General features: G+C 37.2%; 1 long non-coding RNA gene across 1 annotated transcript; it reads right to left on the reverse strand.

Annotated features, from left to right (window-relative positions):
- Positions 1 to 6,422: 6,422 nt before the first annotated feature.
- LOC121659553 lies at positions 6,423 to 49,964 on the reverse strand. Its single transcript, XR_006014373.1, has 3 exons — positions 49,867 to 49,964; positions 11,043 to 11,104; positions 6,423 to 6,872 (listed from the first exon to the last, which is right to left on the reverse strand). It is a non-coding gene; the product is annotated as an uncharacterized LOC121659553 (long non-coding RNA).
- Positions 49,965 to 72,089: the final 22,125 nt, after the last annotated feature.

A 72,089-nucleotide genomic window follows, 5' to 3' on the forward strand; every position in this document is an offset into this window, starting at 1 on the left:
AAAAAAAGTGAAAAAGTTGTGTGAAAATACTGTGTAAATTATAAATTCAAACACTCAGAAGTTAGAAACTGTCTGTTTAGTTAAATTCACTCTCTCTGTTTTTGTATAACTGAATGAAAACCCAGGCATCTTTCCTCATAATACACAATTGTTTTCTGCAGGAACCCTGCCTTCTCTTGTGAATCAGTTTTATGGTACTGTTTGAGTGCGGTGATGTACAGTTCTTAAATCCATTATTGAAAGCATCCACTCATCTACTGCTTGCTTAGCACTGTCTCAGTCTTGAAATAATTTCTTTGACAATTTTTTATGATTTTTAAGATCTTAAACTTCTAAGATTTTTGTCAAGACCTTAGAGTTACCCACAGCTCTTTGTGAGTGCTCCAAACATCTTAAGTCTGAACAAAATTCACATGCTTAATTCTTAATCCACATATATAGAATGCTAGAACTGTAGAATAATTTGGCTTGGATGGGACCTTAAAGGTCATCTAATTCCAATCACGCCAGTGTGAGCAGGGAATGTTCCACTAGACCAGGTTACTCAGACCCCCATCCAACCTGGTCTTGGACACCTCCAGGGATGCTCTCTGAGCAACCTGTCCCAATTCCACCCTTATAGTAAAGAATTTCTCCTAATATTTAATCTGAATCTCCTTTAGTTTAAGGCCATTTCCCCTTGTCCTGTTGCTACATCTCCTTGTGAAGTCCCTTTCCAGTCTTCTAGTAAGCCCCTTTATGTACTGCACATAAATCAGCTCAGTATCAAGATATTTTTCCACCTGCATCTTTCCTGGGACTCACTTCAGTGAGTTTTCTTAGAAAATAGCTACAGGATGAAGTCTTGTCCAGAATGTAATAATGGACAAGGCTGGCCATGAAATGCAAATCTTCTTTAGTGATATATGGTGTCTGTAGTAAAAGCCTCCTAATGAATTTTATATTGTTTTTTTGCAAAAGGAAACTACTCCAGATAGGAAGGCACTAGCCACAGAGGACGACAGCTCGTGATTGATTTTGTCTCCCTCATTCTTGTTGATGTTTCTGAGTGCTGTATGTGTGCTCGGATGAAAGCGTTCTCCTTTCATTGCTCTGCTTTTCAGTGGAAACTGTTGTAATTACTCAACTTCGTAACAACCAGCTACACATGGTTGATCAGGAGTGGTTTCTAGCATGGACTGAATGGAAGTCTTTGGATTTTATCAAGACCTCCATCAGCTTCCTGCCCCAAATGGGAATGAGAGGGCGTCGTGCCCTCTCTCAGCATTGCTCAAACCTGGGCTTCATTTTGAAGTACCTAACTTCACTCATTTGTGTGTCTTTGCAGTTGAGATTGAGGGTGATCATAGAGCATATAGGCTCAGAGCAAACTCACTTTGGGCATTGCCAGTAAGCAAGAAACTTTCTACAAGCGCTGCCCATATATCATTACCTCCTAGCTGCCACATGTTGCTTCTCAAATGATTGAGAGTGGACTACTTAGAGGACCCCAAAGGCTGCTGGTTATGTGGTCAAGAGAAGGGAGGTGGCTACTCCACTTGAAGTTAACAATAAGCTTTTGTTGAGTGGCGTTCTCAGAAAATGATTAAATATTAATTATTTTTCTTTTAGATGTTAATTATCTTTTTTTTTAGACCAAATTTTCAGCTACCTTGTCATAGGTTAGCAAGCATAGTCCCGGAAGGGACGTCCTTGCTAAGGGGTGCTTACAGTTTCCTCTGGGAACTGATAGAACCTATCAGCTGGCCAGTTTGAATATGGACAATTCTCTAAGCCACTTAAAGTTGTGATCACCTCTGTGATCCACATTTAAGAATAGGCAAACTCCCCCTCCAAGCTCTCTCTCGTTTCCGGCGCTGGGACAAGTGGCTGCAGGCCCCATGTGGGGGCCAGCGGGCCCGGCCAGGCCCTGCCTGGGCCAGGCCGGGCCGGGCCACGGCCATCCTGGAGCCATGGACCTGTTCCAGCCGTGGAACCCCCCCCACTGCCTTGCCGTGGGCAGCCGGAGCGGCTCGGCTCTCCCCCCTCTCCACTGCGATAAGAAAAATTCAACATTCCAGCTGCAAAGCTGCAAGGCCGAGGTGAGATTAACCCTTTTATTGCTGTGAAGAGCTGAAAACCTGAGGGAAGAGAGAGAGGAGATGCTTAAAGCTGAAATTCTGTTGTGAAGCTATGATATATCAGAGTATCCTGTTGTAATTTCATGAAGATATGGGGGGTGGAGTGTTCAACTCGTGAGCAAAAGCACCTGCGCTGAGATAGGCAGATGCTGACGCAGCTGTAATTTCATGAGAAGTTTGGACAGGGAGAGATGAACCAGATGAGGACTTTTGCTCCAAACGGGAAAGGAGAAAACCTCAGTCCGTAGAGATGAACCAGATGAGGACTTTTGCTCCGAACGGGAAAGGAGAAAACCTCAGTCCGTAGAGATGCTCCCAGAGATAGTCCTAAAGATGAAGATGATGAAGACCCTTTGCTCCCAGGGAAGGAGAAGGGCCTCTGTTTTTGTTTCTGAACGGCTCAACCTTAAAATTGTACCCCAAAAAACTTCAAGAGTGGACCCTCGAAGGCAGTTGCGGGAAAAGCTGCAAGTCGGGGGAAAGGACTCACACGCAGGCAGAGAGACTCCTCTTCCTAAATGGACTGAACGATATTTGGAAGTGGGCGGCTGTCTCGTTGTGATAATGTTTTCATAGCATGAGCAAGAAGAGACTTCTCTTTCTAAATGGACTGAACAAGGTTATTATGGAAGTGGTAAACAGACTGAACATCTTAAGGGTTGTCTTTTCACATCGTCAGTGGGAGAAGGGAGGAAGGTGGGGGGAGGAGGAGAGTTCTGAAGGTGGTATTTTTTTTTTTTTTCTTCTTTTAGGTCTGTTAATAAACTTCTTTATATTCTTTCAAGTTTGGTGCCTGTTTTGCATTTCTCCTAATTCTTATCTCACAGCAGATAAACAGTAATGAGTATTTTGGACCAAACCACTACACTAAATTGGTGTTTCCGCCCGGTTACAAACCGAACCCGCGACATACCTACAGACTATGTTCCCTAGAAAAACGGGATGTTTGACTGGTCAAGAGGGAATGTGTTGGTCATTTCACAACTTGCAAAGTGACAGGCATGTAAATCTGAAGCTGAGAACAGGGTGCTATAAAGGGTAGGTAGGAAATATCACTCACCCATAAGAAGCAGCATGGAAAATTCATCACAAATCCCCTTGTGCGTAGAATGAGCCTTAGGTGAGCCTGTGCTAAGGATGGAAACATGAGGATATAAAGCTTGTTCCTGAGGCTCACAGGATCCACAGACTGGGAAACAAGGATTTTGAAAGCTATGACCCCAACCCAGCACTGTAGGAGTTTAAACACAGCTTGGATGGGGGTGTGTGCCTTAAATCCTAGTCTAGGCACAGTGTGGAGTGGGAGGTCATCATAGAAATACCTGATCCAACTCCAGGAGTGGTGATGTGTCGCAGTGACGCTTTGCAGCTTCATAGGTAAAACAGCAGGCTTAGTAGGTCTTTTGTCAATTTTGTTAGTCTCTTAGTTTTTTCCCATTTTCAGTTTCATGTCAGAGCTCCATAACATCAAACTCCTTCTGTATTTGGATACCAAAATGTGAAGAGAATCAATTGGAATTCTCTGGTGACACTGGTTTTCATGGGAAAATGAAAAAAAAAAAAAAAGCTAAATTATAGAAACTTTAATTTTTCAGAGAAATATGTTAGTTTCTTTTGATGAAACAGCCCAGAAGACGGCTTTCTGATAGAAACCCTAGAAACCCACTGATTGCTTGCCTGCTGTTGGAGCTCAAACTCCCCACCTGTGGATTTGACATAACCCCACCTTCAAAGCTCTGGATCACACAGCACACACACTTTGCCAAGGAGACCAGCCATCAGCTTTGAAGGAGTGGAAAGACATTATGGAGATGAGGAAACACAAAATTCAAAACCTACTCTCTAAGTGGAAGAAGCTGTTCAAACATGGAGCTGTGTCACACAGCAGGTTAATGTTTGAAACATAATGTGCAGCCCAAAGAATTTAAAGGCATTTTGGTCCTCTTTTAAAGCCTAAACTTGGACTCTTCTCTCTTACACTCTCCCTGCCATGGAGCGGAGCACTTCAGAGTTTCAGAACCAAATCCCAAGCCACCTAGTTCCCAGATTCCAAGCACTGGTTGTCCCTGTCTGAATGGTCTCTCATATGAGAAACTATTGGAATATGGGCTGTCATTCTCAGGATCTTAAGATCCAGTGTATTTTTGAGATTTTCTGGGAAGAACATTGGCTATAAGTAAAACAAACAAGCATTTTTATTTCTCTTTATGCTTTTATTTCCTACAAGAAGCATGAAATATGTGGTTTGTTTGGAATTTTAACTTTTTTCCCAGTCCCCAGAGAAGTCAGTTTTTCTATAAAGTGGAGATTTGAACATGTTTTGTATGTTTGTGGGCAAGAAGTGGATATTTGACCCTGTTTGTTCATTTTCCTTTATATGTAATATATTTTTCTTTATCACAAGTCTCTAAGGAAGCTAAAGATGATACTATTCTTCTCATTTTATTAATTGGAACCTGGAATAAAGGGAATAGAGGCAAAAATGTTGACTTTAATTTAAGAGTGAATTTTTACACTTTATATACAAGCAGGGTTCTTATTGACCTCATTAGCAAACCTTGACCTCAACTCTTCTGAGCATCAAATATCACTTTTGGGTAGCCAGAAACAAATTTCAGTTAATGTAAGGTTCTCTTTATTTTTTTTAAAGGCAGAAGAACAATCTGATTTTTTAAAAGTAGCAGTGAATCATAACAACCAAGAAATCATTTTAGCCTAATTTTCTAAGACAAGTTTTTGTTCCTGTCTGTGCACACACAGTCACATTTGTCCATTTTTGAACTTACTGATCAATTTAAACAAAGACCTGACAAGAAAGTATAGATTTCAGAAACAACTGAGGTAGTTATTAACCAACAGTTATCGTTCATAGTTAAGTACAAGTTTTCAAAAATCACAATTGCCAGGGTGTGCAATGAAGGAACAGGGAAAAACTCTGTGACACTATCTGATAAACCACCCAACTCACAAATTCTGCAGCAGAAGAGACAGAGGTCCCATGAAAGCCTCTTGCAGTGCATGACCTGATTTATTAACAGTTCATTCTGCACTGTAATCTGAATGAGGCTTGGGTAATGGAGGGAAAAAAAGAAAAAAGTGCTGTGCTTATGTATTAAAAATATGGGTACTGAAAATGTACACATCTATGGGTTCTGCTGGTAACTTTTCCTGTTAGCCCCCACTAAAATCTCAGTCTTGTTTTAGTCCTGCCTTAAATGCAAAGCACACAAATGCCAGCACCAAGACAACACTTTAGCACACTGGGGTAGGAAGCACACCTGTCTGTCCTCAGTGAGGATCCTCATCAGCTAAAGGGCATCATGGCTTCCCCTACCAATTGGAAAAATATTGATTCCATGTTTTGATACCACACTCTCGTTCTCTAGGTGTTACGAGGCATGGTGGAACATGATATTATCCCTACTGTCACTGATAATGACAGTGGGAGCTGTAGAGATGAGCTGTTGGCCCTGCTGCGCCATAGTCCCACACCTCTCTTTAGTCAGAGGAGTTCTTGGAGACTCAGGAATGATGGTCTCTGTTCCCTGCTATACAAAGGAATGGGTCTCATTAGTCAGATTCTATGACCTCTTACTCCTGCAAAAGGAAACTTCAAATAATGCCCTATTCTGCTTCTGCAGCCCTCAGATGGAGCATATGCATTTGTTCCTGGAGATGCAGTCGTCTTCTCTGTGCAGCCTACAAAGAAAAGGGTCATGTTCTCTATCAAAGAAAACTGCAGAAAATTGACTGCCAGACTAAAAACTACTCACTGTAGTTATGAAACGATCATTTTAAGGGATCATAATTTAAGAAAATATGAGCAATATTTTTTATGCATGAGAAAAAAAACGAAACTCATGACATGGAAGCAAATTGTCTTCCAAAGTTCATGAAGTCTTCCCAGTACTGAAGTACTGCAGCTTCTCTTCTAAGGGCTGCAACAAACAAAACTTGTTTAAACACCAGGTTACACACTAAGAATACCTAAAAACTATACTTTTTCAAATAAAGAGTTCAGCAAAGGTACTGAGCATATCTGGTAGCTTGGCAAAGTCATGAGTCAGTGAACACAGGGCCTTATTATAGAGTTTTGTGCAATTTCTCTTACACTAGGTTTTCCTTGATGGTAGATGAAGACTACTTCAAAAGCAAGAGGCACAGTCATATAACCCAGACAGGCACGAAGGAATGTAAATTTTGCTTGCACGTATGCATTTAATCTATGAGGTTTATGCTAGCAAGGATCACTCATGAGGCTAAGAGTTGCAGAATTTTAGCTTTATTCATGCAATATAACACATGGCTGATTCACTGAATGCAACAACATGAACCCAGAAATTTTTGGCCAGTATAACTCCAGAATTGGAAAAAGATGTGCCAGGAGATTGTCTCCTGTTCACTCAGAAAAAAGTTCAGCAAGTATTACACTGTGTTCTGCTGCCCTAATCTCCTCTGCCTGTCCTTCAAAAGAAGCCTGTATCCTTCCATTCCAGTACTCCAGTCATAGGAGCCATCCCACCATGTCTCCATGATTCCAGTAAGATTGTAGCCCTGCAGGCATGTGCACATCTCTCACTCCTGTTGTTTATTCCCCATGCTGTGTGCATTTGCATAGAGCCATTTAAGTGGGACCCCCCCGATGAAGCCAACTCACTGGCTGGAGTAGCTGGAATTCCTTTGTGCTGCTCTTCAGGTGCTCTCCTGCTGATCTGTGATCCCGCTCCAGCTTCTGGGCATCTCCTGCTGATACTGGCATGAAGGAATTAAATTATGAATAATTCATCTTGGCTGTTTTGGAAAATAATTTGTAGTTATAAATAGTAACATATAATGGACTGGTATCACTGCAACATGTCACAAATTGTCTGTTTGATACTGTTATTAATAATGACATAACTTTTGTTTGTCCAACTGGATTCTGTTCCACACGAAGTTATCTACCCATGATTTTTAAGATAATAACTTGCCATTTACCACTTGAAATACCATAGTTTGAATTTGTAACAAACATATAAATCTAATCCAGAGAGCTTGTCCTTCTAAAATCAGGTGAGGCATTGATTTAAGAGATTTCTCATGAAACATACATGAAAAAATTGCAGCAACTTTGCTTTGAAAATACTTTCCTCAAGCAAACAGGCCTCCACTCTGGAACATATGCTAGATGAGTTCAGTTCATTTCAGCCTAGGCAACCTCAAATATCCCTCTCGTCATTTGCAGAGTATTTAGGGAATTATACGAGTTCTTCTTTAAACTTATGTCCTAAGCAATTCATTGATGGTATCTAGAGTGGTATAAGATCTGCAGAGTTCAGAAAATCTGGCATGTCTCTTGTGCTATAAGGTCACAGCATAAGTGAGAAATTACTTAGAAGCTTGACACCTTGCAAACTGAAATATTCAAGGAATGGCATTGTTGGAGGTGGTCCTGGTCTTTATGAACTTACTCCTGAGGATGGACCTTTTAATTTTTGTGGAACCACTCACAAGAATAAGTAGCCTCTAGCATACAGTCTACATCACCAGACATTAAAAATGTGGCCATTTTACATTTAAATATTTGTAGTAGCTCTGTTTGCAAAATGAACAGTAAAACTTCTAGGATGAAACTTACATTTATGCAACTGTTTGCAAAAGTATAAGTTTTCCTACTATACATTATTGGAATAATTTAATGGTATTCAATTTACTGGAACTATATTACTTTAAATATTACTTTTTATTATGTTATTTTCTAAAATAAGTTGTATAGAGGCCAGGAGACATTTGTTGTGTTATGTCAAAATCATAATTAATATTAAACAAAAATGTCTCTAAAAGCGTAATACATAATTGGTTCAATCCATTTTTCAGAGAATGAGTCTGTGCAAATGAGGCTTTCTTTATATACTCATATACATAGCAAATTGTCTTAAAGTGTTAGCATAGTCTTTAGGAACTCTCAAGTGTACATTTAACATCCGAGATTCATTGTATCTGGCATTTGCACAACTGTTGTCTCTAAAAGCAAGTAATGTGAATTGTCACAACAATGATTCTTTAGGGAATGCTTCTTTCTACCATGATGGATTCTATTTTTCTGTGAAATTTTGAAAATTGAACTGTTCGTGGTAATAGAGTTTAAACTCCTCCACTTCTCCAAACAGAATTCATTTATGTACATGCAGTTGGAGCACATCTGCACCCAGTTAACTGCTTTCAGTTAGCAAAATCAGCTGCTTTCAATAATTACACGCATATGTGAGTTCCTGAATCACATTTACTTTATAAAATGTTACATCTATATGTAAACTTATACTTTTTTTTAACCAGTGTAGTAGATAAAATTTCCCATATTCATGGCTTCTTGAATTAGCTTTCACAGAATTTCTACACTTCTTAAGGAGATATGTAGCATATGTCATATTGATCCCAACAGATTTTAGGAGCAGGCTTGTGGCACTATATCCAGAAAAGGCCAATGCAAATACACACCAACTCAAGATGTGCTTCTGCAAGCAAAAAACCTCATAAAAAATACTTTGAAAAGGGAGGCACAGTACATGAGAAAGTGTTTTTAACTCACCTCTCCAAAGGTGCCAGCTATTCCGTCTACACATACACTTAAAAAAGAAAATTACTTAGAAAAGCCCACAGTTTCTTCCTTATGCTTTTAATTCTTCTTCAGAGAGGAAAATTTCTTATGAAACCAGACAGGTTTTTAGGCTCAGGGTTCTTCAACCAGCTCATAAATAAACAAATAAATTGCCAGCTAAATAAATAAATAAATATTTTAATTGTTATTACTGTTCAGTCTGTCTCCTTTTGGTTTCATGTTGCATGGTCACCAATCCAAATACCTTCCCATTAGGCATAAACTTTAGACTGTCCTGACTGCAACAACAGTAAAAAACAAACAAAAAAGCAAAATATTTAATTTTTCTAGTTCTGGATAGCTCATACCACTCAAAAAATAGTCAGGACCAACAAACTCATAAGTATCTGGTCAGTAAAATTTCATATGTTACTTTGTGAAAATTGAATTTAAAATATAATCTTACACTTTTTAAATATACCAGCTTGTTTTTTTAAAATACTGTAATAAACCCAGTATGATAGAGAATAGAACGATGTGGCTTGTAAAGTAGAAAACAATTAGATACCAATGGAATCCTTGATTTCAGAGGAACAAGATTATTTCATTTATTTCTCTGGACTTTTTAAAAAAAGAGATTATAAATGTATCAAAATGATAAGCATAAATATGATGCTATACTTTCATTTGAAGAGTTTGAGTTTTCTGCTATAAACCATATAACCAAGAATAGTAATGGACTAACATCAAAACACACACACCTTAAAATGGCTTCACAAAGACACAGCTCCTAAAATAATTATTTTAGTTTTGAAGACTGGTTCCACCAAATCCTAGCTTTAATGTATTTTTCTCCCAAACAATAGTGGTTTTAAATTTGTGTTTGAATAAAGCATTACAAAAAAATGTAGGATTGTCAATAGAATATGAAAAGAATCTCCACTGCATTTCATATTTGATGAATGAGGAGCTGTCTAGTTTCCATAAAGGCTTCTCTCTGAGACAGTTATAAGTATGATGCACCACCCTTGGACCATGGCAATTTGGAGGGTTGGCATATGAATAGACCTGAAGGTCAGAAGTGATTGATGTGATCGTCTTGTCTGACCTTCTATACCACAAGTGGCAAGCATCCTCAGAAACAGTATTAGTACCAGAACTTGAAACATGTTTCATCTTATTTTGAAAACTGCATTGTAATCTCCCTTGAGAAGTCTGTTTCAATGTGTAGTTGTACTTCCTGCTTGGAACTTGCGTCTTATTTAATCAAGTCATTGGATCTATTTGTACCTTTGCCTGTCATACTGAAAAACCTCTCTCTACCCATCTTTTCCAGATACCAGAGTAGCACGTAAGTTCTTGACCTTCTTTATAATAACATGAAAAGAGGAGTTGATATCAGAAGAGAAGACCAATGGGCTGTGATTTAAGACCAAAAAAGAAGTGGCATCATTATATAAAAGACTCATTTCTATGCTATGAAGAAATATTGTTGAGCAATTGAAATAGGCACCAGTGCTATGACACCAGGAAAAATCCACAGATATCTGAAGATTTTCTAGAACAGAAAGGGAACAGAGAAAACATATGGAGATTCTTCACAGAAATTTCTCTCCAAAAAATGTGAAAGACAAGCATATTGAAGTTGAATCTTTGGTTAGGTAAACAATGTTTCAAGGACATTTTCTTTCATAGAGTCATAGAAAAGAAACCTAGTGCAACACAAAACTTTTAGCTACTCCCCTTTCAAATACATGTTAAAAAAAATCCAAAGGTAGAGAGGCTAAAATTCTAGTTTCCTTGACCCAAAAGTGCTTGCCTGTTTTGAACAGTTTTTCATCTCAAATGCTTTTATCCTCTTTTTCTCCTTAAAAGAGAGAGGGCATGAACTCACCTTATAGTGGAAAATATTTATTGGAACATGAAGAGTCAATCACATAATGACTGGCATCAAACAGAGGTACTCTGAGCCTTTAAAGATGGAGACACCATGTCACCCTCATAATCTAATTTTGATCCCTTCTGGATGAAAGTAATCATTACTATTATTGCATTTTATCCTTTCAGAGTGTTTCCTCCAGAGTGTTGCCCTAATTGACTTTTCTATAACTACGACAGTATTTTTATGCATTAAAAGTCACATTAATAAATAAACATTATAATTATAATGCTTCCAGCTGGGAATATTTTAGTTAAAGGTCATTTTTTGTTCAATAGGTATGTAGTTTAAATGTTGTCAAGTTTAGAATTAAGAATATAAAATACAATTAAACTTCCTTTTATCTCAAATGTTCTCCCTGAAGTTATTCCAGGACGAGTATTGTAAAGAGCATAGGCAAACTCACCTTCTGCAGTAAGGTTTCATGTGTTGTGTGTCGAAGTTTTGTGAAGGACAATTCTTTTCACACTAAACATGATATTTTAGGCAGAAAGAGAAATAAACTGAAGAAATTATATAAACCATATATTATTACAAAAATCATATTTTAAAATTATTTAAATTATTTAAAACTTTAACATTGAACAGAAAAATATTCAGGAGTGATATTCAGCTCAAACTACATGAGCATATCTAATTCACAAATTTCTTGTTCTTTCCCATCTTTATTAAATTTTAATTACATTATTACCTCTAGCTAACTTTTAGGTTTTCAGAGAATGCATTCTGTTTCCAAGGTATTGGCACATCAGCAGTTGCCATTGGATCTGAAATCTGGACACTGGAATCTACAATACCAAAAGATTCTTTCAAACCCAGTATTTTGTTCCAGTACTGTGTTACTTTCATATTCTAGTGGCAGTTTAGAAGGTGAAGTCACTAGATAAATCACCAAACTGGGAAAGGAAAGAGGAAACAATGTTCACTGCTTAATTCAAATGCACAAATTATTATAGCAATTAATGTAAATTTAAATTTTTTTATAGAAGAGATTTAAAATTAAAAAGAAAAAACAATCAAAAACAAACAGCAAGAGCAAGATGAGTCTATCAGTTTTTAGGCTATTGGCTGGGTTGTATAAAGGGTTTATTCTACATTTTTCCAATACTTACTTCATCACTTAGGGCAAGTGCCCCGAGGTGGAGGTGACACAGCAAAAATTCTGAAAACATTATAGCCTGGATGTGTATTAATGGAGAGCTGTCAGAGAGGACAGCTACAGCAGAGTAGAGCAGACCCTCTGCCAGATGTCAGTTTTATGAATTTGAATCAAGTTAAGGGAAGGAGTTCTAGGGATTCTGAAAAAAGGCCTTTGAAAAATACTGTATTTCCGTTTAAAACATTTATTTCTGCAAAATCTACAGTTTGAGAATGAAACATATGAGTTCTGAGAGTATGAATGGAGAATTCCAGTAAAGTTAAAGCCATGCTGGATATGCTGTCAGAACACAGAATCTGCAAAAGTGCATGGGAAATGGATTTTCTTTCCTATTTATAATTGACGTGTTGAATATAATTGTGCTGTGTATTTGGCTAACCATAGAGCAATCTGCTTCATATTGGTTAGTCTGACACCATCATGACTGTAACTTCTATATATTGTTTAATAAAACTGCTGATTTTCACTCTTTTGAGACCCTCTTGGGTCTCAGTATTCAGACCTCTTGGTGTCAGTGTATTTTAAATTTACTGTGATTACTACTCCAGTAATAAGGCATAAATGTGTATAAGTATCCAAAATATGAGACAATGGGTTTCAATAATTGGCTGCTACCTCTAATATTGCTCTGATTTTAGACACTAAGCTGTATCATTTATTTACACAAATGTTTGATTTTAAGCTCATAAGTCTTATTCTCTGGCCAGTAGAGGATACACTACCTCCTCTTAAATGCCCTTCAAAGTCATGCAAAAGTCAAGAAAATCTTAACAAATCTATGATCTTTTCCTTCAAAAAAAGCAATTTTTCTATAGGGACATAAAAAGAGAGTGGAGGAGGTTACAAATTCCCACACAAAATTGTGAGGAATTGCATACACTATACAGTATACACTATACACTAACAGCCACACCTCGGACCCTAGAGATCAAATATTTTCATATTTGTTAGAAAATCCTGAAGAACCTATACTGGAGACTGCTTTTACCAATCAACCTCTCCATAAATGTCACATCACAACAACACAAACCATTAAAGCAGTCCATAACATGCCTTTGAGATCTCTTGAGCAAGCATATGGTGTGCCTTTTCTGCACCCAACCAGGAGCATTACAGTAAAAGGGTTACTTTTACTGTGATCCCCTTAATGACAATATCTTCCAGCAATGTTGTGTTGTAAACAAGGTCATCTAATGGCCTAATCAGCTCATCTTCCCTTTGGGAAAAATGCATGTTATTCATTTGGGTATAAATGAAGCTGCAGCTAGAGGGGATGCAAGTGCTTGGAGACATCGGGCTAGGCACAAAAAAAACTAACTTCAAAGAACACGGTCAATTTTACACTATTTATTTTGCTATAAGTATGCCTTATTTGGAAGAAGAAAACGTAGCATCAGTTAGGGCAGGCTTATCATACCTGAGTTCCCATGAAGGATGCTCTCTTTTCCTGATTTTGTGAGGAGAAGCAATCTCTAGGATGCCAAAATGAAAAGTGATCCTAGCGACACACTGATGGCATCATTGTTGCATTTTGTTAGCAGCTTTCCCTTCAGAAGTAAACCTGCAAGGCTAAGCACTTTGGGTCACAGTGCATAACTGAAAAAAATGAATTGATAGATAGTTATGCTTGAGCACTAGCAAAAGGTAAGAGTAATGGTAAGTGTAATAAGTTTGAAACACCGGGAACATACAATTGTTCTGAAATCCCATTATGAAGATATATTATTATTAGGTTCTGCTGTTGCCTCACTAAGAGAAGGAATATAAAACACAAATCAGTGGGCACAAAGGTTGGGATGAAATCTTAAGACGTCCGTTTTCTAAACAAACTCACAAATCACTTCCTTCGCTTGGAACGGCAGCTGCACCATTTTGAAGAGCCCCAAGAAAGAGGACGTAGAACACATGTCTTGCTGTTTTAGACTCCACAATCTAACTGGAGAAACTTGCCTTGTGCCAATAGGCATTGCAAACAACTCACTCAACTTCTCTGCCAATATGGCAATTTGCATAGCATTACCCATAATGCTTCAAACTGCGCCTTTTCTTTGAAAACAGATTTAATTGAGCCTTGCTGAGCTGCATTAATGTGTCTGTTTAAATTGAGCAAATCTAATTAGCTCACATGAAAGTTATGCCACCTCTGGTGCAGCAAAGCTAATGCAATTAAAGTCAGCCAGATGTATTGAGTATTGTAAACATGCAGTCTGACTGGTGGAGAATAGCTCAGTATTCATCAGAGACTGGACAGTTTTGTAACACATTAACAACAGCTGCACTCTCTACAGTGTATAAGTATATATTGTGCTGTATATATGAGTACTTTAAATTCCTTGGTTTCTGCATTCTTCAACAATACTTGTTATAAGATTAGAACAATCTCATCTATGTGTGCCAACCCAAGCCCACTTTTTTTTTCAATTAGACCACTATGTATTTATACAGCATTGCTACAAAATCAATATTTACTAAACATTGCACAGAAAATTACTATTTATATTGGAAATAATTTCTAAACTCCTTGACTATTTACATGCCTTTATGAACTGGATTTCTAAAAAAGCTGTATGTAAATGGATAACTGGGAAAATGTCAAGATGCACTTCAAAAATAATCAGAAGATGTTCTAATAGGGAAAATATATATATTTTAGATTATTAATTATTTTCACTACACACTCCTTCAATCAGATACCACTTCCTAGTTAACTACTATCTATAAACAGGTTAGCACTCAAGATGCTCAGATAATGTCTTTTTTTAATACTGATTTTTTTTTTAATACTGATTTCAGTATCTGGTTTTGTACATGTCATGCAAAAAAAAGTATTTATAATTCTTGAAAGAAATACTTCAAATCATACTTTTTCTTTGAAAACCCCAGTTAGAATAGCTGCAGATTTGGCTGCTTCTTTGCAGTCATTTTTTGTCTCTGCTTTGCATTCCCTTCCCAGAATGCCAAGATGAATAAAAAAGATTTGGCTTCTTCCCCCATAATTGATAATCTTCTTCTTCCTCATTTATTAAATTAAGCTATAATTGCTCTCAATGGTAATCAAGTCCAGTGTTTCACGCTGTGAAAGAGATACTCAGTGGAAATGAAGGTAGGTTGTGCTCTCTTTATTCTTCTTAAATCTTGAACACACCATTTTCTAACTTCTCAATTCTTCTGTCTGTAAAAATGGACATAGTATTACTTTAAAAAATTATGAATTTTGTTTCCTTATCATTTCCTGCCCTAGAAAGTCTGAGATATAAACATTATAGAATGAAAGTTACACGTAAAATTGAATTTTTTAAAGTAGTAAGTTAAACATTGATTAGAAAAATAGGTATTCACAAAAAATCTTGGGTATAGATTTTTAAAATTACCAGCTTTTGAGAGTAGAAATAACACCTATAAAAACAGGGAAATTTAATGAGGAATTAAATTCCTTTACATGTAAGTAAAAAAGTCATCTTAAACATGTTCAAAAGAAGGTTTTCAGTATTTGGTTTAGCTGTGTACCTCAAGTTCTAGACTTTATTTTGTGAGGATTTCTAAAGGTAACAAGGTAGCAAAGCCAAATGTAAATGTTTCTTTACTGGATATTTAGATTTTTCTATGGAGTTTTCACTACAAAGAAGGAAAAGATTTGTTGAATGGATGGGATAACACATCCTTTCTTTCCCTGGTGTTTTTCCTGTCTGATATCCTGAGATCCTGAAATAAGTGACAACAGCTTCAAAGCTGCCCCAAATGCTTTGTCCAATGATCTGTTATTTTTGTTACCCCGTGCTGAGATGCCTCCCCTCAGCATACAGGCACCTTAAGGAGCAGCTGGGATACCAGTACAGGCTTTCCACCCTTCCTGCACTGAGGGTGTTGTACAGCTACTTCCCTCCCACCCCTCTTCTCCCACGCCAGATCATAGCAGAAGGGTTGCACTGGTATAAGGAGGTGCATTCCTTTAATTAAATTGAATTATACTTTGTTTGGATGAAGGAAGAAAGCATGAGCAGGGGGAAGGATTTTAGGGGTTCCTTTGTTTCTTGTTTGTTTGTTTGTTTGTTTGTTTCAGCTGCTGGACACAATATAGATTCCCTTGATATTCTTCATCTTAATTTTATAAAAGTACCCTTCTTTTGGGTACTAACAGACTTTCATTACCAAAAACTATTAACTGGTTTGGCCATCTCTTAAAAGTCACCATATGAAGAAATGTCAAACTGCTTGACACTTCATAGAATCATAGAACAATTTGGGTTGGAAGGGACATTTAAATGTCATCTAGACCAAATGCTCTGCCACGGCCAGGGCATCTTCATCTAGATTTAGAGATTATGACTAGAGGGTTGCCAACAACCTGACAGGCATAATACAGCAGAGAATGCTGTAGCAGTGGAAGATTACATGTACACAGGCACTTCAGACTGGACTGACAAGCTGTAGTCAGTCAATGTGATCTGGAATTTAGTAACTCTAATATAAGAATGAGAACCAAGATCCTAAACACATGGCTTACAAAACAACAGAGGAGTAGCATTTCTAGCCATTTTTAGAGTTGAAAGGAAACTTTGTTATTACAATAAAGAATAATGTTTTAAGAATATTATAGTGAGACACAAAGGTGAAATTCAGACTGTGAAAATCTTGACTGAGATAATAAAGAAAGTCTATCTTCAAGCTTTAGTCATTATCTGCTTTTTTGCCAGGTTAATTGCATCCTCAAAGTAATGCTTAGATCTTTTCTTCATCTCTATTTTGCTGTATTTCTAACATGTATCCAAACACATGTAACTTTATTAATATAAGCATACTAATATTTGCCTAAGTGCAAACTGAACTCCAGATTTAGCTTTAGGAAAACACCTGCTTTCACCTCAAACACCAAGCCTGCTGGCTAATTTCAGTCCTTGGATGAAAGTATTTGGCACTCCAATACAATAGAGATCACAGAGGCCTAGAGTCACACTACATGAAAGTTTCTTTATCAGGTATAGTAACTGCAAATAACTAAGAAAGTCCTGTGTAATACAACAATAAAATTTATCTACTTCCCCCAGAAGCAAGGATTCCCTCTTGCTTATCCCGCACAAGGACTGGTAAGACTCAGTTTGGTCCAGACCTTAAGCCATAATAAAAACTTGTCTCATACAAAAAATAATTAAATATCATCCTTATTTGCTAATATACCCATAGAGGTCACACTCAGTTTACATATTTTGGCTGTGCAAATTGTATTTGAACCATTTTGCTATGTGATTCTAATTAGAAAATTGCAAGTTTATGAACAAATCAGGGTGCCAAGTCAGCCTGTCATACTGATTATAAGTGAAGTGCAGAAGATAAATTGATTAAGCATTAGTTATAAAAGCAGAACAAAGTACCACATCAGGCACCAGAATGCAACACAAAACGCAGGTGAAAGGAAAAGAGCAGTGATACTGGTTAGCATAAACTGGAGGAAAAAGTGACAAAAACACAGCATAAACTGAGGGAGTAACATGGATAACATATAGCAAACTCAGATCTTTTTTATTGGCAGCAAGTACATAATATCTGAAAATAAAATGAAAACCTTAGCTTACTAAAATCAATTTGCAAACCAGCCCTTGGGAATTGTGCTCATATCATTAGAGAAGATTTACTTTTGCAAGATACATCAGGTCCTGGCAATCACATTAGTTATTAAGACAACATCTTAAGTTATTTATACAATGCTCTCTGAAAAAGTGAGAGTGCATGCTTAATGCAGGTAACAGATAATAAAAATAAGATTGCCTTTCCTAGCAGATGCAAAATCTGAAACTTTATATCTAGTTCAAGGCAGTAATCCAAGTAGAACAAGCTAAAATTCCCATTACCTCCACTCCAGAGCTGGGAGCAATATCAGCTTAAGTTGAATAAGGCTACAACTAATTGTAATTGGGTTGGTCAGTTGGAAAGCTTGCTAGGGATATTTTGACAGAAGGCTCTTTTTGTAAAATAAATAAATAAATAAAGAAAAGAAAATATCCACTGACCAACTCGAACTGAAATGTTATAGGGAAAGAAAAGCTATTGGAATTAATCTCTTTGCAAAAGTTTTTGGTGTTGTTATCCAAAAAATCACATATTTAAAAACCTAGGTTTTTAAAAAATGAATGAGGTTTAAAAAGTATGAAAGATATTTGGAAACTGAAATACTGTTTTAAGTGATCCAAAATAATGTTTACTTTCATCTCTCAAGATTTTTGTTCATCTTTGGGAATGAAGAAAAAGAGCTTCAAATATGTATCCCAGGACAGCTTTTTACAGCAGTTCTTGGTTAAATACAACCTCAAGTAGGTCAATGGGTGTTGGGGTCTCCTCCCCCTGCCATGGAGCCCTGGGAGATGGGCCCTGGGGGGGAGACAGGGGGTCTCCCTGCCCCTGGTCAGCCTCATTTCCCATTGGTTGTTTTGTGTTCCCTGGTGTGGCCAAGGACCCTCGGGTCCCGTGACTGCAGAGTTCCTCAGCAGAGCCCCGGCCATGCGGCTGGAGAAATAAACATCTCTGAAACATCTACCACGAATCTGTCCATATATACTTCCTTTCCTCGGGACTCCTGGTTTGATATATGCGTGTTACAGTAATCCCCGCTGTAACAAATGGGCTTATCACAATTTAGATTTTTTATATCCCTTATACTGTTTATAGAAGTCATTCAGTGTTTTTTTAGCTCTTCTGTGCAAGGAAGCTCTCTGGAGACTATTCTCCCTTTCTAGTACTCATATTCATGGTTTTGTTAGAAGGAACACTCCCAGAGGAACTATGAGCACCACAACCATAGAGATTTAGTCTCTGAGCTTTTTCTGCCCTGCTTCTGATCATCACAAGCCACACAATATCTAGAAAAATAATTTCTCACCAGACTGAACAAATACTTTTCAGAAATACCTGAGATTTTTAGAATATTAAAAAGACACTTAAAGTAAACAGCTCCATTCTGTGTGCCTTTCCTTACACACCAGATGACCATTACGAGGTCTAACTACTCCTTAGCCAGTAGTTACCTAAACCAGCATTTTCCTCATCTGAGCCCCTAAATATCCCTACCTGCATGTTTAAGACACTAAACAAAGTCCCTACTCTCATTTTCATAGTCCCATTCTAATCAGAGGGACTGCTTGGTGGTTCCCTAGTGCATCCTAGAAGAGAAACAGCATATAACTGCTTTGAATTTAATGGAAGGGGTTTTTTCACAAGTATGGCAAATATGTGTTTTAAAGCAAGAGACAAAAAAAAAAAATCTTTTTTTTTATGTTACTAGAAGTTCTGACTTCTCCAGTTGTGAAATGCTGTTCTTGAATCTCTATAATTTCCCTAACAGTACTTTAAAGAGACATACAGGTCTCTCCTGCATCTCCTTTTTCTTTATGGGGAACTGATAGATACTTGAAAGCTCCCTTAACAGAATAATTATTGTTGGTTGTTATTTGCTGGCTACTATAACGCTCTGAGAGACAGTAGAAATAGAAAGAATGCACAGCAGCTGAGACCAGGCAGTATATGCCTTTAAACAACACTGAGTGGATTATCTGTGGTCAAAGAAAGAAAACAAATGTACAAGTTCCATACAAGATTTGGCAAACAACTACATAAAGTTAAGGCTTCTTTTTGCTTTATTCTCCATTTTATGTGCTACTTCCCTGATGATACATTGTACTGCAGAAGTATCCCAGCAGTGACAAGACCAGTTTCAGGTTTTTTCCAAGTATAATTTTTAGGAGAAAGAGTTCAAGAAATTTTTAATGAGTGAGCTAAGACTGTCTCTGGTTTTTGAATGTCCCTCAATAACCAATGCCTGTGCTACACTCATTTGACTGGCTCTGCATAAACCCAGCTAAAGAGACCAGAGACTTTCAAATAAGGTGTAGGTTTGTACACGTCAGAGAGCAGACGCTCTCTGTGAGCTGTCTAGTGGGTTGTGAAAGAAATCTCTGAAGGGGAAGGATGAGGCAAAAATTTCCATTGTCAGAAAAATCAGGCTGTGCTTTAGACTGTTAGAAGAGGTGAGACCTACCACAGTGTACAAGTCAAAGCTGCATCCTTTCAAAGACTTATGGGCACGCAGAGCTTTTAAAACCAACAGTGGCTGTAATTCAGAAACCTTTTTTCTGTCTTTCCTCCTGTAGTGCTGCCAGACTAGGTCAAATAGGAAGATCAAAACAGCTGCGGTGGGATTCTTGAAGGGGTGTATGGAGAAGTAGGATCTCAGTAAGCTGAAGCATCAGATCCAAGCTTTATGATGACTTTTGAGACTTGTACCCTCAGAAAGGAGAAAAGGTACCAGGACTAAAGCCTAAAATGTGTCTGAAATGCTCAGAAATTAATACTGATCTTCATATGCGGCTAGAATGTAGGCTTTGTGGTTGGCTGTGCTCCTTCTGTAAAGTGGAGCAAAAGGGCTTGAAAGAGAAGGGATATATTGGCCCTATATGTTAAGCCCACCTGGCCCTCCATTTGCCAAGAATAGTTATAAGTTTGGGTTGTTAAGCCTAAGTATTGAGAGAATAAACCCAAACTTATCAGCAGGGCTTTTTCTCTCATAAACTTGACACTGTCCACTGCATCTGGAATTACTTGACCCTTGTCAGATTGGGTCTTTTTTTGCTTCCTGTGATTTCCAGTCCTGCAGTTAAAGGTGGGATAAGAAAGAAGACATGTCTGTAGGAGTAATATCTGTGGACCTGAGAGGCTGAAAGGAATTGCATCTGTAATGTTCTGGCCTAAGATTCATTAGCATCAGAAAACTGCTTGATGTAGCTCAGAACTGCATGTGTTACCAAATGATGGTGCCAGAATGCTGTGCCCAGATAAGGGACAATGCACTAGCCAGAGATGTGCCATCTCGTAGGAAGAGCACAGTTATTTATGTGGACTAACACACAGAGCTGCAATCACTTTTGAAATCAGTGCAAAATCTTTCCTTCTACTGAGCTCTATTTTGGAATCTAGTGTGTTCATTAAACATAAAAATTGTGCAGCCCTCATATCTGGGCATGGTGCTGTAAGTTTTTATATGAAATGACCTCTAGCTCAGAGAAGGGCTGCAATTTCACCTCCTACAAATTAATCCTACACAAACCCAGTGTGACACATGAATCATGTAAAATATTTCTGCAGTATTTTTAAGGCCTAGGGGGATACCTGTTCAGAAGATGAAAAAAATAACCTGAGATTTGCAGTGGGATTTATTGAGTACAGGTTTTAAAGAGGTTGCATTTATCAAACACTGTTGAATGGATACTTGTCTGGAGTTTTCCAAAGAATTTCTAGTTGCATATAGGTTTGTGGTCCTGATCTAGACAAACAGCAGGGAGAAAGATAGAGAACTGATTTTTTGAAGACTTATTCTCCAAAGAATCCTTGGAGGAAAAGTTCAAAAGGTAGCTTCACGATAATATATTTAGAAAATGCATGCTTAACCCAGGCTAATAATGGTAGCTATATTCCTGGGTATTCCTTTGGGTGTAACAGAGGGTACCACTGCAGATATCAGGTGTGCTGCTTTACACAACCTTTATACTATCCCAAAAAAAGCACTTTTTAACAAGGGCAGGTGGCTGGCTTTGTGCTTTAACAGATTATCGATCAAATATGTAGGACAGCACAATTATAATGAGAGATGTTCAAAAGTCTTGGATATTCTTCAGATGTGCTATAATCCTTCAGACACAGTGGAGTCCAGTCTATAGGAATCACAGCAGTAGATATGCATAAAGAATTTGGAAGTGCAGATATATTTTTGGAGGGGAGAAAAAAATTCTGCTGCAGGTTCAGTGCCACTGTATTTTAACTCTGGTTACTTCACTTTCTATGGCATGTTAAGGATGAGGAGAATTTTCTCCCAAGCCTCCAGCTGAGACACTTAGTATAGGACTACTGGGGACAGCTAAAGTTGTTGACTGATGAATGATAGCCAGTTTATAGACATGAATTTATGTGGATGAGTCATCTAATGATGAACAATGAATAAGAAATTTTCTTTCTGGCACTTTGGGTAAACCATGCTCCTCTTTGAAACGGTTTGATAACAAGGCAATAAAAGGATTTTGTGCAATAACTCTTTTGCAGCTTTTCTAGCTCTCAACCAGCCTTTGCTCACCTTTAGGAGTCAGTTCCAGATTAGACAAAAGATTATCAAAGGAAACTTCCAGTATAAATTACTCCTTTCATGTTTTTCTCTACTGATAATCTAAACAGGGCTAATTTATTAGGCCTGAGCAATGTCTGAAGATTGTTCAACCTGTTAGTGTAATCCTAGGCACAGTTTTGAACTGTGTTGACTAGGACTTGCCCAGGAAAAACCCAGGCATGGTTTGGAGGTTAGTGTAGTTACAGGTTAATTCCAATAACCTTTGGAATTAAATAGATTAGGATTTATGTCAGATTATGTAAGATTAGGACTTTACGTCAGAGGACAAGCACTTGTAACTGCAGAGATGCAGCTGTCACATAACAGTGGACTTCAGGGTCAGAACACAGTTCTTGATCCATTTCATATGAGTTTAAGTGCTACATAAATTAATATATGCAGCAGCAACCTGTAAAATTCCTTGAGATGCCTGTCTTCCTTTCCTGTGCAGGAGTAGAACTTGTACCAACACAAAGTTGAAGGTCACTTAGACAAACTTAATTTTCCTCAAAGCTATAAGAAGGTTTGTGAAAAGGGGACAGTCAAAGGTCAAGAACTTTGGCACAATCCTTGTGCATGGCTGAGTGTCCCAGCCCTGCAGAAGTATAACCTGTTCGGTTTCCTCCTAACTCAGAGATCTGGAGACATGTTTTTCTTTCATTGCAAAAGAGACACTTAGGGGGTTTAAAGGGAATCAGCAGTTAGGAAAATTAATGTGTCAGCCACATTGTGCTATCTAAGACAGTTCATTAATTTTTCCCAGGCTGCTTTCTTAAGGCGAAAGATCATAGATTCACACCTTCACAAGAAAAGCTGAGATTCTCCTTTGCCAGTTCCTTCCTTTCAGTGACTAAACCATAAACTTCAAAAACTGATTTTGACCATGGAAAATATGAACACTTCTAAGACTAATCAAGTTCTCTTTAGTCTGGTTCAGACATAAGCAACTGATGTCAAATTTCTTCTTTGAATAGCACAGAATATAATTAGAACAGGAATAACTACGTACTTACTACCTGTTAGCAAACCCTCACTTCATAGAAAGCTTTATATTTAGATTTGAAATACGGATCTTACTGTTTCCTATATGTCAAATACGTCTCTCTTTGTATTTAGAGAAACAGCCTATGTCACATTTATGATAAACTGCTTCACAGTGAGTCACATCAAAGAGTTGCAGATGTAATTTTATTTTATAATATTAACACACTTTACATTCAGACACTTGACTTGTTTGAGGAATGTCTACACCAGTACAGAAATATAATGTTCCCTGCCATGTTTCTTTGTTAAATTGAGAGAAGAAAAGCATAGGCATTAGTGTTCCTCGAAGACTTTCACTTAATAAAATCTCTCCGATTTCTTTAAGACATCTCCTAGGATGAGAGTTTTTTTATTTTTCTCCAAGCTTGAACATTTTTTCATAATGAGAGGTCAAGAATATTGACAAAATTCACAAAAACTGTGATGCAGTCCTTTTACAAATTACTTGTTATTATAAGTGACAAGACAGAAAATATATCTTGTTGCAAACAGTAAGATCCAAATGAGAATAAAAATGCTTTACCTTTAATGATTTGAAGTTTAATAATTTTATTTGTACAGGAAGAGTTGTATCCTTTGCAAGTATATTTGGGCTAAATATAGCTTCATTTTGCAAATCTGGATTCTCTGCTTCATTACCAGTTAAGTCTAGCATCATTTCAGCACATAATATGATGTAATAATCTGAGGGTACAGTTTCAGAGAAAATAGTGCTAAATTATTTTCTGTGTTGTGACGTCAAATCTGTTTCAGAGGAGGAGCATTATACCTACTAATAATCTAAGATATCATTAAATTAGACAATTTTTTTACTTTTATCACCATTCAGTCCTCTGAAAATTAATCATCAAAATTAATCAGTTAGGTGTCCATTGCCCAAAGGACAAATTCTCATGAGATTAGGGTACAATTGCATGCAAAAAATTCATGTAATTAAACAAAAATTCTTTAGTCCTAATGTCTGATTGAATTATTTTGTGTCCGATAATGCTGTTTGATAACCTGCTGAAATTATGCCAGCTAGTTCATGCTTTCTTTTCACTGACTTTGGTATCTTTTTCAAGTGTTTCAAATTACAAAATATATTAAAGAAATGGGAATGGCAGAAGGAACAAATGGGAATGGCAGAAAGAATCAGTCAAGTGTTTAGGAAATTGAACCCATTGCCCAAATCTGACCATTTTCAAGGGTTTGGGTCATAGCAGTGACAAATGCTAATAGAAATACATTTTCTTGTATATGAGAAAGATGAATCATGCAATATGACCTCACAAAGACACATGTATGTGAGTGTGTGCATTGGGGAGATGGAGAAAATAATTAAGGTTTTGAATGATGATGATTTAAAATCATAATTTGCGCTTTTTTTTTCACACAGTAAGTTTCTTGAACATCTTGATACATTAACTTGAAATTGCTACACATTCTTCTAATTGATTGCAATTAAACCACTTCTCATTTTTAAAGTAACAATAGCAATGTGGTGATTTCTATTTTTTTTCTGTTTCCAACACATAGAGATAAAAAGCTTCCAGAAATTCTAGAAAGAGTAGTTTGGGGGTAGTAGAGGGTTAAGTCTAGAGAATACTCAAACCAGATAGACTCAAAATATTTTCATACTATATAAAGAAATGGTCAGAAAATCAAACTTCAGTCATCTGAATATCATCCATATTCAAGTAATTTCTTCTAACTCAAATCACATTAAGACATCCTAAACAGCTCCATATTCATATTCCATATTCATAGAGCTGAAAATCCATTTTGTTTTAGAATTATGCCTGTCTTTTGGCTTTGCTAAAAGTTTAGCTGACTGCTTTGGCACAGCCTCTGGCTTCCCAACATTTTCTGTTTCAAAGCCACCAAACTGTGAAGTGCAACAGTGAAATTCACCAGGCATTGGTGGACAATCTCATTGTAAAAGAAAAAATGAGAAAATTTTAGCCAGTAGGAATAGATTTCCTCCTAACCCCCAAAGTACTAAGTTCAAAGACCTGTTCCTGACCCCTGAGCTCAAGGTACAGTAATTTTGTGCCAAATATGTTGCCTGTTACCATCTGGAAATAGAATATGTACAGAAAAATTACTTTACCACTTGTCCAGGATTTCTGGATAGCTCAGAGAAGTGACAACTGTGCATGAAGAGTCAAGGTGTTCTGGACTCATGGCTAGAGAACAGACTGACTCAGGTGCATGCAGACGGCGAAACAGATGCTTGCAGAGATGACCAGAGGACTGGGCATGTCTTCCCTGTCAGAACTGCAGACACACAGCAGCAATTGTGCCACCTGGACACACCAAACACCACACTTGTGTTACAGGGCACGAGCACCCACCTTCCCAGCTGAGATTTCCCAGGAAAGAAAAGAGGAAGAGGGTTAAAGGAACCTGATTTGGCTCACTTTCAAATCAAAATGTGATCCAGAGGAGCAAGCTTTGTGGGTATATGGTAAGATTTCTGGCATATCCCCAGTGCTACCCCGGTTCAGCCACATTTCAGTGTGTGCTCTTTCAAATGCTGGTTAAAAGTGAGTTTTTTCCACCCAAAGTTTCTTTTCTGGAACTTTTAGAGAAAAAATACTTTCTGTCCAGGTGAAAGTGAAAACACCTCTCTGATTCCTCCCTATGTGCTCGTTGGTCAGCTGTTTATAATTTACCTGCCCTGGAATACCTCCAAGAAGATACTAAGGGATAAGTGTTCATTCTGATATACACATGATGATGTACCCCGTTTTGCCTCACAGCCCCATTTCACTTCCAACCACCTTTGCAGGTCTCGTATCTCAAGCATTTCCTCTGCAGTGACTTCTTTCTTCTTCTACAGCTCTGCACAAGATGAATGCAGAAGTGGACAGGCCATGAAACTGTATTGTCCACCCTCAGCCTACAGCCACATCAAGCAGTCTGTGTTTATAAGGACAAATCCTAGACATAACCTGTTGTATCTGACATCTGACCCTCTCCCACTGTCACACAAGGACTGAGTCTTCTGGACATGGGTTTCCAGGCTTCTGAGTTCTTCAACTTTGAAAAAGTAATTTTCAAATTTTTTTCATGTATTGATACATGCTACAATGATTTAGCAATATTTAGTATGAACAGTAGTATGATAGAAGTCTGAGTAAAAATTAACTCCATTATCTTTTATCAATCCCGTAATCTGATCAAAATTGATATCAAATTAATGAAATCAAATTATCCTGCCATAAGATCATATTGATTACTACTATTTCTATTGCTAGACTTAATTTAATATGATGATTTATTTTTTATTGTTCTCAAATGGCAATTTTGTTCCAAATTTATTCACACTTTCCAAAGATAAATGCATGTACCATACAGAAATCACTCTTGCATGTGAGGTTTTTTTGCATCTGGGCAAAACAATGAGGAAAACCTTTCTTGTTGTTCTCTTTTAGGCAACTCCTTATGACAGAAACACAATGTAATTAAGTGGAAGCAGGGACTGTTTCCAGAATTTCCAGATTAATTCAATCCAGCACTTCAGTACATAAATGTAATCAAATGATGAACCATAGATATTTGCTTAAGTATGTGCTTAAATGCTCTGCTGAACTGGATATACAGCTTCTAGCTCCTAAAACTTCACAGAATAAAAATCCATATTTTCCACTTGGATAAAATATCAGATGATTTTCATAAGTAAAGACAAAGTTGCTTCTCAAGTCAATAGACCAAGTTCTGATTGCAGGTGTATCCCAGAGAACCCACAGTCACCCCTAAGACACCTTATTTTGAACAAGTGGAAATGAGACTAGCCTAAGAGAAGCCGTGTGTACTTACATAGGATCAGAACTCATATATTTGTCTTTGACAAAATGATGAAGAGCAATGTCAGAAATTGAGTACCTGAGACTAAGAAAATTAAATAAAGTTTTAATATTTCCTAATTATCATTTGAAGAGGAAAAAAATTAATCTTGGAGGGAATACTTCATTTATAATGCTCATTAAAATTGAAAGAGAACCATAATATTGATATACTTAATATGATGTGTGTTTTCTGCCTTTCCTAAAGATATCCATTGATTTTCTGTAGCTATACTTGCATCTCATACATAATTCTTAAATAATTCTTTTTTTATTCCAAGTCTTTAGCCATCTTAAGGATAAACTTGAAGTGGTATATGGAAGCTAGCTGAAGAAGATAGGTGAATAGGAGCCTTGAAATACTTGAATCTTTAAGGTTTAACCAACCTTATCAAAATGTTGCTAAAGCCAGCATATTCAGGAACTGTATGGGATGGAATGAATAAATATCTCTATAGCTCTACAGCTACAAAGTAAAAACATAAAGAAATACTTGCAGTGCATTCATAACAAAACTGTAACCTTATCTATTCGGTGTAGATTTTCTTACTTCCATCCGCCCTAGCTATAATACTTCCCTCCTAATAGGGAAGAAAATCACTTTGAGTCTGGTTGAAATAAATATTTATTTTTGAAGTCTAAAATAAAAACTATTTTTAACTTTAATAGATCAATATTAAGGCTTCTTAAAACCACAGAGGAGGTCAAAGGAGGTGATCTTTCCTCTCTGTGTGATACTGGTGGGCCACACCTGGAGTACCTGGTCAGGTCCTGGGCTCCCCAGCACAAGAATGATGTGGAAATTCTGGAGCAGGTCCAGAAAAGAGCCACAAAGGTGATTAAGGGACTGGAGCCTGTGAGGTAGGAAGAGTGAGGGCCCTGTTCAACCTGGAGGACTCAAAGGATATTTAAAACTAACTGGCAGAGGGCAGTAAAGGAGATGCAGTCAGACTGTTCTCACTGGTGACAGTTGAGAGAAAAAGGGACAGTACTCACAAACTGCGGTTAGTGATAAAAAGTGTAAAGAAAAGGAATTTCCTGGAGAGTTTATGGAGTCTGCATCCTCTGAGATATTCAAAACCTGACTGGACATGGCCCTCAGCAACCAGTTCTAGCTGATACTGGTTTGAACAGGGGTGGGATTACCCAGTCCTCAGAGGCCCTTCCTAACCACAGTAGTTTTGTGAGTCTGTGAACAAAAGATTAATTTCCCTTGTTAAAACCAGAACATCCATGAAGATGGAGATGTCTTGCCAGGATCAGGAATACAGCAAACATGATCTCATTCTGCTACAGCCTTCTGCAACTGAACTAATATGAAGGGCTTGTGCACGAATAGAAAATCCAGCTCAAGAACACTTTCTGATTTGAGAGAAAATTATAAAAAATGGCTAATAATTCCAGTTTATTTTCTTACTTTCTGAGGAAAAAAAAAAGACACAACACTTTTGTCTTTATCACTTTTATTTCCTAAATTTTTCTGTGCTTTTATCACTTTTACTTCCTAAATTTTTCTGTGTTCTAGGAGGAGATCTAACTCCTTTTTTTTTGTCTTTTTCTTATACATGTGGTTATCCAGTGAGCAGTGCTGAAATAGATCATATTGCTAAAGCTCTGTGAACTGTCCTTGGAGAGACATTCAGCCCAGTTTGGAGTGAAGGTCCAAACTGAAATAGGCTGCCCAGGGAAATGGTTGAGTCACCATCCCTGGAGGTATTTAAAAGATGTGGTGCTTAGGCACACGGTTTAGCAGTGGACTTGGCAGTGCTTGGTTAACAGTTGTGCTCAATGATCTTAAAGTTCTTTTCCAACTGAAAAGATTCTACAAATCTATGAAAGTCAAGTGGTTTGACTGTAGTATCACATACACAGAAGAGCTTTGTGAAGTCTCAGGGACCATATCCTGGTTTTGCCTAGAATAGTTTTCTGCCTACTAGCTGTACAGTGCTGTGGTTTGGATTTAGTATGAGAGTAATGTTGATAACATACTGATGTTTTATTTGTTCTTAAGCAGTGCTTACACTTAGTCAAGGACTTCTCGTACTGCCCAGCCACTGAGGAGGCTGGGGGCCACAAGAAGCTGGGAGAAAACACAGCCAGGACACCTAACCTAACTGATGAGAGGAATACTCCATATAATATGGTGTCAGGCTGAACAATAAAACTGTGAGGAGTTGGCCGGGGGTAGCAGTCTGCTGCTTGGGGCTGGCTTTGCATCAGTCAAAGGGTGGCAAGCAATTTTATTATGCACCACTTTTTCTTGTATGTTCTTTATCATTGTCATTATTTTCCCTTGGTTTTCTGTCCTATTAAATTGTATTAATCTTAACCAATGAGCTTTCACTCTTTTTCTGATTGTCTCTAGCATCCCACTGGGGGAGAGTGAGCAAACATCTGTGTGGTGTTTAGCTGCCTGCCAGGTTAAACACAGCAGACCATTACAAATGTCCAGGGTTAAGAGCATGACAAATATCTCTTAAGTCTGTAGAGGCTTAAAGGAAACCATGGGACAAGTCAGACATCCAAGACTGGATCTGTATATACCAGCAGTTCTCATACCTCATAAAGTATTACTGCTTTCATACAAAATCATAAAAGTGTTTAGAAATGCCATTCTGCAGCCATTAATCTTGTCTTAAAGAGAACTATTTGCAACCTTCTTTCAAAGGTGTCTAGCTGACACTGCTACTCCACAAAAAAGACACACACAAAAGTCCTTTCTCTTTGAATAAGCAACTTCATAGTGTATTACTCCTCAAGTAGCTCAGAACTTAACCCACATAGCCAAATAATCAAGGAGACTATGAGAAAACCTCTTAAACGCACCACAGATTCAATCAGGGCTTGGATGTGGTGTAAAACAGACTGCTGTGACAGAAGTTACACGTGCTCACACCTTACTTAGGCATCCAAATTTAGTTATTTTCTTCTTATGAATCTGGCTTTCACCAAGGAAAATAATGGTATGGAGGTAAGGACTATTCCAGCTGCTTTATTGTCGTAATGTGTGACAGTTTTGCATCCACAGTATTCTTTCCAGTTTTACTTGTGAGCATGTTTATAAATGTTACTTTATGAGTAACTTTTCAAATATTTAAGCAGATGGAGCATCTGCTTCTATGAAGTCTGTAAGGAGGGTGGGGTGTTAATAAAGGCTTCATTATTGGCACAGCAAATGTGAGAAAGATTACTGTCACTTGTAAAAGCAGTAAACACTGTGAGAGCTGCAGTCTGCATGTGGAAGGCGAAACCTTTCCAAAGGTCTCTTCCTCTCTCATCATTAGACTGTATTTGCAGCCTAGCAAAACAGGAGCTCTCTATTAAAGAGACAGGAGCAAGGCAGGGTAAAATGCTGGAAGTAAAGCCACATGGCAGTAATCATGGTGAATAACTCTAGCTGTAAAATTTCATTTAATGAAATTAACTTTATAGTCACAATAAAACTGGAAATAGGAAAGGTTATGTTCTTTCTGGAGAGCAAAGCCTAGCTGTTTCAAGTTTAGAGGGAATCACGTAGGCATTTGAAAGTGTCTGCAAATGTACTATTAATCCCTGAAGTTCAGCTACAATGAACCATGAAAGAGGAGTAGAAATCTGCATATAAATGTAATGTAAGGTATAATCATATTAAAATCACATGAAATCTATGAATCTACAGTGGGTGTGCATGTGCACAGCAGCAAGTCCCAGGAGAGGAAGCTTCAAGAACATCAGTCTTTATTGCTATGGAATGTGACATGTATTGGTTTACTATTCCTCTTATATTGTTAACTTGCTATTCACTTTGCCACTGCTAACTTCTCTCACATCAAATGCAATGTTTGCAGTGAGAATATTGCCAAGACTTCTCTTGCCTCCTTGCAGCCTCGATAATTGCAATCTCCTTTGTGAAGTGCTGTTTAATTGCAGTGTTTCCCCTCCTCAGAGAAAGATATGTTCAGCATATTTTTTAGAATTCCTAATAAAAGATTATAAGCCTCAAAGGCTTGGACATCTAAACCAGGACAGCAGTGGTTTCTGGATTCCACCCCCAGCCCTGTTGTGCTGTTTGGAAACATAGCATGAGACATTTTCTTCTAAATAGGTAAGACACAGCATGATCATTTAGATGTTCATTTGCATATTCACCAAAATGTTATTGATATTAGTATGATTTGAATAGCAATAACAATTAGTTTTGAGTGACTTCTTTCCTTAGAATAAAATCTTCTGTTTACATTTGAAACACATGGAAGGAAGGTTTGGGTCATGATGGGGTGAAGGACGGGAAGCATTTGCTAGCCAGATTTCTTATTTATAAGCACTCTGATTTCTATGTATAAAACAAAGAATAAACTGATCAAGATCACGACACCATTTAAGTTACCTGCTTAATCCTGTTGGCATTCCCTACAGGGCAGTTCCTCAAATCAAAGGACTGAATCTCTTCAGAAGCCTCCCATTATTTTTTTGGGGGGAGGGCAGTAAGGAGGAGAGAGAGAGAGACATATGTATGCATATATATATATATATATATATATATATACATGTGAAGCCTGGCAACAATCAAACAATATTTTGCAAGTTGATGATGATATGTTTGGGAATGACTATTCTGTTATTGAATTTAACCTTGTTCACCTGCAACTTAACCCCTTATATTTTCCAAACACTGTTTTACATACACAGATTTACATATAATTTAGGTTTATTCTTCAGGATTCCAGACCCTAGCAGCATCCCTCGGGAATCAATAGATATCTGTACCTTGTCTGTAGATAAGCAATGTTTTCAGAAGCAAATTATAGTTTTGTATATATAAATGTTATATCTAAATGTTTACACCAGAGAATGGTATTTTATTAACTCTTTTCTTTCAGATATTCTTTTAAATATTTAAAACATTATACTTTTATCAATGTAAATATATTTTAATAATGTTCTCAATGGCATTTTTTCTTAAACGAGTCTTCCAGCTTGAAAAGCTTGTAGAAGAACACATCACAGATTGTCAGAATAAGTGATGCCTCTTAAAGAGTAGCTGTCTTAGAAAGCACAAGGATCATCAGAAGCTCCAAATATTACAGAATTTAATTAGCATCTTGTTAAAAAGAAGCACTTCATTGCAAGAGGTGATAAACGCACCAAAGTGAAGAAAAAACCACAACAGAAGCACTTGGAAAATAATATACAAAATTTAAAGCAAAATTTACCATCACAAGTCCACTCACCTGGCTTTGATATCTGGTTGCTGAGCAACGTGTTCATTTGCAACAATCACTGAGCATTATAAAATATGGTTTGTGTCTTTGCTGGAGGTGATATATAGATTTCTCTGTCTGTAATCTAGAGATGGCCAAACTTTGAAAAATACACAATAAACCAGCAGGCTTCAGCTGAAATCCAATTTATTTTATAGTCTCCAGCAATAATTTCTATAACTAAGTGCTAAATGTTTGGTCAATATTACTTCTTTACTTTATGCTTTGCAACTAAATTATGCTGCTATATAGGGAAATGATAATTACAGCACTTGAGAAGCACTTTGTACTTCCAAAGCTCTATTCAAAAGTTAATGACTAAAAAGTGATATAGCTTGACCCCTCTGGCTGTATACCCTGGCAGGGCTGCACACAAGGGACAATGCTGTGAGGTTAGCAGCTTTCACAGTCTCTCCTGAAGTGTGCCACAGATTTCCCGAATGAGTCTTGTGAGATAACTTAGGTGCAAATTTTGCTGATCCTGGTCACAGTCAGTCTAAACAAATAACTTACAATTACTTCATTAGGATTTCATTAGCCCAGCTGACTAACCCTCTACTCTGTGAATAGCCTTAACGAGGGATCCTCACGGTAAATAGAATAAAAGAGCAACAATAAATTTTAAAATGAAAGGAAAAAAAAAGTTATTGGACTTTAATATTTTTTCACTTCAAAAGAGTAGTGATCATAGTAAAAAATTATTTTTCAAGACTTTTCAACCTGAAAGTATTTCCTTAAAACCTTGAAATATTCACAGACCTAGTTCCATAGTCATTAACTGTGGAAAACCAGCTGTACGGATGTTATTTTCTTAAAGCACAAAACCAGAAGATGAATAATGACCAGGGTACCAATACAAAAGATTTAATGTTGGCTGCAAGGTCTGGCCTTTGGTTAATATTTACGCATAGTACAGTACAAGTTTTAGCACTTATCCATATTTGTAAGTCAAGCAAATGAGTAACTTTCTTTTGTCTTCACTTCTGAACAGAAAACAGAGTATCTAAATGTACTCTCAAAACCACTTTGATGTTTAACAGCAAAAATATTTTCTCTTTCCATATGTGAAGTGTCTTAGAGTATTTCCAATGCTGTCTGAGGATAGTCTAAAAAACTGTGAGACCCCTTGTATTCACATTAAATATTGGGAAAAGATTCTTTTTAAGAGAAACAGTGCGTTGTCAGCTACTTCTATGAAGATACCAAAGCTCCCTTGTAGGTGGGATATAAAACTAAAATTTCTAACAGCACTGGCCAGTCTATCATGTCTGATGAATTTTTTGGTAAATTAATATGTAGGGTTTTTTAACTTTGAGAAGTTTAGGATACACTTGATCTACTTGATGTTTTTATCTATGCTAAGATACTTTCCAGTAAATGGTCCTTTTTGCATTTTCAGTTGCCCTCCTGGAAGCTGTGTGAAAATGTGGGAGTCATCAGTGTGACTGTTATGTGTCTATGATTTTTCTGTTTGTTATGAAAAATAATAGGTTAACACAGAATTGGATAAATTCAGAACATGGCTTTAGGTAACACCCATTAGCAAATGTACAGGGATAATATAGCAGACCTTGTACATTGTACCTCTGCATATACCTTCATACCCATAGAAAAGGGTGTAAAGTAAAGATAAAAAAGAGACAACTTCTAAAAAATGCAGATCCTCCAAATATTGGGAAGTAATGGTCCTTGGACAAAAGCATACAATGTTAATTGCATCTTGAAACCTCCAGTGATGGGGACTCTACACTCTTCCAGTGATTGGTTGTTCACACTGTAAATTAATTTTTTCTTATGTCAAGATGAAACTTCTATCCCATGCAATTTGTACCCTGTGATCCTTGTCTTCTCCATGTGGTTCCTTGTGAAGAGAGCCTCCATCCTCCTCATAGTTACCCTTTAAAAATTGGAATATTGTGATGAGGTCCCCCGGAGCCTTCTCTTCTCTGGGGATTAAAGACCAAACTCCTTCAATCTTTCCCCATAGGGCAGGTTCTTTGATCATCTTCTTGGGTCTCTTTTGGACCCTTTCCATTCTGCTCACATCATTCTTGAATTGTGGGGACCATAACTGGACACAGTACTCCAGGTCCAACCTGACAAGCACTGAGCAGAGTGGAATGATCGCATCTCTTATCTCAGCTAGTAATGTCCTGGAGATGCAGCCCAGGATGTGATTTACTTTCATTGCTGCAGCAGCACACTGCTGACCCATGTTCAGCTTGTTCACCAGGACCCTTTCAGCAAGGCTGCTCCTAGTCTGTAATTAGCTACTTGCTTATTTTGTTTCAAATGTAGGACTTTGCACTTCTGTCTGTTAATCTTCTTGCTAGCCCACTCTTCCAGTCTGTCCAGGTTTCTCTCTGAGTGTCCCTCTATTCTTTTGACCTCACCACCCAATTTGGTGCAATCAGCAAACATGGTGACAGTGCTGTCAATTCCATCCTCCAGATCATTTATGAATATGATGAACATTGATCACCATGACCTGTCAGCCAGTTTCCTACCCATCTTGCAGACCACCCATCTAATCTGTATCTTGCCAGTTTTTCTAGAAGTTTTATACTTTTAGTAGAAGTACTGAAGTTTTATAAAACTCAGCTTTCTGGCATACTGGATATAAAGCAGTACATACTGACAAAGCTAATAGTTGCACCCACAACTAAAGGGAACTTGAAAATATAATTTCTTTTTGAAGCTCTCACTGAGATTTGCCCCTACAGTTTTCAAAATTAGGTGGCACATTTGTTTTTTCTCCCTAGAGAATTTTTTTAAATGTAAGAAAGGCACATACATATCTCAAATTGCCATATGCTTTAATGTTCACTAAAATGAGTTTGGAACAAAAATTGGCTAGAAAACATAATTTCCAGTGTGTCTGCAGAGTAATATCCCTGCTTGTACGGAACGAAATCTAATCTTTCCAATCAGTTTACACTCTGCTGCTTGGTATGACACATATGGTAAACTGATGTAGCTTTAAATAAATACCAGTAGTAATAATAATAACAACAGGGAAAAATCCATAGGAGAAGAGAACCATTTATAGCATGGTTCTGCCTTACTGGTAATTTGAGATGCTGATTCACAGCATTAGGCACTAGTGGAAATAAACCATGTGACTAGCCAGTCAGAGAAGGCAGATTTGGACATAATGGCAACTGAATATTAAAAGCCGAAGAGAAAATACCGAGGTCACATCCAGAGCCAAACTGAATATAAATTCTTAACAAAATCTCTTAAACAGTAATGTTGTTATGACCTAGTGCCTTAGAAAAATATATGCTTTTATAGATCTCTTAGTTCCTGTGTGGGTGAAGCATGATCAGTGTGGGATCTTCAGTTCTTCCATACTGTACTGCAGTTTAGATAAAATTAAAAATCATACCATGCAGAGGCAGGTGCCACTGTATGATGTCACTAGCACAATTTGGATTCACATAAGTGTCCTTATACATCTTAAACATCTATTCTAAGATGTTCATTAGACTACATCTTAGACCACTTCAGAAATACAAGGTTATATTTGATGATACACTACTCAAAATACAACATTTTCCTAAAAAAAAATTAGTTTATAAAGACGTTTTGATGGCACAGGTCTGTGTCAGACATTTGGACTGCAGCTTCTAAATTTGCACTTGAGAAAAAAAATTGTTGGAGCCTTGTTTTCAGTTCATTTGTAAATGTGTATTAAAATAGGTATGATTTAAAGTGTTACCTTGGAGAGGTTTTCCCCACACAACAAGTTAGACATAATAGGAGTATAATTAATAATGATCCAGAAAACTTGAAAGTAGTGCAAAGCAGCTAATTTAAATATCCTTTCTCTGACAAATTAGCCATAAAAAATTTCAAAAAGCAAGCCATTTGGAGAAATTCACATTTAGGGAATTCATTGTTCTGGTTGTCTTTGAGTAGTTCTATGCAATATCATCCATGTGTTATATTTGAATCCTAAATTCCACTGCTTGTCCTACAAATAAGGTGTCCAGTGAGGTTTCCAAATGTAAGTAAAAGTCACAATGGTGTTCAAGTTCATGGGAAGTTTTGGACAAAGGAGATGTTTTCCAGACATATAGTAAATTTTTAATTGCACCCCCTCCACCCAATCATCACACGATATCTGTAAAGTGCGGCTTAACTTCTAAGCAGTTAAAACATAGAGGAAAATAGCCACAAGATACTAAATGAAAAGCATATGGGAACCTAAGTATATTAAATACACCTAACGCTTACTTCAAAATAAACCAGTCTTTTTTCCTCTTGACCTAGAGATTTAAATAAAAGGTCCCTTGGATTCAGATTAGGTTATGCAACAAGAAAGAATTACTTGCTGATAAATTCTAAAGAGCACTGATACACTGATACTTTTAGACAACAACAAATACACGCGGACTACTATCAAACTACACATTAAGTTAAAAACAAAAATCTGAATTTATTGACCTTGTTACAAATTCTAATGCTTTCCAAAATTATGTGATGGCAAAGCATAACCGCACATGGAAGCTGTCCTGATGGAAATCTGGGAGCATTTTCTAGGTTAAAGAAGATGAAAATTTAACCACAAGAAATGGCTATATCTCTTCTATATTTTTGAGCAAGCAGGGCAGTTACTTAGCAAAGTTGTTTATCAGTGAAGTAGCTAGTGCAATTTAAAATATTGTTCTGTTTTTGTGGGAATATACTACTGAATGAAAACGCAGCTGTTCAGTCTGCTGCAGAGCAACTATTTCAACACAAGACCTTGAAAAACAATTGTACTGAAATTTCAACTTGTCAGCCAGTGCTAGTCATTTAGATAGGGGAAAAGGAAGTTCCTTTTCTGGAGTCAATTCCAGCACAGAAAAAGAGGTGTTGGATATCCTGTCAGTTGTAGAAATTTATATTTTGACTTTTGATTAAAGAGAGTAATTTGAAGGTTTTCATTTTTAAAATTTGCAGTATTTTTCATAACCATGTCTAATTAGTATTTCATCACTATGAACTAAGGAACTGATAGTTCTAGAAAATTATCTAATATTCTGCTTTGCAATTTTGTCAGTCTTTTCATGAAAGATATGAAAGGTATATGCTGAAATTCTGTTGAAAAGGAACTAAATTAGTTATTGGTTTTCAAATGATCCTTACAGCCAGGCCATTGGGGAGGGGAGGGAAGGGGAGGGGAGAGGAGACTAATTAAAAGTATTATGGGTAAGATAAGCAAACTGTTATAGGGAGAAATCTTATCTGATGTTATCATAACCACTGAAAATAGCATTACATTTAGACACATAGAAGAAAATCAGACACTAAAAATTAGATTCCTTGCCTATTGCCATATGTGTGAGATAGCACAAACCCTTTCTTAGTCCAACAGACAGTGTAAATACAGTCACCTCTTCTTTCACTAAGATAGTCTTATGAGGAGCTGCAACTTCACCTCAGTGATGGAGAATATTTTTCCATACACAGTTAATTGCTATCCCCTATTCAAAAATGTTTTCCTTTTACTATTCTGCTCTTGAGATCTAGATATTATTCAAAGGGTAATCAGGGTTAACATGTTATATGAGTGTGGTAATTCTTGTCTTTGGTTCCAGAAAGCCAACTCATATTGAAAGTCATGTTTGGCACGTGTCTATGTACTTTGATCTTTGAGCTGAACACCACAGCAGTCAAAACCAGAAAATTTGTCTAGAGTTTTTTAAGTGAGAACAACTAGAATTATTCTACTGTATGAACTGCCAAGTATAATCCACTCCTTAAAAAAGAGTGGAAAAATTTCTTCTTCCTGTTTTGGATACTTGTTTACGTTAGAGTGGATCTCAATCTTATGGAAATTTTCTTTGCCTTGAATATTGATTAGAAAGGGACCAGCTATGACTAGATAGGTAATTTTTAGATGGGTAACATCAGATGGGATGAATCCTACCTAATACATAATCACTTCCCATACTTCTTCCATATTAAGCATCCAATACTGTGAATAATATCTCAAACTCTTTTGTGTTGTTTCCAGTTTTTATGCTCAATTAAATGAATGATATTGTATTTATTGAAAACCAACTAGAAGTCATTATGTTTTGCATCTGGGGACAAATTCTAAAACCCCCATCATTCTTCTCTTTCAGCCCAGGATGCATCTGTTTCTGGGTAGCCAGAGTTTTTCTAACATTCTTATGCCACCACCTGAGATAAGGCTGCCATGTGTCTAGATTTTCCATGACACTTTGTCTTTTCCAGATGGAAGTTTTACCATTCAGGATTTTGAGCACTTCTATTATTTGTCCAGGAATTCTTGGCATATAGCTGCTCAGTCACAGCTAAATATTTCTTTCTGAAAAATCATAGTCTGAAATATGGCAGCCCTAATGAGAGAAAAACCATCTGTCGTTGCTGTAGAGCTTAGTTTTGCACATAGATATATTTATCTGGACAGCTGCAACTTTGCAATTGCTGCACTAATCAATAGTTTTTGGCTGCAATTTTTGCAGCAGCAGCAGATACATTTACATTTACTTTCCCAGCTGCAGCTGTACCAAGAGAATGAAAAGAGAGGAACAGCAAGGAAGCAGCACAAGCAGAGGCGCTGATTCAGAAAGGATTTTCTTTAGGATCTCTTCCCTTCATGTTTTAGTGTGTGAAGCCAATCAACAGCTACTGACTCCATGATGACAACAGGAATTGCAAACTGCACCACTGTTCAAGGCTCCTCTGACTTATGGACCCAGCTCACTTCTGTGAGAATTCATTGTCCATTCACTGGAATGTGACCATTGCCACACTGGCACTTGCTGCCCAATTTGGCAGAGGCAGATCAGCTATTGTTGGTACAGTGAAAAACAAATAAACTTACTAAAAATGTTCTGTTGCTGCAAACTGTAAAACTCTAAAATTCAAAAACCTAATGGTGTTTTGGCCCATGAGAATGGAGTTATCTAGTGGCATTGGCAAAACTGGTGGGGCCTATATTTCTATCATTTTTCAGTGCAAGACTTGAACTGGAAGCTGTCTTGAAGGAAGAAAACCCTTCCTAAATCACACTGGGAGAGTAAATGGCAAAGGTATTTCTGTAGGAGAACTAATATGTTTCCCTTTTTGCAGAATGACTAATTGTCACCACAAACAATGCAGACGTTGATGATGAAACTTCTACTTTTATTCAGAAAAGTTTGCTAATTCCTGCCTTCCCTGCCTTCATGGTTTATGAAGCCTGTTAGTGGATTGCAGAACAGAACAAGTGCCTAAATATTTGTAAAACGACAGTAAAATTTCCACTTCTCCTCTGACATTTTTATTTATACCCGCTATGTCTGAGGACTTGTCAAGCTATGGGAGCTTCTCTTTAACCATTTTCTGGTTAAAGCTCATCCATTCCAACAAAAGAAGGGAGCTGGGAAATGTGGAGATCCTAGAGAGTATTAGAATCCTTCCTTTCCCTCATCTTGTGATAAGTCCAGATGAAGAAATTACAGGGAGCAGCCTCTAATTCCTTGAAACTTCAGGGAAGAGGGTGAGCCGTTGTGATCTTCTACTTGACATCCTTCAGTCTTTCTATATCTATGACCATTAAATCTTTCTCTCCCATCTCCCATTCCAGCTCCTCTTTGGTTTTTTTCCATTCATCATCTGCCATAGTCATTTGGCTATTCCTCCTTTTTCTACTGCTCCCAGGAATGGGCTGATGCCTTTTTTTAGGGGGAAAATCAGCAAGGACACAGATGTAATCAGGAGCATAAAGGAATTGTTAAAAGACATGTGTGTGCAATTGTCTATCCACAGCAAAACACACTTCCAGTGTTCAGCTTTGTTCAGTACAGAGAACTTTCTGTGCTGAATGTGCATATTTGGTAACCCTTTTACAGATCTGTGCCCAGTGTCCTCATGAGCCAATGCAAATATTTGACACCCCAGAAACAAATTTTGTCAAGGAATTACACTGGTTTAATTCTTTATTTTTGTTTGTTCTGAATCTGGGTACTTCTCACATAATTTAATGGCCCCTATTTCTGTACTGTCAGAGAGGAGGACAAAGAAATCCCTATTTATGCTATTTCACTCATAGTTTTGCAGATTCCCATGACACGCCTTCTCTGTGTTGTAGAGACCCAGGCATAAGCATATTTTGTCTCAGAGATTCTTAATAGTGCAGCAGGAAAATTGTGATTAGAAGAGAAAGTTCTGCAGAGGTGGAACAGTACTGTCCACCACCATCATACAAAATCCAGCTTACATAAGAAGCACACACCAGATTAATTATAAAAGGAAGCTGATCAGTGTGTACCCCCCGCTCTTTTTCCTCTCTTTCACTTTCTTTGATTTACTGCCCCATCTCTGGGCCACCCACGTGGCAGGACCAACACAGGGCCTAAGGGCTGGTGATATTCTTTTTCCTCTTTCTCTCTTTTCAGCCTTTATTTCTCTCACCCCTTGCTCTGACTGGGCAAAGCACTGCTATCATATTCTACCCTGTACTCCATAATGAAGTTTGTGGTGGGAGCTGGGAGCTTGTGGAAGTGTGTTGTGACCTGTGAGCCCACACCTTTGAGAAGTTTGTTGAAGGAGTTGAGAGCTTATTGAAGTGTATTGCAAAATTTAAGGGCTTGTTAGCTAACACTTTTTGAGTCTAAATAGTGGCCTGGTTGCCAGAGTTAAGATGACTGTATAACAAAAGTGTATGAGTTCCCTGACACATGGTCTGGTGTATTTGTTCAGGTCAAGGAGAATTTACAGCAAGCATCACATGTTGGCATCCTCGCATGTGGTTTCATGACCTTAGAATTGAAAAAAGAGTAATTAAAAATTATTCATGATCTATCACAACAGGAAAAATGAATGGAGCATGGGGGAGACTCAGGCACAACACACATATCTCATGTCAGTGCTACTTGGCCTCAGAGAACAGTTCATGGTCTTGCTTGCCTGACTCATTTCTTTGACTCATTAACCAGTCTTTAGGTGGATATCAAGTAATCCTAGAGAAAGGAATATTGTGGCACCATGTTTGGTTATCAGGATCAGGATCAAAAAGTTCAGCCTTGTCATTTTCAAAGCCAGTTAAGAAGGAGGTGCAAGTGCCCAAGCAGTGTTTTTAGTCAGTCACACTCCCTGCAGTCTGTAAATTGGGATTAGTCATCCTGGAGGCAGATGCTGTGAGGGAGGAAGGAGAAAAAAATAGCAGGCAAGAAGTTGTGTTGATTGAATATGCTTTCCACCTGAGGTACTGGTGCATCTGCTTGTGCATTTGTATAGGAAAGCCTCACTCTGCAATTATACCTCTTTTCTTCTCCCGGCTCTTTTTCCTCTAATGTCTGAAAAATTGTGAGTAATTCTCTCTTGCCCTCAATTAAATCTCAATTAAATTCCTTCTCTCATGGAACAGCCTCCCTCATTCCTAGAGGTTTCCTGAAGTTCTCCAAATGTTTCAGAGTTGCCTCTGTCTGAGAAGACCAATGCCTGTTAAGTAATTAGAACATTTTTGCAAGGCTGGGATGATATTTTCACAGCACCTTTCTCTTGTCCTGGGAGTCCTAAGTAATGCTGTGTCCTTCACATCTGCTGTGTGCTCTGAGCAGTGGGAACTTCCTTAGCACAGAGAGATTATAATATCTGGGAAAATGGATGATCACTGTAAAGGATACATTGAATTTTTGCTATTCTTTACCCTATTTAATATCCAAAACAACAGCATGGGCCTGGAAGACGTGGGGCAAACATTCCTGTTAAGAGTATCTATGACTTTACATGTTCATGTTTGAGGTGAGAGGGTAGCTGCAGGCAGAGTACTTTTACTTCTATGCAAACCCCTTGTCAACCATGTAAACATATGGGTCCAAAGTAATTTATAGCCCAATGAAGGTAATAAATAGCCTGGGCTAGATCCTCAGCTGCTACAAAAGCTAGTGGAGCTAGTCTAATTGCACCTTGTGAGCTCTATGCTGCTGAGTAGTATTGTTTTTTCAAGTTTGTACACCAGAATCTATGTTACTGAAGTATTATGGAGTTGAACAAAGAGGGGAAGGAATGCAATTTGCATTAAATAACAGGAGACAGATCTTGCAGAAAAGTAACTCAGAAACCAACCGCAGGTTTCTTTCATAAATGTGAACACCACAGTGTCTAGAGGTCTAAACACTATTATATTCAGACATCACATTTCCCGGTCAGAATATGTCAGATCAAATCTCCTACCAGCTCCCAAAATCCAACAAAATATGAACCTGCACATCTATTTCTGTTCCCTATAACACAAAGATGTAGATAATTCACTTTTGTCTTTTTTATTTATATGTGTCAAAATATTTAATCTTTCTGGTGGTAATAGATCACATAATATATTCCTAAGTCTTTACAACATGTTTTGAAGGTAGCTAGTCAGTAAAAATACTTGACAATTACCAATCATTAGCTTCTCAAAGGCTCCTTTACCTTTAAATCACTCTAATGATGCTCTCATAAAATATGGCTTGTTTACTATTACTTTTATGTGTGCTGTAGCTCGCACACCATTTCAATTACCTTCTATCTTTGCCATCTGTTAACAGGGAGAAGAACTTGTCTCCTTTGTACTGTATGGAAAATTATTACCAGTGAGACTGTCTCCTAACTGAAGGAGAATTTTTACATCATAACTTGATTGCTATTTTCATAAAACAAATCTATTTAACAATATATACACCAAGAATTTCTATATGATACTATTAACAAGTTGCTTTGATTTCAGGAATTAGTTCTTCCAGCTGGACAATAACATATTATTTCAAAAATCATAATAAAGATCCACCAAACAGAATATTTTTATCACCCAGATATGATGCACAGGGTCACAGCAACCTGAGGAAACAAAAAGTTGTTTGGCAAAACAGCTCCCTCATGCCCTTTTAAATGTGATCATTTTAAAAAAGGTAATTAGCAATAACGGTCAAATCCCACTAGATTTGAAACCTCATTTAGTTTAGATTAGCAGATGAAACTTCAGATATTTATCTGAATTTAGACAAACTATTCAATTGTAATGAGTAACAATAACAAACTCTTCCAGTCTGCGGTTCAGCTGCTTGGGCAGAGTCTCCCTGAGAGCAGTGGGGATCTTCTGAAGATCAAAGGTCTGACCACTGCATTTTATTGCAGGAACTGTTTCCTCATGAATTATGCAGGTATCACTCTTAACTAGAAGGTTTTTGCATCATTTTTCTCTTTTTCCTTCTAATCTCAGAACTGGAAGAGAAGCAAAAAGCAGGCATAAGAATGAATAACGGGAGGCAGCAGATGTATCCAAAACTTGCATACATCCAAGAAGAACCAAGACGTTTCAACTTGAATTCAAAGTGAGAAGAATTTCTTGACTCATCACCAGAAGAAAAAAAACACAACAGGTTTCAAAAGCCTATGTGAAAAAATGTCACTGAAAGGGTATTTCATATATGCCACTATAACATAAGGGGAGAGGTATCTACATGTAAAAGCACAACAAACTACTGACTGGAAAATAGTAAAAATACCTTTGCCAGCTCTCAATCATATTTTATTACCATAAAAGGAAAAACAATTTCCATATTTATGCATGATAAGAACAGTGACAAATATAAATACCTGTTAGTGTAGAGATTCAAAATTAATCAAATTTTGATGCCTACAGGGAGAAAAAGAATCTATAATGTAGTGCAAACAATGTCAAAGAAATAGGAACAGTCATGGATCAAATTTATGATAAAAAAATTGCCCCTGGGAAATTCAGATCTTTTTCATGATGGTTTTACATCTTTATACAATGTAAAGACACACTTTTCATTTGGTTATCTGTGGCAGCAACATAAATATCTTCTCATCTCTGGTCAATATTTGGTACAAAGACTAAAAAAAGTAGCAAAGCAAACACCTGCAAGAAGACTCATTTTAAATATTAAGTCTAATATAAAATTACTTTGTCTTTCAACTATTCAGAAACATTAAATTTACAACAGTCATTTCATATGGAAATTACTTCTCTCCCTTGAAGAGACTAACTGTAGTCACATATTTCATGGTCCATGATTGTATGAACTTGCCCTATTTCAGCAAAGAACCCAAAATCTGTACAACACTAATTCAATGACAAGGCCTAACTATGAAGCTCAGAATGTCCTTGCCTTTTCTTCATGCCTCCCTACAGAGAGGCTGGTAAGACTTGTACTGCCTTGCTAATTGAGCATTAGATTAAGTGGACTGGTATATCTGTTGTCTGGATTTTAGCAAATAAGTGGAAGAAATAATTGCCATCATAAGTACAGCCACAAATCCGCTTTACATTTTAATTTAATGTGTTTGTATGGGATCTTAATCCTTAAAATGGTTACACCCCACTGTAGCTAGCTATAAATGTGAGGCATAAATTTTCCTTCTAATAGCATGTCATCAGCATTTGCATTTTCAGCCTGGAAAAAATCGTTTTGGAAAGGTTGATGCATTTTGAAATATTAGAGCCAGTATTTTTCAAGCTGATCAAATACTGTATTTTGTAGGAAGAAAACTGCAATGGCATTCCTTTTTATAAAAGTTGTTAGACAAGAAGGCCAACGAAATTTTAAAGAATTGCTGCAATGAAAGCTGGTAATGTATTTAGTAAATAAAACTACCCACTTGTAAACAGTTCTAGGAACCAATAAAATCTAATGTTTCTGTTTAGTTTTTGCCTATCAAACCTATTAGAATATACATAAACAAATATTTGAACTTGAACATATTTCTTCAGAGTATTATTACCCTATATAACTTAATACTTTCACTGGTGGAATGAGATGATGGTTAAATCTAGTTATTAATAAATGTATTCATTTTTTGAGAAATTTCCTTTATTTTGGAAACAATCTGTTGGTCCATGTGTCAGGACCTGGAGAACACTGAGAGGGCTGCATGACACCAAGGAGCCTGTCAGGGAAGCCCCACTTGCAAGCCAAGGAGGGCAGGCTCAGCCTGGGACCCCAGCCCTGTGTTCAGCCCAAGCCCTGTTGAGCCCATAGGGGCTCCCCAGATGGACCCCAGTCCTGCTAGGCGGAGCAATCCCTCTCCTACTGCTTCCTGACATCACATTGCACAGCTTCCCATCATAACTACTGTGGGATGCAAAAACCACATAGATCTTTTTGCCCTACAAAAAGCTAAGCTCTGTCAAAGTACCACCTGGCAAGAATTTATGTTCTTCCATTGAATAAATCTCACCTTTTAACACCAAGCTAGTATATTTATTTCTACAGGAGTTAATTCATCATACAGTGGTCCCCAGCTGCTCTGACAACTGCTCTAAGAAACACAGATGAAATTGAATAACACTGGTTTGCAATATAGAATTTGTAGATACAGAACTAGAAAAAGAATGAGAAGTGCAAGTTCACTTTATGTAATAAATGAAAGGTGTAATAGCAAAGTGTAAGAACGGTACATAGAGGAGATGTGTGAATTCCTGCCAAGCAAACACAGGTTGCTTAAACTGAGTAGGCAAAGCTTTAATATCCACTGGCTTCCTAAGCACCTTCCCAATACAGATTCGCCCTCTTTATGATTGGACAAACCAATGTCTGGAAAGCCTTGTAGTATCCAGAGCTCTGTCTCTTGAGAAACTCCCACAGTTTTAGATAGTGTGGAACTGAAATTGGAATGTTAGAGTCCAAAAGAAAAATGCCAGTCTGAACTCAAACAAATCTAACATTACATAATTCCACTGTATCACAGCGAAATGCTACTGTAAAATTGCAAACAATGACTCACAAGTATAAAGATGCTCATACTTGAATTTAACTGAGATCCTGCCCAAGTTCTCACAAAAAGTGAAATCCAAAGGATATCAAAGAGAATCACCTAATGTTAACAATATTAAGCACCTCTCTCATGAATAGAGATGCTATCACTATTTTACTTTTTCTTTGCAGGTGACTGCTCTTCCTTGACATGAACTTGCAGCTGCCATTTTAGTATTGGCCCACATTTCTAGTTCCCACAATCCTGTATAGAAATTGTGTTCAAAAAATATGACCTAGATAACTCTTAGCCACTGAGGGAAATGGAGTGTTTTATTGTAGCTGCTGCTTTTAAGATCTATTTAAATGTGATTATGGAAGTGGCAGAATTTGCAGACTGTGTTTCCCATGCTTCATGCAGGAACAAGTTAGGTGTGAATACAAACAGGAACATAAGAGAAATGAAGGGGGAGGGGAAAATCCATGTTTGTACAGACAGATTAATGTGCATGTGCATGAACATGCTTTTGTATACAAAATATACATATACACAAATATTGCTCTAAGTGGGAAAATTCACAATACAGTGGAGGCCTACTAATTTATCCTGAAACTTTATAATTATGTAAGCTGTCTATATTTACATACAGCGAAATCAGAGGTCAGAAAAATGATTGAAGACAGAGGCTTAACTTGCCAGTTCTCAGGTCCTAAAGATCTTGTACAGGGAAATCTCTTTTGTTGGATAAATACTTAAAGCAGATTGAACCATTGCTCTGCATGCAATCAAACAAGGCACTTGTAAACTTAATTATGAGTGACAACCCAAGTCAGAACTCCAGTGGGGAGGGCTGTGAGCCCTTGGCACAAGAGCCCTCTGCACTCCCTTGGAGGAGGAAGGCCTGAGGGCAAAAAGACTCCCCAGAGATAAGCAGCCTTCCTCAGGTCATGGTGACAAAGTGAACCACCCCCAGCATGCCTTGTTTCTATATGGTAATAGCCTGTTGGCTGATTGGTTTCTACCCCATCCACTGCCTTTCCCATAAAAAGCCCCTGTTTCTGCCCCTGGCTAGGGAGCTTTTGTTCCTGGCCTTCCCTTCACAGGGGCTGCTGGACAATAAAAGCTGCCTCTGGGGAATTGCCAAACGAGGCTCCAGTCTCTCTGTACCTGAGTCTGCCTTGGGTGATTTCACAGAGAGCTGAATCACGAGTTGGAATCACTTGTAGCTGAGAAAACGCTACACCTGCTAGAATCACCTGCTGCCCAGGGAGGCCTGCCATCACCCCTGGAAAAGTTGTTCCTTGCAGGATGCTCTCTCTAGGAAGGTCTGGACATACTGGTGCTGACCAGCATCAGACCTCCTGCGATACTTCAGTGTTGGCTCACTTCACTCCTTCATCTGTGTACCCTCAGGAATTACAATTCTAATCCCTCTGTCACTAAGGAAATTACATGATTAAACTAACTTTCACAGGGAAACCAATTACTCCTCAAAATTTTTAGTTTATTTTTACATCCCAGAGCCTTTTTCAGAACTTCATATTGAAATGACACAATTACAATGTTATTTAATATCACTTTAATTTTTAATTTTGTTAGGAAATCTGTTTCTACTTTTCTAATTTTGCCCCTCCAAAATATCCCCAAAATAAACCTTTTGGACAAAGACGTGGCTTTGAGTGAATACGTCACACCCCCTATCACCCACAAGCCTCTGTAAAGGCTGAGAGATATAATGGACTGCTAAAGACTATGTTGAGAGCATTAGGCAATGGGGCATGGAAGCAACAGGATGCAAATTTAGCAGAAGCCACTTGATTATATAACACCAGAGGAACTGCAAACCATCCTGCTTGCCCCCAAACAAGGCCCCTACATACCTGGGAGGAGATAAGGTCCCTGTACGATACATAGGGAAGTGGCTGGGAAAGACAGTGTAGATTTCTCCTCCCACAGGAAAAGGCAAACGTATTCAGGGGATTGTCTTTGCTCAAAAAGCTGGGTGTTCCAGGTGGGTAATGCAGAAGGATGAGGAGACCTGGTGTGCATCTCAAGGAGATTTAACTTTGGGGGGAAAAAATCCATTGTACGTTACAGGAAGTAAAGTAGCAGAAATGGCATGAGCCAAGGCAGAGTGAATTTTGTGAGGAGCAAGGAGAGGAGCAATGATGGGCCAGGCTGATGCTGGTGCCCAATAATGGAGTGTGCTGCTTCTCCTGTCCTGATCATCTGTCTTGATGGAATGCAGCCTAAATCACGGCTTTTTTTGACCATCTGGAGGGGTGGAGAAAGTCCATGGAATGTGAAAATAATATCTGAGAACTGACAGGAAATGGTAGACAATGATATATATACATCTGTATGTTGGGTATAAGGCTGGTTTAAGCAACTAGTTTAAGCTGTAAGAAAAAGAGGAGGAAGTGGGGACTTTCATTAATTATTTTTGCCTTCCAGAGCAACTGCTATGCATGCTGAAAACCTGCGTCCTGGGAAGTGGCTGGACATCACTTGTTGATGAAAAGTAGAAAATAATTCAATTTTTTTTTCTTTGCTTGTGCATGCACAGCCTTCCATTTTTGCTTTAGTAAACTGTGTTATCTCAGCTTATGATTTTTCCATCTTGTTTTCTCTCCCCATCCAACTGAGAAGTGCAAGTGATAGAGCAGCTTGGTGGGCACCTGACACCCAGCCAAGGTGAACCCACTGTGGTCCTGGATATTTTTGCTTCATGGTTTATTTAAATATCTCTGATAGGGGTGTTGTTATACACATTAACAAATTGTCTGTATTCAGATAAAAATTATTTCTGTTTCACGATGTAATATTCCCCTCTGTACTCTACCACTCATGATTATCCTTTCAGTCACACTGTCTTGCATGTGTGTGCACACGTTCACCTGTGTGTGTTTAGGTATATATAGGTATATAATAAAACTTAATTTCTTGCCTGGTCAAATTTTCTTATGCTGTTCCAATTTATCCTGTCTAATGAGACAACTTCTAGCAGCAGACATGTTGACAGTAAAAGTAATAGCTTTACAAAAGCAGTAACCTGTTGCTATACATTGCTATATTGAAAAATGGATGCTCTGCTTTGGAGCACATCTTTTTATTGAGCAGCTACATTCCATGATGGAAGATACATGTGAGAGAAGAACATTCCTAATCACCAAATGTTCTGATAAAGAGGACCAATTAATCTTTGTCTATTAGAAATAAGGATAGGAATTAACTCCTATAAACTAGTGTGAAGACAAAGTTAAAATAAAATTTAACAATATTGAAACACTTTGCAATTTTTCTTTCATGCTCTGTGCAAATTATTTTGCACACATGACAGTCTATGGGCTTAATACAGTTTCTGATGTCTGGTATGTCAGTAATGCTGAGAAAATCTGAAAGCTATAAATTATGCAGGCAATGACTATGACTGCCTAGTTGCACTTATATTGCCTGTTGGCCTTGACCACTGGTGCACAAAGAACTTGGGAACGCCAAGAGCTTGTGGATCTGTACCAGGTCCTAAGTGCAGCCTTTGGCTGACCATGCAGGTTGTTAAGATGCTCTTGATTGATTCATTGACATGATGGTCTTAGTGCTTATGTACCAGCCTCACACAGAGTGCTTCTCTCTGGCCTCAATGCCACAAACAAAATTCTTTCACTCACTTACTGTGAGCATACTCACAGTGTTTTGCAAATCATGGATGGTGACTAAACACTGCACATTTCTGAGCCCCAAGTGAATTCAACTAAAGGGAAATTTAAAATATCTTGCTACGTTGAGCTTATTGTCATTCACTTTTACCACTATCTTCAAAGAGGAGTCAAAAAAAGAACAAAGAATTCACTTTTTTGCAGTATGTAAGATAGGCTTTTCAGGGATTCTGTAGGTAACAATGTTACTGAAAGATTAAAAAGATAGATCATCAGTCTAAAACGTCCATTTAGATAAGGTGCACTACAATCCACAGGTGAAATTCTTTTCATTGGCATGAAGTCAGTAATCAAGCTGTATGCAAAAGAAGCCTGGAAGCCTCCAGGTGGTTCATTTGATCCTTCCAACCCACTGCCTAAACTGGAGGATACAGAGCTCCCACAGAGCCATGATATTCCTACCTGTAGACTGGAGACAGAGCAGCAGACCCCTGGGCCAAATGGACTTGCATGAACCAGCCCCTCTCAGCATCCCTCGCACATCGTTCCACTTGTGCCTCCTCTGGGAATACACAGACACAGATACAGAAACGTAAGAGGGCCTTAGAGGGTTTATCATTCCCCTTCCTGCAAGCAGACATTTTCACCTAAGGAAATTATACTCTATTTTGGGGTAATTTAGGCCTTTTTCTATAAGCTAACAAATTCTTTAGAAGCTGTTAATAATGCAGAAATGATGAGAAAGTAAAAATTTTACATTTTCAGAAAACATTTATTGTCCTATAGATCTACAAACAACACTAGGCACTCTTTTTTAAAGCCTAGATAGCAGAAACAGGGATATCAACATCTACCAATGCCCGCTAATCTTTTGCTTTATGAAAAATATTTCCCCCCAGTATTTAGTTGAAAATATTTAAATGATATTTTAAAAGCATTTTTGAAAAAACAAGCTGACCAACTTTTTCCTTTTATTTTTAGAGAGTATCTTTTTTGATACAATAATACAACTTCATTCAAGTTTTGCTTACAAATCACAGCAAAATTCACAGGAGCCTGAAAAGAAAATCCCTGTCATGTGCTAAGCCCTAATGGCATGTCATCCACTCTGGGTCTCAATTTAGTTCAAAAAGGCTTAACAACTGTCAATTTGAAGACATGTTTGGAATAGCAATGACCATCTCATCCTTTTTATTGATTTTAGCTATTTTATTATGTTTTATTCAGCATGCTAAAATTTAGTCTCCCTAGTAATTTTCAGATATACTCACAGAAAAACTTTGAAACAGGAGGATGGATTTGAAATAGATTTTCCCTGGCTAAATAATAACAAACAAAAAAATCTCAACAGCATTTGGTTCTCCTTATTAGTAGCATTGTCAACTATGAATCTTTATAAAATAAAGATTAAAAATACCTGGTGATGGCTTTAGAATGAAGGTTTCCCTTCATCACAAAACTGAAGGAAGGGGCCAGTCAGGTGATTGACCTATTTTCTACATTTGTTTCTCAGTACCTTCGAACTCTCAATATAGAAAAATTCATGACTTGCACTTAAATATCACAAAGAATTTGTTTCTCTTTTTTCTGTTGACTGTGTACTTGCATTACTTGTTTTATTCAAATTTTCCTTGTGCCATCAGAGATCTCAGCTTTTTTCCAGAGTGCAAACTACATGTTTAAGCACCCATCAATGTCTTGTCATTTCCTGAATACCTTGTACAGTAGAAATGTTATTATTCCTTTACCACAATGACTGAACTGTTCTGGGCCATTTGATTTAATATCAGAGGAGATGGTGGGAAGGGATGTCTGTTGGACTGTTAGCTTTGAGAACAAACTAACAAAATTATAGTGACAGAAAGAAATGTCCCTGAAAATGAGAAACCAAACCACGGGAAAAGCAAAACCAAGTGAACAATAATAAAGATTTCAACAGATTCTCAAATCTGGATTTAAGGTGAAAAAAAATTTATATAAAAATTCGTATCTGCCAGAAGGGGTTAGCCTTTTTTTATAGCATCCATATGAAATCAACAGTTCAGTACAAGCTGAATGTAGCAGTTATATGTTTTCCATTTAGGATTTATGTCATATTGTGTTCTGTATGTCAGCTTGAGCTTGAGAGCAGCTGCTATGACATAAGTCACCTCCAAATGCTTGCATAAAAAGTAGGAGGGTTGTTTTTTCTTTTTGGGTGGGGAAGCAGGGAGCAGGGAGGAGGTGTGAGTAAGAGAAAGTGGATGGAATTTTTAAAAAATTAAAAGAGGAAAGAAATCAGTTTTTGAAGTTTTGTATCAGTCTCAGTCTTCAGAAGACAAGCATTTGCAAAGTTTTCTGTGCCATCTAGAATTTTTGAAGTTAGAAAACAGCAGCCCTACAACCTTTCGTCCAAAACTGCAAACAGTCAGGGAAGAGTATACACAATTGTTAATGGATCATCTTTTTTTCTGGATACTGTCTATGACATAAGAGTGGATAATATTTGTTTAATACTCCAGAATAGCATCATGGACCGATCCTGTTCCTGCTGTTGCTGTAGCCATTGCTACCTTAATGGCTGACCAGGCAACAGTTTTTATATGTTCACTCAGGCTCTGACTCTTTCCTTTTGGTTTTGCTGATTTTATTGTCCTTGGTTCTGTTTTTCTTGCTGTGGCTGTTAGTTGGAGGGGAATTTGGAACTCATAAATTATTTTGCTGTATATATCCATCCCACATAGCCCCTTCTTAGCTGATATAAACTTGGTAAAAGTGCTGGCACTTAGTTTGCTGCTATGATTTGTCTCTATGCTAAGTGAGTTAGAAGTTGTTTGATGAAACATATGGTCTCAAAGTTAGTAGAAGCTGATCAGAATTTCCCTTTGCAATGTGCCTTGGGTTTATTTCACCCAGTGCTGCTTGAGAGTCAAACAGTGTGAGCCACCAGTCTCCAGGTGGTCAACAGACAGGGCTACTTCCTCCTATTTATCTTTTCTTGCTGGCTTTGGGGGATGATTTAATTCATAGGTGGATAAGTTACATGAGATGAAGTTCCTGCCTTGTAGGTCCATTCATGAAGACCACTTTTTAGACAACTGCCTCTACAAGGTACTGAACAAACCTGTAAAGAGGCAAGGATAAAATATACCAGTAGCAACAGCTTCCTTCTCTTGGTGTGTACCTGAAGTATTGGTATATAACTTGTATTCTTGCTTGTATTTATCAACTAAATAAAACTTTGGTTTTAAATGTTAAGGAAGAAGTGATGCATTAGGATGAAATGATGACTGTTAATGCACGGTTTTACAAATTGCACTGTTTATTGTGTGCTCCATAAAACCCAATAATGGTTTGTATTTGTTTTGTTCTAACAATAAACATCAAAACAAAACTATAAATACATCTTCACACAATTTGCAACATAACTTTATACTCAACTGTGAGAAAATTAAACAAGTGCTGGTATATATATTTCACTACAAATAAAGGCATTTGTGCTGTAGCTAATTTTTTCCTCTAGACTCATCTAGACTTTCATCTAGACTAATTTTTTACTTTCTCCCTATTCTACCTTTTAACAAACAATGAAGATAAAATATAAGTTAACTTGGACAACTAATGTCAGCTTTTGTGAATGAGTTAGAACTGAGATCCACCTGGTCCGCCAGTGAAGTACTCTTAGTCCTGTGGCAGGATTATAGGGTGCAAATAGGTATTTACTAGAGATTTGAATGGGTTTAAGATAATTTTGACAAATCTATTCTAGCACTACTGTGCATTTATTTACATTTGGAGAAGGGAGTTGTTTCCTTGAAAGTACAATGCCCCATTTTGGAAGGTCATGATGATGCTTCCTACAGGTGCACATTTTCCTTTTTCTCCCTTTTTATAGTCCTAAAACTCGTATTTTCTTATTTAAGCATGGGCATGATTTTAACAATGTTAAATGTTTGAGAAGTTGGTCAGAGATGGATGAATTACAACAAAAACATGCTTCTCATTTGCCTCTCTTGTCTCATTCAACCCTTTTGCTGTTAGTGGGAAGCTGTGGCAATGAATGGTGCCCAAACTGCTGAATGCTGTCCTATGCATGGGCAGCTGATTTGAGACCCGTATGTTTGCCTATGGTCTGGACATGAGTGGCCCTTCAGACCGAACCCCTCTGACAATAGGATGGCTTTTTTTGCAGGAGATGTTCATCACTTCAGGCTTTTTATACAGCTATTATTGGACATCTTCTCCTAAATTGAGTTGTAATGCTTCTCTTCTTGAAGGATGCTATAATAAACAAGAAAATTGCAGTAAATGTTCACAAAAATAAATGGTTCTTCTGGGCAGCAGTGGCAGGGGGCAGAAGAGCTCCTTATGTCAAGTAGAGCTAAGATTGCATACAACAGCTGGCTTCATAAAGTACGTATAAAATATGTGGTAAAAACACAGGAGGACCCACAGGATTCTGCAAATTCCACCATGGGAGTCCAGCACTGTTTAGCAGAAACAGGTTGTTTAGACTTTGTTTCTACTGCAGGGAGAAAAACAATAGAAAAGTCAGACACAGTCTTTGTTTCCTGCATTGGGTCTATTAAGCAGTAAGGGTTTGTTTTTCAGATCCAAGAGTAGTAGCAGAGAGCAAGAATTCTGTTTATATCTGCTTTTCATCCTGTAAAATGTTAGGGTTTTATCAAGAATTGAGTTATATAATATTCTGTATTTACTTTTTGATTAAAAGAATAAATTATAGGCCATCTGAGACCCACTATTTATCTTTCTTATTACTTTGTTCCACAGGAAAAATAAAATAAAATAGCCAGGAATATTTCCAGCAATATAAATGACTCTTTTGAGAATTTTATGTCACAGATAAACTGTGAAATTACCCATTTTTTGCTTTAATCATTCCTCCAGGTTGCTAACAGTGATTAATGCAGCACCCTAATTATCCATGTCCCAACAGTTTCACATCAGTCACAGAAGATCCATGGTTTAAAACAAAAAAATCTGATGGTGAAATAGTCACAATTGAGCTTTATTAATAGAAATTGAGAGGTTTTTTTCTTTGACATATATGAAGGAAGGAAGAAAAAAAATGTTATCTCGATCTGAAAGCTAGAAGAATGTATTCTAAAACATGAAGGAACAGTCAATTAAGGTGTCAATGTTTTCAAATCTATGGTTTTCTTTTTCAGATATGTTTCTCTCACCAAGGGCATGTAGCTGAAAGTCAAGGCAGACACATAATAAACATAAAGTGTCAAAAAGGATATTTATACAAAATTTAAGACTCTAATGCCAAGAAAAATGATCCACATTGTTTCAAGTGCACAAGACATGCTTAAGCTCCTTGTCTACAAGTGTTTTACTGATGTCCATGACCAGCTGAATCCTTTCCTTTGCTAAGCCAAATACCTCAGCTTTCATCTGTGTCTATCTGAAAAGCTTTAGGATATCTGAGACATTCATACAGGGGTGACAGGTATAATACAGAATTTATGTTCACTATTTTAGAGTAGCAGCTGAAAGCCAGCCTAGAGCATTCCATAGTACCTGATATCCCATCTGCTGCAGAGAAGCAATACCAAATTAATTTGCAGAATACTGCTACCCTAATCATAAAAGGAGACCACTTCTTTCATAAAAGGAGTTATGGTCTTCAGTTGTCTTCTAAAGGGAATTTGAATCTACAGCTTCAAATCTCCTGAAAGCTACCTTTCTATCCAATTACAGGATAGATAAAATGGAAGCACGTGTCATATGTCCTATTGAAGCTTGGCTGATGTATAAGAAATATGAAAGTTGTGATTCTGAAAGATGACTGCTGAGAAAACATCACCATCTTACTGAGTCAAAAACTTGCTTGGTAAGAAGTAAATTGATCTATGAATTATTTATTTCAGGTGAAGTAATAATGAGGCAATTAAACCCAAATCAAGAATAACCATAACCATGTGTCTTTTATCTAAGTATAAACTAAAAGTGCACAAGCCATTTAAAATTTTGAACCCCAGCTTCAAATGGGCAAGTAGGCAATAGAAAAAGCTAATAAAATTGTACTACTGCTATGTCTTTTAAAGACAATCCTTTTGTCTTTAGATCAGCTAAGATGATGTTAGAATAAAAATGCACAAGAATCACTAAAACAAGTTTTAGTGAGCTGCTGAGACAACATATTTACTGACAAGACTCACTGTGCTTTATTTTACTATGAAAAACTTCTGATTTATGTCTCTTATTTGTCTCTGTCTGTAGTAGAGTAGAGCTGAAGTTGAAGGAAGACAGGGAAATAGACAGGGTGTGGAGAATTCAAAGAATGTTAGATTCTGCATGGACGGAAATGCAATGTCTTCCGTATATACAGAAGTATTACTGTAGCAGAGAACTGCCTCATACAAAAACATGTTTGCCACAGGAAAAAACCAAACAAAGGAAGTAGAAATTCAGAGCTCTTAAGGATATCAGCTGTGGAACCCCATGGACTAGGAATCCAGAACTTTAGGCAAGTACTGATATTTCATGTGGCTAAACCATTGGAGGACATGCAAATGCAAATACTTGGCTATTGTTCTGGGGGTCAGATGTGTGTATGTGTGTGTGACAGAGACAGACAGCATTCTGAAGAGGTTACAGGCTAGTTGGCATGTGCAGATGACATGCAGGAGAAAGCCACTGTCCAAACAAAAGGAAATTATTCCCAGAGCAATTTCTGGTGCAGAAGAATCACTGTTAGCAACTATGAGGAGGAGCACTGAAGGAGTCTGCCCAGGTGCACGTTTTGTTTGTTGGGAGACACTGACAGCTGATGCTGCTTTCAAATGTAGTATTTGAAATCAGTTCCAGGAGACAGAAGCAAAGATGCCTACTACAAGAAGAGGTAATACTTCAGAAGAAGAGTCCAAACATGATGAAAGACTAAGAGCTATAAACTCCATAGTCATTATGCGAAAGAATCCCAACTGAGTTACACACACTGGTCCATTAAGTGTGTCTCCTATTTCATCAGGACCTTGTTATATTATGACCTTCATCTCACTCTCTGGTCCCATAATCAGAGAACATGGGGAACAAAAGTGCTGTATTCAGTTACACTTGCTGTACCTTTGACATGGCTGCAGAATTCAGAAAAATGGATCCATTAGTGACAGACCCTTGCCACTAAAATTTATTTCCATATTTTCTATTATTATCATCTGAAAAGATAATTGTATTCATGGCGCAAGTGCATTTTCATTGCACTATACCTTAATTTCTGATCACTAATCAGAGAAACAAAGTCCTTTAGACAAAGAAATTTAATTTCCTTTGTATGTGTCTTGAAGCTGCTATTCGTAGTATCCCAATGAAACATTTGATTTCAGTATAATGAACTCAAAGGACTGATCTTGGTGGGTAGAGTCCATAAGCTGGATAGTGATATGAGATGCCTGCAAACTCAGTGCACTGCAATATGCACACAAAATGATGTCTAAAAATCAGTTTTGCAGGTAAAGAAAAGTGGATGTGGGTAATGAACCCTACTGAGAAAAGGCTAAACACTTTAAAAACCACCAAGGTTTTCAGTGAAATCAGAACAAGGCAAAATACAAGAGAGGCAGATATATAAAAAACCTACTACTTGAAACTTGCTTGTTGTAGTTCTATTAGAAGTGACAAACTCTGCAAAGAAGCAGAAGGGCTATGCAATGATGACTTTGATGCAGAAGGTAGAAAGAGTTAAAGGAAGCTGATTTCAGCAAGTCCATGGGGAGTTAATTGGAAAGTGAGCACAAACAGAATACACTCTGCTGCAGTTTTTCTGTGATTGTGTCTGTAATGCATTAATTTTCAATAAATTTTCATAGAATGAGACATCAACATTTTCTGTTGTCTTACTTAAATTCTTTTGGAATTCTTATCTCATTTTTCCACCTACTGCTTTAAGAATGTAACATAAAGCATCCGGAAGGTTGTTGTGCTACACTATTTATAATTTTAATAATTTTCATTCTGTAATATCAAGATTTGTTTAAAATTGGGTGCTAGGGGGTTTGTAAAGTTCTACTCTAATGTTTAGATTAACTGACTTAAAGCTAAACTTGGTTTCATTCAAATGGCGGAAAAAAAATAAAGAATCACTAAAATAGTAAGTGCTATCCAAGGATATTGTATTTCTGTTCTTTTGATCTGTCTTTGAAATTAAGCCTGAAAACCAGATTTAAAAACCACCAATAACTTAAACCCCGTCTTTGTACTGAGTGCGTTCATTATGTTGATAATATTTTTTTTCCAGAGAGAGAGATTTTAGTATTTCAGAATCATCTAAAAGTGTAGCAAGTTTTCATCAATGAGAAAATGTTAAACTTTTAAGTATCCAAACCTATTCAGCACAACATGAATCAAATTCTTAAATCTTTTCTTCATGATACATTGATGATGGTTCTCCACAATGAACAAAACTAAAATCAATAAAAATATTGATTTTTTTAAATGCTCTTTGAGCAATTTCTCTCATTTCCAAATACAATTAAATTCTAAATGTAATATTTACTGATAGCAGCAGTAATTATTGTATATGAGTCTTTCACAGGAACTTGCCAGTTTATACTTTCCCCAGAGAGGTATTTCACATATTTCTATACTGGATTTCCATAAATGTAATCACTATGGACTAGGGATTAAAGTAATGCCTCAAGTAATGAACTACCTTCATGACCACCACTGAGGAAACAGCTCAAGGAGGAAATTGAACCACAACACTACTTAAACTCCAACAGCCATCAAAACATTTTAGGGTGGTTATCATTTATCCTTCTTGCTCTCCCTTTGGAAGGGAGTAAATATAAGTGCCCTATACATAACACCTGTCCCTTCTTCACAACCCAAAACACTTTTAAAATTCAGAGCCTATATAGAGGACTCCCGAGTTTTACATTCTTTATAATCATGAGATTTCTTGAAGGTCTCCAGAGGTAGATGAGTTTGCCAGCATTTACATCTGTACTAGACATACTTGTTCCTCCTGATAATTGAAAAATTTTGTTTTATTGTGAATGACCTAAGAGCTCCCTAAAAGTTTGCTATAAAATGTGTGTTTAAATTAGGTACAATGGATTCCACCCACTTACTTCTATTGGTTTATATTTATTAAAAAAATGAATGTTGGGTTAGCTAGTTATTAAAATGCTAATTATACAGCACAATTTTCTAATCTGTTACAAGACGACACTGACATGTTGTCTTTGTTTTATTTGCCCGAGCTTAGTCACTGGGAATGTGAAGTTATCATCCATAAATTAATATATTCCTACAATTTTAAAATCAGTAAGCTAATCTATTCCTACTAACACCAACACGTATCTCAGGAAGACATATTACTACAGAATTGAAATTAATTTAGCTGAGAACAGTGTTCTACACACATTTTTCCTAACTTCACTGAATACAGCTTAGCATATGTTATTTCTAAACCTTCTTGTTAGCTCCTTTCTAGCTTGTCGGTGTCTATGAAGCATCAGCCTTTACAAAATTGAGACTGGGACAGAGCCCTGAAATATGTGTTCTCCCTAAGGTGAGAAACAACCTGAGAAATGTTAAACCTGTTATTCTACTTACTCCCCTGCCTTCTGTAAAATATATAAACTAAGCTCAAAAATCTCACTCCCCTCTTTGTTCGGTGGCCTGGCTCTTAGAAATGCCACACAACACATAGTGGTCCAGATAGAAAATTGTAATAAATAATTACATTTCTCAAACACACTGGAACTTTCTCAATGCAAAGCAAGTCCCAAAGCTTACTACAACCTACAGCTTCTGGTCCAATGTAAAGACTATTTCTACTTTTTTCATATAAATGTGTAGCAATTACCTAATACTTACTTAAACAGACATGGAACCCAGATGCTTTCCTACACCACAGAGTACAAATACACTTATTTCAGGTATGAGTGGTAAGGGCAATTAATTTTTTGTAGCCTGTTATTCAGAATAATTAATTGTTCCGTGAAGCAGATTGGAACCTTGGAATCATTAGAGTTGGAAAAGACCTCTCAGATCAACAGTTTAGCCAGCACTGCCAGGTCCACCACTAAACCATGTCCCTAAGCACCATATCTGCTTGTTTTTTGAACATTTCTTTGAATACCTGGACTTAAGGTTATGCCTCAGACAGATCATCTTAGCCAGGTTCTGTCTCACACAATACTGTCTACAATTAGAGTAATTACCCAGAGTTTCACCTACCTGTATGCATTGTCTCTGTAGTTGCCCACATGTGGATATGGACTTTTGGATCTGTCATTGACAAAAGATAGTTACCTCCTGAGAAAAATCAGTCTACTGTCTCCTTTGGGACTAATTTTGTTGTAAGAAAAATTAAAAAAAAAAAAAAATTGTTTGTCTTCACAGACTATAAGGTTATATGGTCAAATATGGTCATCAGCTTTAGACATCTGCATCAGTCTTTAGAGTACCACTCTAAAAGGGTGAAGATTGTGCAAGTTAATATTGAACCTTCCAGCTGTAGACAGTCATCCCATATACCTAACAGTGCCTCAGATGCCTTGGTTGCATACATGTATTCACAGAACTGAAACACTCCTTCCATCCCACCGAGATTTTGATGTTTAGCATAAGTTTCCTTTGTATATAGTGGACAGAGTGCTAAGAGGGGTAATGCATCTTATTTTAAGTATAGTATCTAAGATTACTAGCTGTCTAGAGATGTCTCACTCTCTTATTGACTAAAAAGGATGCCTAGACCACTATCTTAAATGGACACTTCAGTGATATGCTGTTATGGGTGAGATTAATATGACTGTTTCAGAATGAGGTGACTGCGGAATTTATGTTATGGAACTGGAATTTGCAAAGCTTTTAGATGTTTGAATGTCATTTCTGAGCTGATATCTAATGTCTGCATGTGCTTTCATATCTGGAAGAATTACTGAATTGCCTTCTTTCTTGAATATTAAGCAGTTTTAATTAAATAAAAAATAAATTTAAAAAATACATCACCAAGATATGTTGCGAAAGTCAAAGTTGTAACCCACCCTTCTATAAATTCTGAAGTCAGTCTTATGGAGACATACACAAAATTGACAAACATCTATTCTTTATGATGTTTATTTTTAGTGTAAGTGGAGTGGTAATATATCAGTATAATCTTGGGCTAATTTGAGGCACAGAATAAAAGTAAATTGTCTAGTGAGTTCATTGTAAGTCTCATATTAGAAAGGTCTTCTAAAAGATAAAATAATTGCTATGAATTAGGTTAGCACCTTACCATGCCATAAATTTAAAATAAATCATTCAGTTTAACAGTCAGTCTCAGAAACTACCACTCTTACTATGTTAATCAAATCTCAGTTACAATGCACAACTACAGTTAAATGAACATAAAGGTGGGACCATTTAATTAAATGGGTTTTATTGGTACTTCATTTAATGTTGAGTCCTAAAATTTAGCCCATCAATTTTGCTTTTGAATCCTTTTAACTGGAGGTAAAATTCCTCAAATTCCAGGAATCATAGCTTTAAGAATAGAAAAACCTACAGAAAAACTCTGGCTGTTAGTGTGAAGTTGTAGGTGAACAGAAGTGACAAAACAATTGATGAGATTGTATCAGTGTATAAACTGAAGTGGAAATAAAGCAGCAAATCAGACAGAAACTCTTTGAACTATTACACAGTATCTACATTAACCTCTGAAAGGGGTAGCATAAGATCTCTTTAGTGTCGGTGGAAAGAAATAGACCCTAAAAGTATGTGATTGACCTTACTTACCTTAGATGTCCACCTTAAGACGAGGTGAATTGTTACTTAGAAGCGTCTGCTTCTCCCCACTGACTATAAAAAGCGATAGGGATTACTACTTTAGGTGTAGACCGTTAAAGACATCTTCCCAACAGGAAGGTAACCAGCTAGAATGACCCATGAAATGGCACTCATGACTTCATTTTTCAAGTGCCTTTACTTTGAAGGAACAAGAGGCATACAAAAAGAAAAAGTTCTTAAAGATTGCTACACAGGATCTGTTTGTTTATAGTATTGAGAATACAGAGAGGGCAGTGAGGAAATTTCACTTAGATTATAATGGATTTCTGAATGATTAGTTAGCTTTTTAAAAATTCTGCCATAATTTATGCTAAATATTAATGACTTTACATCAAGATTAAAGGTATGATAAAGGAAAAATAGTATTGAAGCTGATTAGCCACCAGTGATTTGATTTGAATTTGAACTGGTATTTTCAGGAAAGGAGAATATAACATGCAATAAACCTTATACTTGAAACACATGTTTTCAAGTTCACTTGTCTTATCATTTTTAAATTTTTAGAAATCTATAAAGTGTGTAATACCATGGAATTAAGTGTTCATGTTATAACCTTATCAATATAATAGCTTCACATTTTTAGTTAGGCTTTCATGAATATGAAGTATAAGCAGGAAAAAAGTCTTGGTTTGCAGTGCACGCAGAATAATATGTTATTGTTATTAAATATATCCAAGCTAAAGATTTAGAAGTTAGAAAAACAGGGAAAAAAGACATTTAATGAAGATTTCCATCAGAAGCTATATTTCCACTCAGACTAAATTTATTGTTCTACATTAAAAACAAAGAAAGAAATCCTCCTACACTTCATTAGTGTAGGACAGGAGGAGGGTGCTTGATCTGTTCATTTGGTTTGTTGTGGCAGCTTTTTGTTTTGTTGTTGTTTTCATTTGGTTGGTTGGTTGTTTGTTCAGAATTTTTTTTTTTTACCTAACATCCATAACCAGGTTTGTTCACATCGTATGCCCAGAAGAAGAGACTGTGAAGCTGCCCAGTACAAAGCAGATTAGGGCTCTTTGTTCTATCCTATCAACTGGCATGCCCAGCTACCTGCAGCTGCTGTCTTTGTTCCCTCCTGCTGGTGGATATCTGAGCAAACACTGGGTGTTTTTACAGCGTCTGTTTTGCATATTCTGTTCACAGAGAGTCCAATTCACTTTGTTTGTAGTAACACTTCCGATTCTGTCCCTCACAGCATCCTTCTGGACAAGCTCTCAGAGTGTGGGATGAGTAGGTCCTCAGGGCAAAAACTGTGAATGATGGGGCTCCAGTGGTTGTACTGAATGGAGCTACATCTTGCTGGTGACACCAGCAATGTCCCTCAGGGCTCAAGCAAGGGCCTGTTCTGTTCAGTGTTTTTATCAGTGATCTGGATGTAAGAGTTGAATGCACTCTTAGCAAGTTTGCTGTCAATACCAAGCTGCTGACTCTCTGGAGGGATAAGAGGCCTTTGCAGAGGGATCTGCATAAATTGGAGAGCTGGGCAATCATCAATGGAATGGAATTAAAGAAGTCCAAATGCCTGATTCTGGACCTAGGGCAGGGTAATGCCAGGCACAAGAATAAATTGGGAGAGGAGTGGCTGGGGAGCAGCCCTGCAGAAATGAACAAAAGCATGGTGGCGCTGGCTGACAATGGGATCAACATGGATCAGCAGTGAGTCCTGGCAGCCAAGAGGACAATCATCCTGGGGTGCACTAAAGAAGGATAACTAGCTGGTCTAAAGAGGTGATTACACCACTGTATTTAGCATTCATCTGGCCTCACCTTGAGTGATGTGTGCGGTTCCAAATCCCCTGATTTAAGAAAGATTTGAAGGTCCTTGAATGCATCCAGAGCAGGACAACAAATTAGCTGAAAGTGAGGGAAGACATCTCCTGTGAGAAGCGGCTAAGGACTTGGGTTTTAACTATATTGGATCAAAGGAAGCTGAAGTGTTACCTCACACTCCCTAGTTTCCCTAGGAGAAGTGTAGAGAGAGATGCTGATCTCTTCTCCTTTACATTCAGTGATGCAATGCATGGGAACTGTTTAAAGCTTCATAAGAGAACATTTGGACTGGACATTAGGGAGCATTTCTTTACAGAGAGGATAGTCAAATAGTGGAATAGGCTTCACAGAGAGGTGGATGATGCCCCAAGCTCACCAGAATTAAAGAGTCATTTGGACGATGCCCTAAATAATATGCTTTAGTTGTTGATCAGCCCATAATTGGTCAGGTAGTTGGATGAGTGTGAAAGACTGCACTGCTAGTGGTTAATGACTCAAACATTCATCCACTTGCAGTAACCTCTGTAAGAGTCTGTGCTGTAAGAGACTGGATTATTTGGTACAAATGGCTTAAACCATCCACTGGGTGCTTTGGTAGCGATGCACAGAGTGGTCTCTCAGGTGCAGAAGGGCATGCACATCTGAGGCTACAAGTTGGATTTCCAGATAAGGGAAGAGAATGATAAGGAAATCCGGTGATGTGGGAAAAGCCCTTCTTATCATGCCAATGCCCTCCCTTACATAATAACTCATCTGCGAATATTCTCCCCCGAAATAGCAGGATATTCACAGGTAGGGTGAAGGTATTCATCTCAGCTAATGGGTCATGATTTATTAAACTAAGCTGAAGAGACAACTGCAACATCTTAGAAGATGTCAGAGTTGCAAAATGCTCTGTGATCCATAACATTACATCATTGAATATGAGACTCTGTTCTCCAGGGGAGGTGGGCGCTCCCACCTGAAACCAAGTGAATATAAACCCAATAGATTTTGTGATTTATGGCATCTTTCCCCCTCCCCACTTGATAGATATAGTCTGTAAACATTACTTCAACAAGACTGCAGCCACTGAGAAGACTAGAAGAGGACTAATAGGATGTCATCAGAATCTATGTGAGTGGTTATATTTTTTTCTACTTTCTTTGTCACTGTCCTTCTCTCTCCCCACCCTCCTCTTTTCCCTGTCTCTCTCTCTACCTCACATTTACTGTTAAATAAAAATCCATACTATCTACTTCAGCATGTGGTCTCGTTTGCACCTTAATTTGGGCAGAAGCATCTCTCTAATAATTTAAATAATAGTATCATAACAATGAGGTGATTTTTCTCAGTCCTTCCAATTGAAATACTTTATTTTATTCTAATCTATTTTATATAAGGTAAGAAAACTTGTCTTTCATTAAAAAAAACAGACAAACATGGGAAACATATGCTTATTACAAGTAAAGTTCCAAATACCTAAAATGAAATTTCTGTCTTCCCCACCACATTTCTCACACACTCACTACTGGTGTTGCATGTTGGAGAACGGAGAAATAGCTACTTGGAAGTGCTGCAATAAGAAAAGGAAATTCCTGGTAGAAGGTGCTGTAGGAGACAAGGCTCATTATTCCTTCAGAGATTACTTGAACATGGTTGTTATGTGAAGAAAGAAATTTTTAAAAAGTATGAAAGAAAGAAGTCCAAAAACTAGGTGCTTTTTCTTTTGCTAAAATTGGTTGGTAGGAAGGAAAAAAATAAAGAAAGAAGGCCAGATGAAGAAGATAGTAACAAAGAGACATAATTAAGATACTGAAGAGAACTGTGTAAGAGACATCTAAAAAAAAACAGTCAGAAAGAAAACTTCTGAAGTAATCCAAGAAAGTTGACTGCTTGGCAATAGTTCTTGAAGGAACATTTAATTTAAAACAACTTTGAAAGAGTTCTCATTTAACTCCCAATTTACTCCCAAGGAGCTAAGTGGTGCATTGTTACAATAACATATTTATGGTCCAACACTAAAACAGTACTAATAATTATTCTTTAAGATATCATCGTTCTATAGGAGCACTTAATTACATTGCAGTAAGGAATCAGCATATTATTTTCCCTGCAAGACATAGCTCTTTATTTGTCCTTCTTTGTTTTCTTCTTTTCTGAAAGTTCTGTCATCTAGGGCTTTGGGATATCAGGACTGTTTACTTTAATTCCAGAATCTTTTATTAATAGTTGTGCTAGATTTTCTTATTAGATGGAGACTCTTGAGAGGACTACTATACTAAGATGAATTAACATCTAGATTAACTCCTAATAATTTTAAGAAGTCTCTTCCTGTTCTATTGGAATTTATAGGTAAATATATGGAAATGCCTATGAGGTTTTATATTTCTAAAATTAAGCCAGAGAAACATTTAGAATAGTACAGAGAAGTGTGTTGTGTGAGAAGCCACTCACCTTCATATGGAAAAAAAATGAAAATCAACAAGTCTGAAGGGAATTAAAGAAAAAGCTGTAAATGTATTAAATAAGATGAAGGCTAAAAATATATGTATATTTTATATCTAGAATTTTCAGGCTTATAATTGTTTTAGAATACTAACCATATGGGTCAGCAGGCGACATAAACGTATGTTAGAGGTTATTCATTCCATTGAATTGAAAACATAATGTATTCTGGCTTTTGATTAACATTAAACAAGGTAGGAAATGAAATGTCATTAAGATTAATGTTGAATTATGAGCTGTGAAACCTCTGTAGATATGCTAAATGATCTTGGGCATGTAAATACTGCCCAAAGATCTAGCACCAATTTAAAAAGAAATGTGTTTCCAAGTTTTTAACCAAAGTTTAAGAAACATGTTTCCACTCCATTTGCCTGAGAGATTCAAAGCCAAAAGGGGCAAAAGGGAACTGAACCTCTTCTATTCCTGAATATCACTCTTACCCTGATTAGTTTCTCTTTTTCAGATGTACTTAGGAAGAAAAAAAAAAGCAAAATTTGAGGATGAAAAGCAGAGGGTACAAACATCTACCTTTGGGGAAGAGACTCAAGGTACATATCTCAAGTGAAGTGACTCCCTACCCAGTGGTGCAGAGAACCACAGTTCACTGTGTGATTTAAAATGTCCTACTGTCTTCACATTTCTCAGCTGCCTAATATAGGGGGACGCTTATTCAATTTGCTGTGGGATTGTTGTTGGTTTGGGTTTTTTTCAACTGTATGCAACACTAGATATTTAACCTTTCCCATATATTAGATGGGAAGCCTGTGTACTACTTTCAACCAAACAGATTCTGTTTTTAAAAATCAAACTCTGAAACTGTGGAGCTTTTAGTATAGATTTAGTACCAAAGGAAAAACAGTTTTGCCTTTAGTAAGAAGTAAAACAACATTGACTAAGGATATTGAGTACCTGTGTTTTGTCAGAAGAAGAGGAGGAAGGGGAAGGGAACTACAAAAATGACAATGGCAGCTTCAATAGAATTGAACTGAATTGGGCATCAAATATTGTTGGATGGTTCCATGAAGCTGGAAGTACATATTGTCAGAAGATGTGAGATAATATTTGATAGACAGAAAAGCTCCTTATATATTGCCAAGTACAGAAATTTCATATTTCCTACACAGAAATGGAGAATATGTAAATGTTACATAAAGGGAAACACCTAACCACATGAAATCTGCAGTTTCAGCATAAAGGAAGCAGCTTTTGCTACGTTTGAGGCCTCATCCTAAAACTTTTCAAGTGCATAGATCTCTTAAAAGTATCCCAATAATTATTATTTACATTAATAAATGAATGGCTTCTTCTCTAAAGGTGTTTTTCTAAACCCCTCTGGATCCTGCTCCTTGACATCCCTAAATACTGGATGAGATCCTTAGTGACTACTGCTCACTTAAAAGCTGTCTAAAAATACGTAGGGAAAAAATGTTAAGAACAAGACGATAAAACATACATAGCACAGTAATGTCTTTTTGGTTTATACTCTAAATGGTCCGATGTTTCACAATTGCTGTCAATGAAGAACAAGAATAAAGGTGATTAAAAAGTAATGGTTTTGATATAATACTACAGAGAAAAATCTATTGTTGTGATTGGCTATTATCATCTATTTCCCAGGTGAGTGATTGCCAACATGAGCAGGAAACTTCATCACATTTTCCAACCACTAATAGGCTACTGCAAACAAGTGTCATAAAGACACAATTATGTAGAAAGTGACCAAAGAATTAAAAAATGTATTATGGCTGTAACTTCACCATCGTCTCCTATAAACCTTGCTATTTCTGAAGTGTGTCTGCATTTCACTTTAATCTAGCAGCCACTTGTAACCAGGAATCATTTCTATATGAGCTGTCCAATGGGAATGTAAAGTTATAATTATAATGCATAAAGATATCCATTGAACACTTTATAATGACAAGATGTATTCATTATATTACAGACAAGCCTAAATGCCCTGCATCAGATATTACTAGCAGTACAGCATCTCACATATGCTTACTCACATAAATATACTCCCTTAATTGAAATATATTTGTGCCATACTGATAAAATCCAATGAAAGATAAACAAATATTTCGTTTTGGGGGACTTTTAAATTGTACTATCTATTAAGTAGGCATCAAATAAGTTTCTTTTTGGAAGACAAGGCATGTAAATTTGGAAGTTTTGTACACTTTACATTAATATTTTTTGAATAATCCTAAAGCATAACAAGTGTTTAGAAATTGTCTTTTATTGACTTCAACTTGAATAACAAGAGCTTTTTTCTATACACCTACCAACTTCTATACAAAGCCTTTTCCAACTTGAGATTATGATTAATGATAACATAAGCATCATAGGTATTTTCTAATGAAAAGAACATAACATGAAAAAGAGGTGCATTCAAAACTGTAGACAAAAAAATTACAAATGCAAGCAAACACCATGAACGTGTCTTAGCAGTCAAAGTAGAGCTAGAGAAATATAAAGAAAAATAAATCAGACCATTACTCTAAGATGTGATAAAAGAACCTAAAAGTTGTGGTGAATGATACAGTTATGTGTAGAGATAGGTAATGTATGAGATGCACGTAGAGCTGAGATAGTTGAGCAAAACTGCTAGATGTTACTAAAATAATAGACAAATATTTCAATTTATTTTTATGCAACTTAGAAAGCAAACACATGCAACAGACTTGAAAGAACTAGAGAGGATATGTGAAGTACCAAGAGATACATTTTTCTTCTAAAGAGATTCATTATGTTTATAATTTTCTTGGAAAAATGTGTTTCAGTGACTGTGTCAGTGCAAAATGAGAAGTGCAATACAATGCAGAGACTCTCAAGGATCTCACCAACCAGGAGGAAAGCTTGTCTTTCTTTCTGCATAAATGCCTGTTTGAATGTCTGTAAGACAGATTTCCCACAATGTGAAAATTATTGTCTCTAAATAGGGAAGAGTTTCTTTCTAATTTTCAAGACTTGATACTTAACGTACAACTTGATGAACTTTTTACAATACGTTATTCTCTTTTTTTTTTTCCCCAATAAGGAAAACTTCAAATTTTGATAAATAATTTTTAGGGATTTTTCTAGCTAGACTTTTTGCCCTGGAAGCTTCCGCTGACTGAAAGTAATAATCACAACATGGCTGAAACCAAGAGTGATTCTGAAAAATCTGTTCTAGTCATGTCGGAGCAGGAGAATGCAAATCTACTCCCTATGTGAGAATTTTATCCAACTGTGCAGACACAGTTATATGCACACAGGTTATAAATAATATGTGAGGTCCAGTCAAGTCCCAAAGCACTTAATCTTTTCTTCTTTTGCACCAGCCAACATTAGAGAAGACCCAGTCTTCTGTCACCATAGGATAAAGCTTTCTACCTCATTAAACCCTATTTGGCAAAGCTGCTAGTGAAGCAATAGTAGCTGGAATAATTTCTGATATATCTCCAACTTTTTTCGATATCATTAGGAGACCTTTATTTATCTCAGAAATACGTAATGTTTTGGTGCTCAAATTATACTTAGAACTTATACTTAATTATACTTAGATTCTGCTCTTTTATGAATAAAGTGGAACAAGATGAATGCACCAGATAAACTCAGAAAGAAGTCATTCACTAAAGTTCCAGAATTCAATAAAAACTTCAACACTACACTTTGGGACTAAGATTAGGTCAATTATCCAAAATATGTGGTATACATAAGTGAAATAGCTCTACATTTTTCCTCCTTTGTTTTTGTTTTGGGAAAGAAGGTAGGTGGAGAACAGTTGGAGCTCACAGAACATATGTTGTTTCTTGCTGTGCAATACAGCAGGAAAAATTAATTAAGAAAATTTTTAAAAATGTTATCAGCATCATCGAAAGCTTTGCTCTTCAGCTTTTTTATGTTATACTATCATGTTACACTGGGAAACAAACATTAACATATCCTATTCAGGCTACTAGAAACCCTCTCTCACTTGGCTATAAAAAGGGCAATGTGGTCATCCTACCACCTTTAGGCTGATCCTTGACCAAAGTTCTGACCTGGGCAATGAGAGACTTGCAGCCAAAGCAACTGAACAGATCGAGTCATGGCATTTTCAGAAATGCTTTGTAGCGTATGTTGCCCACAAACTGCGAGCCATACTGCTGGCTGCAGATCAGGTAGTTTCTGGTCTGCCTGTGAGATTAGCTCTGGGGTAGGCAAGGAGGGACCTGAGGGGCTAATGGGGTCCACCCCACACTCCTGGCCTATCCTTTCTATACTGAGTTTGCCTGAGCTTTTCAGTGTGCTAAAAATCTGCCTCACCTTTTTTTCTGGCATCTTAGTTTTTTCAGCACCTCTCCTATGAAGACAGGTTTAGAGAGTTTGGGGTTTTCAGCCTGGAGAAGACTCCAAGGAAACTGTTAGCAGCCTTCCAGTAACTAAAGGGAGCTTATAGAAAAGAGGAAGGGTGACATTTTACATGCGCCAGTAGTGACAGGACAAAGGGAAATGGTTTTAAACTAAAAGAGGGAACATTTGGATTAGAAGTTAGGAAGAAATTCTTTACCCGGAGGGTGGTGAGGCACTAGAACCAGTTTCCCAGAGAAGTTGTGGAAGTATCCCTGGAAGTATCCCCAAGGGTGAGGGTGAGGGCAAGGGCAACCTGATCTAGTGGGTGACATCCCTGCCCATTGTGGGGTGGTTAGGACTAGATGACCTTTAAAGTCCCTTCCTACCCAAACCATTCTATGATTCAAAAGTTGTCACATCAGGTGTGCTGCTACAAGCAGTCTGTGCAGCTGTGCATGGTTAAAAATAGCCCCTAAAGCCTGGATTTTTCAGTCTGGTGTCATACGATAAAGTTATACCAGTGTCAGATTTTGCTAGTCCTCCCACTGTCCCAGTCTGCTACTTTTAATTTCCAAGAGATAGTTTAGGTCACCTATTTCACAGTCCAGTTTCAAAGATCTGATGTTCCGCATAGTTCAGGGCAAGCTCTGAGCTTCAGCAATAAAATGAGCTTACAAAAAGGATCAAGGAAGGACTGGAATGGCTTACACTAGCCCTGTGTTAAAAGTAATGCAATGTTAAATACTTCTGTTCATTCAGGCTCTTTTTCTATATCAGTTTAAACTAATATAAATAATGGAGAATTTAAGTAGTTAAGGATCTGCCTTTCCTTCTACCAGTTTCATTTTAGAGTAGTCACTGCTGATTAGGGGTGAAATTAAATAATAAGAATATAGTATCTAAAACTTGTAAACGAAGTTTTCCTATGCTTGCTTCTTGGAGTTTTCAGGCACTGTAAGCTTTGGATGGATGGTGGGATGAAGACTTTAGCACCTATATTATGAGCATAAGGTCCTTGAGGGCTCCTCAAGTGCTTCAGTCTCTCTGCATCTCATTTAATAGGAAATATGCTTTTTCTTGACAACACCTATGTGAAGGAAAGAGGGAGTAATAATTATTCTTGGTCAAACATTTGATGTGAGAACAGCATTCTTCAAAAGTACACTAATTCATGGAAGTCCAAGTGTCTTGTGGAAATTAATTTTAATGGAAAATTTTAATAAACTCTTGATAATTTTATTAGATAGCATTGAAAAACTTCATTCTAACAAGGTCGAGGTAATTTTCTTTTTTGCATTTTTATCTTAATGTATGTTGTGTATAATGAAATGAAGATAAATAAAAGCTGAAGTGTTGCAGTCAAAAGGAAGTGCTACATTGCATCAAAGAAGTGCTTTAACCTTAACAAAGTGGAGCACAAACATAAAACTCTTTGAGACATCTGAAAAAATGTAAAAGGAAATTTCTTGATCAGAAAACATTTACTTTAATTCCTACTTTTATTTCCACTCAATTGAAACAAAATGTCAGAATACTGTAGTTTCTCCCTGACCACAAATTCTGCTGTTATTTTAATTAGGCATGATAAGATGCAGAGAGGGTTCTTCACAGACAAATACTGCAATGATACAGCAGGTGTGGTTTCTGTTGATTTATTATGGATGGGTAGACAAGTTGCATCTTCAAAACTGGTGGCATAGCAGTTTGCCTTCTGGACATATAATAAATATTGCTTTTCTGATTCTTTCTTTACGTGGTTCCATAATTTGAGGTATCCTCTATCACAGCCTGTTGCAACCAGTTACAGAAAAGTATTCACTAAGGAGAAAAGGAGCACAGATAGAGACACTTCTGCAGGAGAAGAGATCCGTTTGGTAAAGACTCATCAGTTGAAGACGAGCCAGCTGAGGAGAGGGACACTGACTAAAATCATGGATGACACAGAGAAGGTATTAGAAAATATTGGTAGATATTCCTCACAGTAGAAAAATAGGCAATTGAGTCAGAATTTTTCATACACAGCACATTTAATTTAGGAGTTCATTGCCATTCAATGCTTTATGTAACACAAGAGTAAATCATTTCATAAACTACTAGAAAATGTCCCTTGTGGAGGAAATGTCTTTCAAGAGCTACTAATCACACCCAGGCAAGTACAAAAGTACAAACTCTGTCTCAGCCAGGTAAGCTGATAACTGAAAGCTGAGAGCAAATATTTTGTGAAATGTTGTTCTGCTTTAGCTTAGTCTTACTTTCTTTTCATAAGCACCTGCCTGAAGATTGTGCAAGCTTTTGGTTGCTCAGTGGGGTTCTTTTAATACGTGTCG

Source organism: Corvus kubaryi, unplaced genomic scaffold, assembly GCF_017639235.1.
Source record: "Corvus kubaryi isolate FWS band 111438036 unplaced genomic scaffold, C.kubaryi_AGA036_p1.0 137, whole genome shotgun sequence".
Lineage (NCBI taxonomy): Eukaryota > Metazoa > Chordata > Aves > Passeriformes > Corvidae > Corvus > Corvus kubaryi.